At 30.9% G+C, this 72,089-nt stretch overlaps 4 protein-coding genes, 1 long non-coding RNA gene and 1 pseudogene across 6 annotated transcripts; 2 read left to right on the plus strand and 4 right to left on the minus strand.

Annotated features, from left to right (window-relative positions):
• Positions 1–3,724: 3,724 nt before the first annotated feature.
• On the plus strand, positions 3,725–11,051 carry LOC114177658 (trafficking protein particle complex subunit-like protein). The gene is made up of 8 exons (XM_028063096.2): positions 3,725–4,187; positions 4,282–4,458; positions 4,539–4,662; positions 5,050–5,130; positions 5,578–5,913; positions 7,830–7,996; positions 8,076–8,902; positions 9,343–11,051. Exons 1-8 carry the CDS (start codon positions 3,835–3,837, stop codon positions 10,827–10,829), a joined length of 3,552 nt encoding a protein of 1,183 aa, XP_027918897.1. The 5' UTR covers positions 3,725–3,834; the 3' UTR covers positions 10,830–11,051.
• Positions 11,052–14,586: 3,535 nt separating this feature from the next.
• On the minus strand, positions 14,587–22,729 carry LOC114178451 (uncharacterized). Of its 2 annotated transcripts, none has more exons than XM_028064369.2 (16): positions 22,548–22,729; positions 22,284–22,433; positions 18,657–18,740; positions 18,470–18,541; positions 18,292–18,363; positions 17,962–18,198; positions 17,437–17,547; positions 17,246–17,356; positions 16,843–16,962; positions 16,661–16,729; positions 16,453–16,559; positions 16,105–16,188; positions 15,892–15,979; positions 15,661–15,780; positions 15,256–15,440; positions 14,587–15,050 (listed from the first exon to the last, which is right to left on the minus strand). In XM_028064369.2, the coding sequence occupies exons 2-16, from the start codon at positions 22,395–22,397 to the stop codon at positions 14,885–14,887; spliced, it is 1,740 nt and encodes a 579-aa protein (XP_027920170.2). In that variant the 5' UTR covers positions 22,398–22,433; positions 22,548–22,729; the 3' UTR covers positions 14,587–14,884. The 2 variants fall into 2 exon arrangements, with proteins under 2 accessions (XP_027920170.2, XP_027920169.2); XM_028064368.2 differs by having other exon boundaries at positions 14,587–15,164.
• Positions 22,730–23,224: 495 nt separating this feature from the next.
• Positions 23,225–26,731, plus strand: LOC114179620 (monosaccharide-sensing protein 2-like). Its single transcript, XM_085670943.1, has 6 exons — positions 23,225–23,374; positions 23,537–23,740; positions 24,241–24,807; positions 24,900–25,705; positions 25,789–25,976; positions 26,090–26,731. Exons 2-6 carry the CDS (start codon positions 23,662–23,664, stop codon positions 26,514–26,516), a joined length of 2,067 nt encoding a protein of 688 aa, XP_085527069.1. The 5' UTR covers positions 23,225–23,374; positions 23,537–23,661; the 3' UTR covers positions 26,517–26,731.
• Positions 26,732–29,464: 2,733 nt separating this feature from the next.
• Positions 29,465–30,328, minus strand: LOC114176868 (RING-H2 finger protein ATL8 pseudogene; annotated as a pseudogene).
• A 2,619-nt stretch (positions 30,329–32,947) lies between these two features.
• Positions 32,948–34,908, minus strand: LOC146887906 (uncharacterized). The gene is made up of 2 exons (XR_014993316.1): positions 34,662–34,908; positions 32,948–33,070 (listed from the first exon to the last, which is right to left on the minus strand). It is a non-coding gene; the product is annotated as an uncharacterized LOC146887906 (long non-coding RNA).
• A 7,263-nt stretch (positions 34,909–42,171) lies between these two features.
• On the minus strand, positions 42,172–50,115 carry LOC114179239 (MLO-like protein 8). Its single transcript, XM_028065504.2, has 15 exons — positions 49,523–50,115; positions 49,024–49,081; positions 48,616–48,836; positions 48,013–48,129; positions 47,242–47,302; positions 47,007–47,095; positions 46,612–46,686; positions 46,445–46,533; positions 44,088–44,137; positions 43,957–43,997; positions 43,702–43,875; positions 43,334–43,369; positions 43,161–43,228; positions 43,014–43,074; positions 42,172–42,911 (listed from the first exon to the last, which is right to left on the minus strand). Exons 1-15 carry the CDS (start codon positions 49,721–49,723, stop codon positions 42,528–42,530), a joined length of 1,725 nt encoding a protein of 574 aa, XP_027921305.1. The 5' UTR covers positions 49,724–50,115; the 3' UTR covers positions 42,172–42,527.
• Between the last annotated feature and the right edge of the window lie 21,974 nt (positions 50,116–72,089).

Below are 72,089 nucleotides of genomic sequence, written 5' to 3' on the forward strand. Positions count from 1 at the left end.
ATGACATTAAAAGGACATAAATATAAAATTAAGTGTTAATAAATATATTTATGTGAAGTAACGCAAAGATAAGGTATTAATATTATTATTAATTTGAACCGTAACTAAACTTACCATTTGATTGCTTCGAACATAGTGATATATCATTAAAGATGTTAAAATAATGGACTTATAATTACAGATGACAAAGAGATATATTGTTATCTCATGACATCACATAGACATAAATATAAAATTAAGTGTTAATAAATATGTTTATATGAAGTAACGGAAAGATAAGGTATTAATATTATTATTAGGTTAAACCGTAATCAAACTTATTGTTTGATTGCTTCGAACATAATGGCATATCATTAAAGATGTCAAAATAATGGACTTATAATTACGGATGACAACTAGGTATATTGTTATTCATGTTCATCCTCTAAGAAAAAATTCATCTTCATACTCTTACCTATTGAGTATCAATTTTTTTTTTTGTTAAATATGTTTTTGATCCCTTAACTTTCAGTGAATTTTGTAATTAGTCCGTTTCGAAACTTTGGACCAATTTAGTCCTTCATCTTTTTAAATACGTGGATCTAGTCCTTTTAATCAAATTTTGTTAAGTTTATTTGACATTTCAAGTGCATTTCATAATAGTATTTGACTTAACATTAAAGCAAAAATGTGTCAAACAGTATAAACAACTCAAACACAATCCTCAAATGCGTACGAAACATCAAATAAACCTAACAAAATTTGATTAAAATGACTAAATCTACGTATTTCGAAACATGAAGGACTGAATTGGTCCAAAGTTTCGAAATGAACTAATTCCAAAATTCACTGAAAGTTAAGGGACCAAAAACATATTTAACCCTTTTTTTTTGCATCCTCATCCTCACCAAGAAAAAGGTGTAGCCGTCACCATGTTTGTACTCACTTTCTTACTATTTCAATATCAATTAATTATTTTTTATAAACTAATAAACAATTTCTACAAATAAAATATAATATTATCAAATATTTAACATCAAAGGAGGTATTCTCCTGTTTATTCAATATCAAATATTAAAAAATATATACAAAAGTATACATTTCAAATTAAAGTATCAAATAAAATTTCATGAGAACTAAAACATTTATTAAATTTGCAAATGTTAATGAAATAAAGTTGATAAAATTTAAAATTATTTTTAAAAATTTTTAAAAGGAAAATAGATATTCAAATTAAAAAAAATATTTTAATTGTCTTTTTTACTTCCATTCTTTAACTTCTAATGATCTTTATTTCGTATACACTTATAAAAATTATAATACACTACTTGAACAAAATCACACATATAACAAAAATTAAACTAATAATAATTGAAATTTAGCATAAATATTTCATTTTTTGAATTTCAAAAAATTGTAAAAGGAAAATAGGTATTCAAATTAAAAAAATATTTTAATTGTCTTTTTTACTTCCATTCTTTAACTTCTAATGATCTTTATGTCGTATACACTTATAAAAATTATAATACACTACTTGAACAAAATCACACAAAGAACAAAAATTAAACTAATAATAATTGAAATTTAGCATAAATATTTCATTTTTTGAATTTCAATATATGTTGGATGGTAATAAAAAAATCATGATAATCAAATTAAATTATTATATTATAATAAATGATTTTTTTATACAATTACAGTGATAAAATTATATGTATGATAATGAGTTAAAAAAATGAAAAATTTTAAATAAAAATATCATAATAGTACTATACTTGATAAAAATAAACAACAAATAAAATATTAGAAAAAAGTAAAAAATGATCAAATGTATGCATTATAAACAATTTGATTAACCATTAAATAGAATTGCACAAAGTAAACAAATGTATAATTAAGGGTATGATAAGATGAAAAATACCTTAGAAATCTATTTTTTTTTTTTACAAATATCAAACTAGTCAAAGTGTTGAGAGATAATGAAAATTATTTTAGTAAAACAAATAAACTCCTTTAAATGAAACAAAAATTAAGAATAAGATAATAAACAAGATAAGTTTTTTTTTAAATTACATAGTAAATGAGGGGTTTATGCTATTGAGCGATTAACATGAGTTTCAAACATTCTGATGTGAAAATATAAACAATAAATAAAATATTAAAAAGGAGTAAAAATATTCTAATGTGAAACATACAAATATTTAATTAGCATACATAATTTGAACATAAGTGTACAAAGATTGTGACAAAAGCAACAATATTTAGAGATGTGAAAAAAATTTATGTCAAGCCAAACAATTACAAAGGTTATAAAACTAAAAACTAAAAATAATATATATATATATATATGTATGTATGTATACATAAGATTACCTAATAGATCCTGAATATTTTAAAAATTTAAAAGGGATAGAGATAAGAACAAAGATAGATATTATGACAGATATGAGGGTGCGACAAATATGTATATTCACATCCTCATGCCCAATTGAAAAATTTAAATATTACCCGTGCCCAATACTCGTTAATATGAGGATTCCCAATAGAAACAAAGACTAGAGTTTATTTATCATTCATAGTTATAATGATTTTTCACACAATTATAACTATATAATTTGACTTAAAAACCTACCCGGTAATGATTCCATATCTATTTAAATCTTTATTTTTTGTATCGTAAAAATTGTGAAATACAAATAATAAAATTATATGAAATAAAATAATAAAAAAGTTAATAGAATTTTATTTTTATTCATAATATTGTTTATTTATTTATTTCTCTTTTTTTTATTCTTTTATCTTCTATCAAAATATAAGTAATGTTAAAATTTTAATTCATTGGTATTTTTTCATAGAAATAGTTCATGGAAATGCATTGATACTTTATAGGTAGAAACACTTAAATCGTATAATAATGTAAAAAAATTGAAAACAATTAGGAAAAATAAGAAAATAAAATAAAATTTCAAATACTTGGTTTTTTTTATTTTTATTCTCTTTTTTTTTTATAAGTAATAAACTATTAAACATGTCAACACGGATTAGGTTCGCTAGATCGACTTGTTATCTCACCAAACAAAAGATGAACCGAATTTTATTGTGACGATCTGGTCCATTTTTGACGAGCTAAAGGTGGGACAGATCAAAATGGAATAGACTGACCCATTTTGACACTCCTATCAATTATTGGTTATAATTTTTCTAAATTTATATTTTTACATTTTATATGTATAATATATATAAAATGTATTAAATGAATTTGATAGATGACTAAATATTTTTATACTCAAATTTTATTAAATGAACTTAGTAATCATCACAATACAAAGTTAAAGATTTGGATTTACCGGATCTTCAAGTCCTTATCCATTTGTTTTTAAAATTTGAAATCGTGCCAAAATTTAAACAAAAATAAAATATAATTTTAATAATAATTTAGAAACTAAAATCACGTTTAAACTTATTTTAAAATAGAAAGAGAATATAATATAATTTAATATAATCTTAAAAAAAAATAACTATAATTTTTCTATATTTTAGTTAATTTCTTAAAAACTGAATTACTATGCAACATTTAAAATATTAGAAGAGGTGACAAAATATTTACACAATCACTCGTTACATATTATTGAAGTCAGTCTTTCTTAGGTGCATTTCTAATGGTTTATCAGTATTAGAAAAATTTAATCACATATGTAAAATAATTTTAAGAAAGATGTTATTTTAGCCATTTTGAGAAATCCGTGTCCCTTGTTGGTCTTGGTTCATTTTCATAACAGCATCAAGAGCAGTGAAACTCGCAATTCGCAAGTAAACAGTAACAGACGCAGCAGCTCTTGAAGTGGATCCGATCCGATGGAAGAGTACCCGGAAGAGGTGCGCACTCCGCCGGTGACGTTGGTGTCTTTGGTGGGGTGCCCGGAGTTCCAAACCCTCATCTCTACCCACTTCTTGTCAGCGCAGCCTCCCATCAACACCCTCGCCCTCCCCGACGTCTCCAAAATCATCCATCTCTTCAACAACAAAAAGGACCCGGATCCAACTGCCACGTCACCCTCGCCCGTCCTTCCCGGCATCCTCAAACGCGATTGGCTCCTCAAACACCGCACCAAATCCCCCGCTCTCCTCGCCGCTCTCTTCCCCTCACACCACCTCACCGGTGACCCCGCTCAGTGGCTCCAACTCTGCTCCGATCTCGATTCCATCAAGTACTCTCTCTCTCTCTCTCTCTCACACACACACACACACAGTTCTTTTATTCGTTCATAAATAGTAGCTTTATCTTCTGTTGTTCCCATTCAGGGCTTTGATTCGCGGGAAGAGCATCAAGTTCGCGGTGGTTGTCGTGGTGAGCAGCAATGCAGATGAGATCAGCGAAGATAGGATGATTGCCTTGCGGAAGCGCGCGGAGGTAGATGCCAAATATGTCATCGTTTTGAACCCTAACGACACTGCCAATCTCAAAGTCTCTCTTCACAGGCACGTGCAATGCACTTACTCTACATTTTTCTGGAAATTCTGTCGATTTTCTCTTTTGACGCTGTCGTTTCTGGGTGTAGGCTGGCGAGTACGTTTTCTGAATTGGCCGTCGCGTATTATAGAGAAGAAGGGAGAAGGATTAAGCACCGGATAGAGAAGAAGAATGCTAACTCGGTTGAGTTGATTGTTCGCTACTGTTTCAAAGTAAGAACACTTTTTTTCCTCTTCTCGTTTTTTTTTTTTTTTTCTGTTTTTGAAGTAACCAAGGTTTTAAAAATGTCTGCCAACGCCTTGAGGTCAAGGTTTTGGGGTTTGTGTGATTGCATCACAGTACAACCGCAATTGCGCCGACATTTGTCTGCAATTTTCTGCAACATAGAAAGACTGGGATGAAATTGTGACTGTAATATAAATTTAAACATTAAATATAACGGCTTTCAAGAAAAAGAAAAGGTAGAAATGAAAGGTGGAATTACATTTTTCTTTGACTTTCTTGTGCCATTTACTGTATGGGAACTTCTATGAATTTTTATATTATGTGTTTTTATATAAAAAATGTGCATTATTTATCTAGATGCCATGAATTGCTAGGTTGCTGTATATGCAGAATTTCGAAGTGACTGGACAGAAGCATTGAAATTTTATGAGGAGGCCTATCATACGCTGCGAGAGGTGCGTGGAGTTGTTTTAGTGGAGTTGTTTTAGTGGAGTCGTTTTAATGTGTTTTCTTTATTTAATTTGGTTTCACCATTTAGAGATCATGATATTGAAAATGCTATTATTAGCGCTGTATGCCTTCCTTACGTCTATTGGTTGAACTAATGAAAGAAAGCGTATCACTGTCCCTAATATTTTGCTCTCATAAGTCAGAGCCTTGTTAATAGCAATGTTTTACATCCTCCAAGCGCATTAATTGCAACTAATTTTATAGTTGTACATATGTTTAACTGACTCAATTCTACTTATTTTGTTTTTACTTTGTCTTGGACGGACACAAACTCTTATATTTGGATTCAAGTGCATGTGTTCTATCTTCTACATATTTGTGTGCTTACTAGATATATATTTGTACAAAGCCAAGTTTTATAACATGTGTTTTCTGTTTGTATTATACTACAGATTGTTGGGGTGACAACAAGGTTGCCAGCAATACAACGCTTAGTTGAGATAAAAACTATATCTGAACAATTATATTTCAAAATATCAACCTTGTTACTGCACAGTGGGAAGGTTGCAGAAGCAGTGGGGTGGTTTCGCCAGCATAAGAATGCATATAAAAGGCTTGTTGGTGCACCAGAAGGAATATTTCTTCACTGGGAGTGGATGAGTAGGCAGTTTTTGGTATTTGGTGAATTGTTGGAGACAAGTTCAAAAATAACTCAAGGCTCACCTATCCTTAGTACTTTATCCAAACCTATGTCTGAATGGGAATATTATCCCGCCTATTACTACCAAGTGAGCACATCTCTTTAACTATCTTGTATGTTGAGAAAGGGAAATGACTTTACCACTTCTGTTTGCTCTATACCCTCTAAAAGAGGCATTCTTCTATCATATTTCTAATCAATGTAATACCTATTAACACACCTCTCAGGCCGTAGATTGGCTTCTAGAACATGAAATTTGTAGGAATGGACATTTGCAGGGACTCCAACATTAAGACTGGATAAACTTTGCCATCATACTAGAAATAGACTAGGCCCAACTTATCTCCTAAAGCTAGGAATGTTCAAATCATATTTGAAGTTTTTTTGTGTTATTCTTTGTGTGAAACATCTTAACAATTATTCTGTGGACTTCCCCGTTCTTGTAATTGAAATATCTTCATATTTTATCCATTTTCTCATTACAGCCTTTCTTTCTTCTCCCTACATCGCAAAATTATCTTAAGTAAATTTGTAGGTCTTATTAGTACCTGCTACATCCTACTTTCTCTTGATTCATCCCCTCACCACTACAACAGTCTGACCTTTGTTGCATTTATTTGTCATTTACATCTACTCTAGGGTATCAATCCTTTTTCCTCAATGTTTTGTAGCTTTTAGTTATGATAACTGACTCTTTACTTGGCAGTGGTTGCCTCCTAGGAAAGAAACTGTCAAGCCATGCGTTGAAACATTTATCTAGTTACCTTGTTTAGGCATACTGGTTTGATTTTTTGTTCACATATGGTAAATGAGTGCAAGCTTTGATGCAATGGTAGGTTTCTAGCTTGTGACTTTGAGGTCATGGATTCAAACAACTTCTCTCTTTGGGTTCAAATGTAGGAAATAACTCCTCTGTTGTGGTAAGATTTATACGTCTACCCTTCCCAGAACTCTTTCAGTGTGACCCTAATGCACTTGGTCAGTCTTTTTGATTGTGGTGTTATATTGTTTAAAGATTTACATTGAAAATGACTATCCAAACCATCAATTTCCATGAGTGCTTCAGTCTCATTTAGTTTTGATCATTGATGCTTCTGGGATTATATTGACTGAGAGTCATCTTAGCTTCAGCTTCTCTCATTCTGCATGCCTAGTGCCTATCTTGAGTCTACTTTGATTCACATGAATTTGAACCTTTATCAATCTCTCGGATTCAATAGATATTCTAGGTGGGTTTGGTAAATCAAATATGTCATAGTTTTATGACTTGCTTTTTGATTTGTTTCTCAGTGTGACTAGGTCTCTATTAATGCTTCCATTCCATTTATTTAATTCATTTATGCTTGCTTCAAGGCTTAATGTTAGTGAAACATTATGGTTATGTTTGGTGCAAAATATGGGAAGGACAAGGAAATGTTGTCATGAAATCCGAAAATATGGGGAAGGGAAACGATGGATCATATCATAACTAATTCTTCAAAATGTTCAATAGTTATGTTTCTGTCTGCCTCCAATTTGTGGGGGATGCTGGAGGAGAAACTGTTGTATAGTTATATCCTTTTTGATGCTTCTAACTTTCATTGTCAATATAGAACTTGAATATATGTTTATTAAAAGGGAGAAACTAATGACATGGATTATAGTTAATCTTTTCTTAACTCTACCTTTTCCTTCACTTTCTTTTTCTTTTCTTTCCCTCCCTGGCCCCCACTTAATTTATATTTGGAATTGTTATTGCATTTGACTCTATTCACAATTATCAACCTTCAAATCAGTAGTTTGGTGCCCTTCATAACTTGTAACTGTCTGTGAGTGTCGTTTCCGCTATTGGTAGTACTTGTTTGCTCACATATTTATGTGTTTGCAATGTGTTTATGTATGTTGTATCAGAATCTAATGATTTATCATAATCTATTCGTGCATGCAAAGTTGTTTTGTGAATCAGTTCATGTGTATCTATTATATAGACTTCCCTGGGTAATTGTATTCATCTCCTTGAAACAGTTAGCAGCTCACTACTTGAGCGAGAAGAGATCAGCGCTGGAGCTTGCAATCTCAATGTCAGAAACTAGCAATGAGAATGATAGTGTTGTTGAGTCTGTTGTTCCTTCAGTGTATGTGGGTCAATTTGCCCGATTACTTGAGCATGGAGATAATGTTGATATGCTACCGTAAGTCTTAATTGAGTGGTAAATAATTTCATATTTTGATATCTATCTTGTAAACTATTGTTTTCATTTGGATTTACAGTCTCAGTGATGAAGAATACATCTGCTATGCCATCTCTGAAGGAAAAAGGTTTCGAGACTCACTTGAAATTATAGCGCTTCTTAAAAAAGCATATGAATCCTACAGCAGTAATAAAATTCTGAGGATGAGCTCTTTTTGTGGGTTCCAGATGGCCAGAGAATATTTTTCTGAAGCTGACATCAGTAATGCAAAACAAATTTTTGATACTATAGCAACCCTATACAGAAAAGAGGGTTGGGTAACTTTATTATGGGATGTCTTGGGTTACCTGCGAGAATGCTCTAGGAAAAATGGTGCTATTAAAGATTTTGTGGAGTATTCCCTTGAAATGGCTGCTTTGCCAGTATCATCTGATACTGGTGTCCGGCGAGACACTGGTCCAGCTGGTGCTGCAAATTTACTGCAAAGAGAAATTGTACACAATGAGGTTTTTGAGCTTGTCAGTGGAGCTTCAGGATTGGCAACAAATGAACACCAAAGTAATTTGAAGATCTCAACAGATGAATCACTTCAGCTTGAGGTTGATCTTGTCAGTCCTCTTAGGTTGGTGATGCTGGCATCAGTTGCTTTCCATGAACAGTCAATCAAGCCTGGGTCATCAACCTTGATTACAGTATCACTTCTTTCGCACTTACCCCTTACTGTTGAGATTGATGGATTAGAAATCCAATTCAACCAATCAAAGTGCAATTTCTTTGTTACAAATGGCCAAAAGCCTCGGTCAGTAGAAGTTAGTGATGGTATTCAACATCATCGAACAGAGACAGCACCATCACTTTCCCTTGAATCAAACAAATGGCTAAGGTTGACCTATGATATCCAAAGTGGTAAGTCGGATACTCTTTGATGAAATTTATTTTCCTATTAGCTGTTAGGTTCAGTGCGCCTATTGTTTCTATAAGCAAATAACCTAGGCTGGTACGTTTCAAATGTTCTATATTATCTGATATCCCCTGCCTTGGTATCTTGTCATCCATAATTTATGTTGTTTATGATGCTATCTCCGGCTAACACTGGGCTGAAATTTCATTTATAAATCTTGCAGAAGCTGTTATATGTCTTTCAAAATTGGTATGGATTTATCAGAGTGGTCTTTCAATAAGATCTGTCCATTATATTATCAATGGTTCTATAGTAGAGTAGTATGTGTACTGTTGGTATGCCTCATTTATTTCCACCTTGCACATACATATCTTTTACCATTAGAAGTATTGCTCTGTAGCTATTTTAAGCTGAATGTGATTTGGGTTCATTATATGGTTTCCAGATCAAAGTGGAAAACTTGAATGCCTATCTGTTACTGCAAAAATTGGATCACACTTGTCAATCTGCTGTAGAGCTGAAAGCCCTGCTTCTCTGGATAGTTTACCTCTTTGGACATCGGAGAATTCTGTACAAACTGTTCCAATAAAGGATCCTATTCTTGTGTTATCTGGTCAGAAGTACACCCAAGTTGAAGAACAAGACCCACAAGTAGATCTGCATCTTGGTGCCTCAAGTCCTGCATTGGTGGGAGAAGTTTTCTTGGTACCTGTAACATTGGTTTCTAAAGGACACGATGTCTACTCAGGTGAATTGAAGATAAATCTCGTGGATGTGAAGGGGGGTGGCTTGTTTAGTCCAAGGGACAATGAGCCATATGCTTTGGATAGTCATCATGTTCAGCTGCTTGGTATATCTGGACCGGAAGGAGAAGATGATTCTCACTTAGATTCTGACAAAATAAAGAAAATACAGCAATCATTTGGATTAATTTCCGTTCCCATTATTAAAAATGGGGATTCCTGGTCATGCAAATTAGAAATCAAGTGGCACCGACCTAAACCAATTATGCTATATGTATCTTTGGGTTATACTCCTTACCATAATGAATTAAATACACAGACAGTCCATGTTCACAAGCACTTGCAAATTGAAGGGCACAATGCTATTGTTCTTAACCATCATTATTTGATGCCATTCAGACGAGACCCATTGCTACTCTCTAAGAGCAAGCAAGCCTCAGGGTCTAATCATTCAGAATCACTTCCTTTGAATCAAAAGAATGTGCTCATTGTTAGCGCTAAAAACTGCACTGAGTTGCCGTTAAGGTTGAAGTCCATGCGCATAGAAGTAGAGGATGATGCCGAAAGGACGTGTTCTATTCAACATGGAAGCGAGGAGTTTGCAAATCCCGCACTTCTTGTTCCTGGGGAAGTGTTCAAGAAGGTTTTCTCAGTCAGTTCCAATATGAACATTTCTAAGCTCAGTGTCGGAACTGTGTGTTTGAAATGGAGGAGAGACCTTGGGATTGAAGAGAAATGTGCTTCTACTTCAACAGTATCTTGGGTTATGACTAAACAAAAGCTGCCAGATGTGAACTTGGAGTTACCTCCATTGATTGTTAGTTTTGAATGCCCCCCTTATGCCGTCGTAGGAGATCCCTTTACGTATTATATTAGAATTTCGAACCAGACACAATTACTGCAAGAAATCAAATACTCACTTGGGGACGCACAGAGTTTTGTATTATCCGGATATCACAATGATACTATATATGTTCTTCCAAAATCTGAGCACATTCTCAGTTACAAACTTGTCCCACTTGTCTCAGGCATGCAACAGTTACCTAAATTTTCTATGACTTCAGTGAGATATTCAGCAGCATACCAGCCTTCAAATTCTTCCAATTCTCTTTTTATTTTCCCTTCCAAGCCTCATTTCAAGGCTGCAGTCTCAAGTAACTCTCGGATGCAGTCAGTAGTTAACGAATAGATCTTGTAAACCGTTAATTATTATTCAATTTTTCCCCTTTATTGTTAGCTTTTCCCCAAGTTTGGGGGTGGGGTGAACTACATATTTTACATGAAAAAGCTGTCTACATTGGTCTGTTTTAGTTTCCTTTTTACTGGTTTAGGATACATATCTTATTCATTAGCTTAACACTACAGCAGTATACTTTTTGATTGTATAATATTCTAATCGATTTTGATTAAATATTTTGACGTTGGCTTTTTTGTAAAGCATACCCTAAATTTCTTTGTTTTGCTGGTCTCCATGATGAAGTATGGAACATGTTCTCATATATTTAACATTTACACTTTATGAATATTTTAAGGCAGAATATTGACACTTACCTCTTCGGTTTTCTTTCCACCCTGTGACATAATGACCATCACATTGAAGATTACACATTTACTACTGTATATGTCCGTTTTTAGGATCTATTGTTTTTTTTGTATTCGTGTTTTTAACATGCTTCGACCACATCTAAGATTACGTGTGTTGTGATGCTAGCTCAAAAAGTAATGCCTGCGGTGGTGAATGTGATTCTCTTCTAAGTGTAGCATTCTACAATCAAGTAAGGAGTTTTGATGTGGTGGAAAAAGTGGAATGAGCTTACTTTATAGAAACTCCCTCTGCATATATTTAGGCGGGGGCTTCTTCTTGGACCTCCAAACACTTGTACCCCTAAAATAATTTTAAATTTCCATTTTAGCTCTAAGTTAAAAGTAACTATATTTTTACTTTTTGTAACTGATTCACCTCCAAATTATTTTTCCAATGGACATTGATATCCGATGTCTTGTTTTATTCTACGGACGTTGATATCCAATATTTTATATTTTTGAAGTTTTTATCCATTACGAATGTCAACATCCGGTATTATGTATTTTTTTTTCATCTACGAATATTGACATTTGGTATTTGATTTTGTATACGGATGTCGACATTCGATACATTATTTTTTTTAATCTTTTTCTCGTTAGGGATATTGTATTATATTTTTAGTTAAATTATCCTTTTGGTCCTTCTATTTATCATGAAATTTCATTTTGATCTTCACGTTTTTCGTTGTCTCAATTTGGTCCTCATTTTCTTAAAAATGACTCAATTTGGTTCTCACCGTTAACTTTGACCAGACGGTGTTAAAGTCAATGTCACATGTCAATTTTTGGTTTTTTTGAATTTTTTTAATAATTTTTGAATTCTTTTTGAATTTTTTTTGAATTTTTTGATTTTTTTTTGAATTTTTTTTTGACACGTGTCATTACACTGTTGTGCCACGTGTCAAAGTGACCCAATTTGGTCCCTATATTTGTTTTTAGTTTCAATTTAGTCTCAATTTTTATAAAAATGAAACAATATTGTCCCTCCTTAGATTGAGACTTAATTTAATCTTTGTATACAACTTATGATGATATTCTTAATAAAATTGACATCTTTATTAAATATTTATAGAAATATTTTTAAATATTTTTTTTTAGTTTTATTATTAAAAAAAGTTAAACCCCAAACTTAACTTCAAAAATTAACAATTTTGTCATCATATATAAAGACATCAAGTGTATCATATTATACAAACTTGATAAAGATTAAAAATCAAATAACTTGTCACACATAAATTTAGGACCAAAATGAAATTTCATGACATATTTTAAGAATAAAATAAATACTAATACATATTAATGTATATAATTTTTTTATGTAATATATTGAAAGTAAATAATATAAAGATAAATTAAATTAAAACAATTAATTTTTAATCAAAGAAATAAAAAGGAAAGTAAAAGAAATATATATATATATATATATATATATATATATATATATATATATATATATATATACTGATTTTGAGATCTGTTTTAACACTATTCTATATCATTATCGAAAATGACCGATTGCATTAAATTTCTTAAAATAAAGATCAAATTAAAATAAATAAAAAATAGAAACCAATTTTACTGCGAAAATGAACATTAATGATATAATTTAACTGATTTCACATCTTTATTTTCGTAGTTTTTGTAAGACAAATAAATTCCGTCTTAGTTTAACCGATTTAAAACCAAATTGTATATGTCAAATTAATACAATTTTCCATTGAATGAAGTAACTAGATCAGTCGCGACTCCAGTTCCTCGGTAAACCAATCAAACCAACAGAAACAATTTCTTTGGATCACCTGTAACTAGGGATGTCAAAAAAATCCGTACCTGTGGGTATTCACGGATAAAACCCGCAACGGGTAGAAAATGGATATTAGAAATGGATACTCGCTACCCACGAGTACGGGTATTTTTGATACCCGCGTGTTAACGGGGCGAGGACGGGTATCATAGTATCCGTATCCGTCAATACCCGTATCCGCTAAACTTTAATTCACAAAAATACCCTAATATATATATATATATATATATATATATATATGTATATGTATATATACATATACATATATATATGTATATATATATATATATGTATATGTATATATATATATATATATATATATATATGTATATATATATATATATATACATATACATATATATATATATACATATATATATATATGTATATATACATATACATATATATATATATATACATATATATATATATATATATATATATTAGTAAAAACCATTCTGAGTCTTCATTCAGTAATGGTGCTCAGATTCCACATCGGAGTATATTACTTACAAATACAGTGGAGGCATTGATGTGTCTCCAAGACTGGTTATGGACCAACATGGAAGGTAATGAAATTAACACTTTTACTTAGATATTTTAATTAAGTGTTTGTTAGAAATTTTTAATGAACTTCTTATGTTTTTAGGCTCTTCTAGATTAAAATTGGACACATGAAACTTTATACAATGTTGCAAAAGGTGGACATTGATGAAGTTAGTAATTTATTTAATATTTCATTCAAAAATAAACTACAATATAAATTGTTAGTGATTTTTTATTTGTTTGTTTTTCAGGAATCAATCGAAGAAAGTGAGTTTGTTTATCTAAGTACCAGTTATGATCAAATATTTGTTTTTTTAAATATTTATGTAAATACCCGCGGGTACCCGTGGATACCCGCGAATATGAAAAAAATAGACGGGTACCCGCATAACAGATACCCGACGGATATGGATACGGGTACGGGGCAAATATTTATCCAGCGGATAGGATACGGGGGAGGTACTACCCGTATCCTACCCATCCCGTTGACATCCCTACCTGTAACCTATCATAAAAAATTGTTTTTATCCCTAAATTAAATTATAAAATATTTAATTTTTATATTTTATGAAGATAATGTAAAATCAAACAAATAAACATGTAAAATATTTATCAAATGTCAAACAAAATTTCATATAAACTTTAATATAACTTTCATATACCATTTGTAAAAAATGATATTTTATAATAATTTTATGAAAGTTATATATTTTTTAATCCCTAAATTTAAATATAAAAATTAAAATTCATTCATATCTCATACTTTAATACATTTTTACCTCAAATTTAACAAATAAATGAATATAAACTTTCAGCATTTACACCATTTACAATATTTAACACATTTCAACTCAAATGTTAACTTTTAATAATTTAAAAAATTATATCTATTTAAAAATCAAATTATATCAAAATTTGAAATAATTATTATTTTTTTTAATTTTAGATCCATGTTTAAAAACTAAAAATATATTTAACTTTTTCATGAAATAGAAGACTAAATACTTTGTAATTTAAATTAAAAACTAAAAATATTGTTTCATAAATCTTGGAATAACTGTATTTCATGCGGCACATAATCATTAACATACATTACAATTACACGATAGCAGGGGACGAATCCCAAAACTTGGCTGCACCTACTACTCACTTTAACACAACCAGATAAATACAAAAATGATGATATATGACCCCTTCGTATCTTTTCACTATGCTATACTGTGAAGAATTACTTCAAAGAACGGTTATAATTCCAACTTTTTTTTTCCTTTGAAGCAACTCCCTCATTGTATTGGATACAACTCCAAATTTTATAGAGACTCTGGACTAGTGGAAGGCCTGATTCTTGCTGGCATTCGCATACCATATTTCAAAGAACTTTTGGGCGTAATGGACATTTTGTTCAAGTCAGGATTGAAATCAAGATCTTCAACGGTGACCACCATATCATCATCATCAATAATCTCTTCTGTATTCCTGCCAACAAAATCATCATCTGATACTTCACTATCATTATCACTTACTTCGTCAATGTCATCATCGTACGTAGTTCTGACTTTGGACCAGCGAACAAAATGTGGTCTTATGTAGCTAGTGACATGGGAATAATCAGCATAAGCATAATAATTAACTAGAGAAACTGTTGAGATCAAATCAGATAAATTCAGGTGAATAAACCAACCTTTCACTTTTCTTCAACAAACATGGATCAAATGGAAAGAACATGTCGAGTCTATCCATCCCGCCATAAGCCTTGGAAAGATCAGACTCCAGCACATCATTGAAAACAAATGAGTCTGATGCCATGAAAAGTTGAGCAGCCTTTGCCTGTCTGAGAAACTCAACTACTACAGTAGGCAAACAAACCTGGTAGATAAATTCATATCAATCTTTAAAGTTTTGTTTAAGACAGGAAGCGCAATGTATATCAACCATATTAGATTGCTCATTTTATTATTTTCTTGTACAAATGTTTATTGGGAAATTTACCAAAAGAGATTCAGTTATTCCAGATCATTTTATACACAAAATCCTATCACACGTTTATCATTAAAAACCTGACCATGAAAACTAACAAGTCCCTCACCTTCAACGGACTCAATTTATGTTTCCAGATTGCCTCCATGGGCATATTAAGTAGCTGCAATTTAAGCCTAGGAATGTCCATCAAAGATCTCAAGCGAAAACACAGAATATACATGATGGCCTGCACACACCAAAAAAGACATAATGAGGAAAAAAATGATAGTGGCTATAACATGAAAAGGCATCACCTTTACAATCCCCCCAACAAAAGGTCAAATGTGATAAGACTCACCTGGCACCCTGAATAAAAAACTTGATGTGCTCGTGGGTTCATATCAAAATCACGTAATTTGCAATAAGCATAGCACCAATCAACCAAGCTGAAATCCCAACAAAAGCCCATAAAATCAATTTATAACAGTTTGTTTATTTGACTACGAAAGAAAAAAAAAAAAAAACTTATTTGGTCATAAATGAACATTGGATACTAAGGATGTTTTGAAACCTTTGTATGATGGTAGTGACCATTGCAGCAGAAAGGAACTTAGCACGAGACAGATAACTAGCAAGATAAGCAACAGCACTCATCCTGCAACCAAAAAACACAAAACCAGTGTCATGTGTTCTTTGAATATGATTATAAGAAAACATTTACAGTTTAATATATACTATTTTATGCACCACAATATTGATTGATTACCAAGATGCGATAAAATGAAAGAACACATTAAGACAGTAAAAACTAGTTCTGCCAACTTTCACAGCCGCATACTTAAGCCTCATTCCAACTATGTAGTTCATCATTAAGCATGGTGGATTCGGTGGATTTAATTTTTTTTACACAAAAAAGTACCTTGTAATAGGGGGATTAACATCACAACTAAACACATCTGCAAGAACCATGGCATATTTCACACCACAACCTTCAGGGTCCAATGCACACGCATAGAACATCACAAACTGGAACAAATATAGGGCATTAATGAGAACACAATTCTCAGAAATAGTGCAACCAAGAAACATAAGACAGGTTAGAAACAGTAATGATTAAACAGAAGTACCTGGGTAAATTTTGAGTTGTATGCATTCAATACAGTTCTCTGAAATGAAGGTAGTAGAATATCGAATACCTAACCAAAGATAACAAAGAAGAATATTACGATGAACTCGTTTGATGCACTCTTTGAATATGCAGTGTGTGCCCTGATGTGCACTGCGTGTGTAATTTTATAGATGGCCATACCTCAGCCAAACGGCCACTACTTTGACAGGATTCAAGGTGCAAGAAAGCCAGCACTATTAGACTATCTAACTTTTGAACAACCAGGTTGCCTTGCAAATTTTTCCTATTTAACATCTCTGACTGAGATTGTAAAATGAAGCCAATAAACTCATAAGACAACATATTAGGAGTGAACAACTAAACAACTTTACAACACAAATAAAAAACATAATGGACATAAATAAGGCAAGCAATAAAGAGCCGAAGATAGGAATAAAAGATTTTTCCCCTTCAAGCAATCTACTTAAATTGGCTTTATTTTTTGAGCTAACCAAATAAACTCAGCTCAGTCATTTTAATTTTCTTATAAATATTCCATCATTAAACCACAACATGAATTTCAAATAAATAATAACAAGCATACCATACTATCAAAATTCTCATCCTCGTCTGTAAATTTACAAATGTCTTCTAACTCCATATCAAATATGCCTCTGGTATCTTCTTGCAAGATTCCATCCCATCCAATTTCCACCTACAACTAGTAAAAAAACTATAAGAAAGGCCAAACAACCCAGCTTTTCTTTGACAAAAATGTTCATCAGTTTAACTTACATCCAACTCTAGCAACCTATCCACAAGAGCAGGCAGCATCGTAGAACCAACAGTTTCTCCAACTGCACCACTCTCCAGCTTTAACATATTCTCAACATACATGACAGTCTCCTACAGGCAACAAAAATGTGAACCCTGATGAAAAAGATGTTAAAAATTTTTGACTGATAAGTTAGGACTACACGACCTCTCCATAGTCTATATCAACAAAATTAATGTGCTTCTACATAATATTTTGAAATAAAAAATGCACACTAAAGAGTAAACCAAAATAATTCAAGGACAATGATACAAAGTCTTCATACAACCTAAATAATTCATAACGCAAAAGTGAACAGTGCCCTTAAGCTAGCCATATATGCAAACAAGGTAAAAATCGTGAACATTTCGTATACAGAATGCAAAATTGACAACAAAAAAATGTATAATGACCAATTGGCATCAATCCAATAGATAAATCATCACATAATAGTAAAACACATCAAATTCACTTAGTATCCTCTAGAGAAAATAGTATGAACTCACAGGTTCATTACTAAAGACACTAGGCATATTCTGGACAACTATAGGAGAAAGTCGCAAGGGTGCAAGAGGCACCAAATCAGCTATATCTTTCAAAGCCGCATGCACCCGAGACAGAACTTTATTTTTCCTATCAATTCCATTCTCCTGTTTTAGAGAATCAAAGATGTAAAAAGGCGGCACAAAATGTTTCACAAGCATTTCCAAACACCAATCAATGTATTTTCCATTGGAAGCAGCCTGCAGAAAAATAAAAAAGTGTCAAATTAACAAAAATTCACAATTAGCTCTGTAATTACAAATATCCAATGGGGATGGAAAAAATTCATGTACCAAAGATACAATGAGTTCCAGAAGTGCATCCATAACCTCAGTTCCATAATTCCAGAGGCTCATTCTTGAAACCTGAACAAAAGTTCCATCAAAATCAATCATATCTACAAATCATCCCCCATGTAGGAAGTAATTTGAAGTCCCAAACACATCACAAAAGACTGCAATAGAATCTTACAGCAAAGAGAAGGGATTCGTGATGAAATGAATCTATAAAGGACACTGCTCCAGAAAGTGCCTTCAAAGTTGTCTGCAGCATTATGATGTAACATTACAAAACTTGATTAGCATAATGGCTTTAGATTTAAGCCATAAAAAATATACAAGAAAATTTCACTGTCATGATCATTAAATCAATAACCTACCACAAGTACCGCAACCTCATCAGGACTAAGATTCTTCTTTGGGTGCAAATAACCAACGAGCTCATCATAATTCTCTCTATCACCCTGAGCCACAGCAATCCAGCTTTTATTTCCTTTCAGTAGAAAGATAAAAATTGAATCGAAAGGAATATGTTATATGTTTCTGTTGTTCCTTATCCACAATTTTTTCTGTTCTGTTGGACATGTTAAGGAATAAGCTGTTAGTGTAAGGTTAGTTGACTTTTTTTTTCTCGTTTCTGTTTTGCTATCTTAATTAGGAGTGTTAGAATGTGAAATAGGTAAATACTTTCTAGGGAGTCTGTTGTAGAGCTAAGTCTATAAAACTTGGCCTCTTCCATTTGTCAAGGATGCATAATTAGGCATGGATAATACAAAATAATGTTCAGTCATTTAAAATTTTGCTTCTTATGTATGTGAATTAACATCTAGTATCAAAGCCAGTTGGGATTTCTAGCAGAGGGAAGCAACAGATTCAGCCATGGCATTGAACAACTTCATGCAACCTGCAATTCCAAAATGGAATTGGCATTATGATTGTTTGGCAATTCTTTAGGTTGAAAGAATGTTGGAATCTTATAGTTCCAAGGATTCCCAAACGTACACTCGATGCTGTATTTGACAGAGAATGAGAAGAAAACTATGGAGGATCTTAAGTTGAAAGATCTCAAGGAAAAAAATTATTTGTTTCAAGCAATTAATCAAGTTGTGTTTGAAACAATTTTAAAGGAAACGTCTAAGGAGATTTTAGATTCTTTGAAACAGAAATACTAGGGCACCACCAGAGTAAAGCGAGCAAAGCACTAGACCCTACAACATGACAAGGAGATTTTACAAATGAAGAATCCGTTAATGATTATTTTGCTCTAACTCTTACAATAGCAAACAAGATGAGGACGTACAATGAACAAATGTTTGATCTTAACGTGGACGAAAAGTTAAGAATCTCATAATTTGGATTCCATATGTAGATGAGCTATTGGTACACGAGCAACAAATGAATGGTCCTAAGTCACATAAAGAGCAAGCATTGATAGTTGCACAAGATGAGACAAGTACTAGACGAGGCCGACAAAAGGATGTGTCTCGATGTAGAGCTCCACAAGGAAGAGGTAGACAATCAGGGGACAAAGCTATAATGGAGTGTTATTACTGCCATGAATCACAAGGCAGCAAAGCATATTATGTTGAAACTAGTGAGGAAACAGTGTCATTCATGGCACAACTTTCAATGGACAAAAAACCAGATGCCCAAGACATGTGGTTCATTGATTGGGGTTATCACAATCACATGACATTAGAAAGAAAGGGTTCTCTTACTTTTTTTTCTAATAATTGGGGAAAATGACTCTTTTCACAATGTTGACTAGGAAGGGGATTGTCAATCTTTTGATTAATGGAGTTATTCATTTGGTTGGTGAAGCATTCTTTCATGCCTGAGTTATTCGCTCGAAAAAGCTTTCTCCTAAATTCCTTGGTTCATATTAGATCTTGAGAAGGATTGGACCAGCGACTTATGAGATTACCTTACCTCCTCAGTTGGCTAATATTCACTAAGTTTTCCATGTCTCCCAACCGAGGAAATATACACCTGACCCATCTCATGTGCTAGAGGTTGAGGATGTGCATGTTAGAGAGAATCTCTTAGTGGAAATGCAGCCAGTTGGTATAGAGGACGGCCAAACCAAACAGTTTCGAGAAAAAATCCATCAATCTAGTCAAGATTGTCTGGGATAGGAGGACAGGTGACTCTACGTGAGAGCTAGAGGATGATATAAGAGAGTCACTAGAGGAGGATATGAGAGTCATATCCACATCTGATCTCTGATAAGTCTCAATTTTCAAAGTCTCAATTTTTGTTGTTGGAGAGAATGTAAAACCCACTTTTATTTCAGGATTATAGGCCCAACTTTAGTAAAAAGGACCCAAGTCAACCCACTTGTTTTCTCATTTCACAAAACCTTTCAATTTTCCCGCTCTATCTTCTTCTCTCTACTCTTCACAACTACTGTTCCTTCCCACTCTAATAGAGTTGCAACTATTTCATGAGACAAAGGCTAAATCTCGGACCTCAGCTTCGTACTCCACTAATCAAACCGAACATTTTGTTCCTCCATCTTCTTAGTCCGTTTTGGGGTTGAGGTATTCCTCTCCACCTAGGGCTCTCTCCTCTCCTCATCAAGAGAAGTAACCGTTTCGAGGCAAAGAAAGCTAGGATTTGTAAATTTTTTGAAAAAACTTGTCTGTTTTTGGTTTTGATTCATGTTTAAATGTCTGGTTGAGTTGATGTTTGTGTTTGTATAGGAATGAACTACGTGTGGTTTGATATGGATTTCTGAGTTTGCATGCGAGAGCAAGTGAGAAACTTACTATTCTTGTCCAAGCAAGCAGCCCTCGCCTAAGCAAGAACCACAGAAACTCACCCTTGCCTCTGTTCGAGTTGTCGTCCAGGCGAGAAATTTCAATTTTGAGCGAAGAGCAATCTTGCTCACGCGATAAGGTCTCGCTTAAGCGAGAATTTGCAAAATCTAACGATACCCATTGTTTGAGCTCTCGTCCAAACGAGAATGTCTAGTTTAAGCGAGAGAACTTCTTTTGCTTAAGCAAAGACTTCTAGCTTGAGCGAAACTGGTGCAGAGACGTGTTTCATTACTTGATTTCTACTGTGATTTGTTGTTTTACTTCTCGAGAGTATAATGTATGATGTTGTACATGTATGATGTGGTGTTTTGGGACTGTATTTTATGTTATTGACATGAGATGATAATGTTCCAAGACAATATGTGGACTTGGTGTGGAAATGTCATGGAGAAATCCCTTTTCATTGTAAAGTAATGTGTAGTGACTGAAGGGGTAAGGCTGCATCCTAACATTCTAATAAATCTATCATACTCATATAGAGTAGTATGATTTATGTAATGAGAGTAGTAGGAGTGGACAAAACTTTATGTTTGATAGAGTGAAAACCCATTAACACAAGTGGAATCCAGAGGTCACCACAAGTGGAATCCGGTGAATCCGATTCGGATTTTATTACATTATCCTTTATTGGTTGTGTAGTTTAGACATTTGTTATTGCTCTTTCGAGCACCTTTTGAACAACTGTCATTATGTAATTGGTATACGCATGTTCTGTTTTATTATAATATGTGATATTTTATTTATTATAAATTCCTATTAAATGGGATGTCCACATATGATCGGTAGCAAATATAGTCACAAAACTATCTGGGTATGCTTGATAATTCTGAGATAAACTACTGCAAACAGCACACGTTGAGGAATTGTTGACTGAGTGAAAAAATTCTGTTTTTCATTATCAGCAATTTTTTTATTCTGTTAACCATGTTTGTGAATAACCTGTTAGTGTATGGTAGTTGACTTTTTTTTTTCTAGTTTCTGTTTTGCTATCAACATTTAGAAGTGTTGTTAGGATGTGAAATACCTAAATACTTTATAGGTAGGAGTCTGTTCTAGAGCAAAGTCTACAACACTTGGTCTCTTCCATTTGTCAAGGATGCATAATTAAGCACGGATAGTACAAAATAATATTCAGTCATTTCAAATTGTTTTTCAAATTGTTCTTTGTATGTGAGTTAACAAGCTTACCGTTGTGACAGCAACAAGTAGACCTTTGAAGTGACTAACTAGCTGCGAATCACTGTAACCCCCTTTCTCCATTACGGGAAATTCTTCCTTGTTACTTACCCGAACCCCCACCATGCTCTTCCAAAACCCCAAACAGAAACCCTAACAGACCTACCACAAAAACGAAAAAAAAAAAAGGTAATCCCAAAATAGCATAAACTCACGGCGCTTAGAATAAATTAAAAACCACAAAACGCAAATATAAAAGAAGCGGAGAACGCTTACAGAAGCGCGTTGGCAACGCTGAGAAAAAAAAAATCGAAGCTCTGTTAACTACAGGTGTGGTAGCAAACGACGGCGTTGCGAAAAAGGAAGGAAGCGCGTGGAAAACGGTTAATGACGCAGCGTTGGCTGCTGCTACCTCTTCCTAGTGAAGAGTTTGGCAATTGCGGCTACGAAGAGGGAACCGCAACAGGGCTTGGAGAGAAGAGAAGCTCGAGTTTATATACGCATCCCTTCCTTTACTTTTCAGCCCAAGTTGGGCTTTCGTGAATACTATTGGGCCGATGTACAAACATGCAGAGAAAACGTTTTTGTATTTATTTGTTTACTTTTACATTTTAATTAATTTTAATTTGTGCATTACATGGAATAAATGTATATTTTATACCATTAATAAACGGTTTTAAATATATACATTATATATAATAAATGATAGTTTTGAACATATAAATTCTAATTTAGATTTATGTACATTAGGAGGTGGTTAGACAAACTAGATAGTATAAAATGCACCTCCCAAACTTTAACTCTGAATGTAAACAGCGATCATGCTTCAAACAAAACAGCCACCTAAAAAAATTGTTAGATGGATCAATGGTGGCATGCCATATTTTGATCCTATTATAGTGCTAATCACTACCCTATTGGTATTCTAAAATAGTAAAATATAATCATGTCCACAAAAAGTTGCAGATGTTTTGTTTTCAATAACTTGTCTCCAACACGCAAGACTCATTCCTCCAAGAAACTTGGTGTTGCTCCTTTGACATTCAATCAATTAACTCAACACAATCCCACTTCAACAGTTTTATTTCCAGACGATAGATAAGGCACACACTTGAGGGCCCTTAAAAACTTTGGACAAATGAATGAAAACCGTAAACTTATGAAACAAATTAACTAAAACTAAATGCACACACTTTAGAACATGTTCGGAGTTTGGTATTGTTGTCACAGCTCTACTATCTGAATCATAACTTTTTTCATTGCAGATACAGATCTCTGAAGAATAACACACCAAGTTTTTTATTTGAATATATATACATTCATGTCTCCCACATTGTGTTCTGGATTTCGAGTTTTTTGTTAATTACGTTCTCATCAGCCAACAAAAACAATGAGGGAGGTTGTGATTGTTGCCATTGCTGCCACAGTTGGGAATCTTCTGGTTGGATGGGATAGTTCAACCATTGCAGGTACTCCTATTTTATCAAACATCTTTCTTGTTGTATATCTGATTTTGTTATTCGATCATCACATATAAATACAATAAAATGTTTTATTAATAAATAATTTTATTGATTAAAAATTATTAGTCATTATAATAACCAATTTAATTACTAATTTATAAAATAAAATATTATTTATTATTAAAATAGTCATTGAAAAAATATTATTGATCTCTAAATTAGTTATTAATTAATTAGAGACTAATTTTAAAACTAATTGATTTTGATAGGCTAATTTAGAAATTAATTAGTGATTAATTATAATTTTTTATTTATAATAATAACTATTTTAATAATTAATAATTTTTTATTTTATAAATTATTATCTAAATTCATCTTTATAACGAGTAACAATTTTTTATTACTGAAAATCGATTAACAAGACATTTTTTTTTAAGTGTATTATGTTTCAATTTTACATATCTTATTACGAGATTGAACAAAGAAACATGCGTGCATGCATGCAGCGGGAATGACGTACATAAAAAAAGAGTTCAAGCTGGAGACTAACCCCACACTAGAAGGGCTGATTATGTCGACATCATTTATCACTGGCACCGTTGTTACAATATTCTCTGGGACAGTCTCTGACATGCTTGGAAGGCGTCCTATGCTGATAGCATCATCGATCATGTTTTTCTTCAGCGGTTTGGTGATGCTATGGGCCCCCAATGTTACTGTGGTTCTGTTGTCCAGGCTATTGGATGGAATAGCCCTTGCACTCGCATTAACACTCACTCCTCTCTACATATCAGAGATAGCACCACCCGACATCAGAGGCACTCTCAACACTCTCCCACAGTTTTCCTGCTCCTCGGGAATGTTTCTGGCCTACATCATGGTCTTCTCATTGTCCTTGGTCGATTCCCCAAGTTGGAGAGCAATGCTCGCTGTTGTGTCTATTCCTTCTGTTGTTTACTTTCTTCTAGCCGTCTTTTATCTCCCTGAATCTCCTCCTTGGCTTGTCAGTAAAGGGAGAGTCACCGAGGCTAAGAAAGTTCTGCAAAGACTTCGCAGCAATGAAGACGTTTCAGGTGATATTGTCCCATCTGAATCTTAATCTCTTAAAACATGTTCAACACCATGGCAATTTGGATATTGATTTGGAGTTTGGTTTGATGTATAGGTGAACTGGCTCTGCTGGCTGAGGGAATGAGTCCAGCGGGTGAAAATGCCACTATGGAAGAGTACATAGTAACCCCTGCCAGTGACCTAATGGCCAACAAGGAAGCAGGGAGAGACTGCATAAAGCTCTATGGACCTAACCAGGGAGGAGTTTCAATGGTTGCCCAACAGGTGAGTGGACAAAGCAGCATGGTATCTCGGAGCACGCTAACGTTGTCTCGCCATGGAAGCATTGTTGCTCAGGCTGAAAATCTGAAAGACCCTCTAGTCAATCTCTTCGGGAGCATCCATGATATCAATCCCCCGACCCTTGATTCTGGTGGTTCAAGAGCCATGCTAATGGGAGGAGACACGCTTCACAGCAATGAAAATTTGAATGCTCCGTTGCTTTCAGCACAAGGCAGTGGTGTGGAGAGGGACAAGGGTTTTGGATCGAAGGATGCATTAGGAACAGGGAATAACGATGCCAACCAACTACCTAAGAGCAGCGACATTGGTGGAGGTTGGAAATTGGTTTATAAATCAGGCGATGGTGGAAGAAAGGAAAAGGGGCTCCAAAGGGTTTACCTGCGTGCAGATCCTAATGCTGGATCCACTCAAGGTTCATTTTATGATGGCTATGACATGAATTCAGAACCCAGCGAGTCTTTTCAGGCAGCTGCACTTGTCAGCCACTCAGTTCTCTGCCCTAAGAATATAAACATGAGACCAGAAAATGCTGGCAAACGCACAGGTTTTGGTGGTTTGTCTGATATAGGAGTTAAGCGTGCATTAGGTGTTGGAATTGGACTACAAGTTCTTCAGCAGGTAAAACGTGCATTTCTAATTGGTATCACCATACCCTACAAGCTTGTAGTTAAAATATGACCTTAAAAAATTGTGTTTTGCAGGCTGCTGGCATAAATGGATTTCTATACTATGCTCCACAGATTCTTGATCAGGCTGGTGTTGGAGCTCTTCTGTCACATTTCGGTATTAGTTCAACATCTGCTTCTTTACTCGTAAATATCGTTACAACATTTGCAATGCTTCCTTGTATTTCCCTTTCCATGAGGCTCATGGATGTTGCTGGCAGGAGGTAAGCTTCAATTTCCTTGTTGAGCCTTTTCACAATTTCTTGGCTCCATCTTAGCTATGAGTGACAACAAAAACTAAAATGATACAATGGCATTGTATACTTTGTGATGACAGGGCAATAATGTTATACACAATACCTATTCTGATAGTGTCTCTGATGGTACTAATACTCCGGAACCTGTTTAACATGAGTGCTAACGCGAATGCAATAGTGACTGCATTGAGTGTGATGGTATACGAAAGCTGCTTCTGCATGGGATTGGGTGCGATTCCCAACATCGTGTGTTCAGAAATCTTCCCAACAAGTGTTCGTGGGATATGCATTTCTATTTGCTCCCTTACGTTCTGGATCAGCATCTTGATAGTGACTTCTTCATTTCCCTTCTTGCTCCAAATCCTTGGGCTTTCCGGGGTCATTGGATTATTCGTACTTGGGTGCATCGGTGCGTGGATATTTGTCTACTTGAAAGTTCCTGAAACAAAGGGCATGCCTTTAGAAGTCATCATTGATTTCTTTGCTATTGGTGCAAGGCCTGAATGAAACTCACCATAGGAACCAAAGCCTGAGTTCATCATACACTCAAATACTTGTCTTTACATAGCATGGAAAGAAATATTTTTTGAAGTAGTTGTTTTCCATTCCCTTCCCACAATTCTTTAACTGTTCGATGAGAACATGTTACACTTTGTACCTCACATGATTCAAATTTTCTTTTAAAAGTTTTAATAATTGGTACCAGAGCTTTGGTTAATGCATATTATAGTTGCTCCTTTAGTAATATTGTAGAAATTAACTGAATCCGATTTTGTTATACTTCAAGAATAGAAAACAATTTAACCCTTTACTGTGAAATGCAGATATCTTATTATTTTAGGCACGAATCATGAAATTGAGTTAGAGGTTTTATCTCTCACTTTTAATTACTCGTTGGAAAACAACGTTGTAAAACAAACCAGAACTTCAGACCGAAGTCTAGGACTCGTTTTTGTCTCTGTTCAAATTCTGTCAACGATTCATAAAAATTCGTTTGGGACTTCACTTATAATTTGTAGAACATGGAACCCATTTTTGAAAACTTATTTTTCCCCACCCAATATATATGAAAACCATTAGCATATGTGCAATGAAATCAAATTACTCTATTCTTTTATAATTTAATTTGACATATGTCATAAAATCTTTAAAGCTAGAAAGTTATATTATTAAGTAATTAAATTTAGATGGTGATGTGAATTTTGACATCATTGTGAGGTTTGGTGGTTACAAGAGACATTTGACTATCGCGTATGATAAGAGCAAAACGAGTTGCTGCATAGATGTTGGGTTGTGATTAGTGAAAAAGTAGGAAAAGGTAGGTGAGTGAGGTGTTGACACTAAAGCCAAAGATGAAGGGAGAATATATAAAAGATAACCTAGGAAGGTTAATGGTGTGTGGGACCTGAAAAGAAAAGTGTTTGAAGATGCCACATTTCATAAGCATTAATGCTGTGGAACTCCCATAGTCCCTCCATTAACAAATATCTTGGCTATGAATGGGAATTAGGATAGATGCAAGCAAGAAAGAAAGGGAAGGGCATCTATATATGCTTTCATTGTTGTTCATCTTTTTCTTAACTCCATCAAAATAATAAGCATTTGCACTTCCTTTATGTCCCTTCTTTGTCTTGTCTTCCCTTTTTAACCTTTATGCACCGTTCATTTTGGGCATTCCCTTTTCCTCACCGTTTGTTTAATGAAGATGCAGTGCAGTTCCACACGTAGTGGAAATTAAGCTTCTTGCACAATGCTTCATAAACTAATGGTCATCGTTACCTTTGCATTGCTGCCCATGCATCTTCATCATTAATTCAAATGTTCCTTTGACTCAATTGATTCACGTTATTCTCCTTCACTCACGCAGTTGCTACATATGGTATTCTACTAGATCGAACTTCGTTCAAGAATTTCTACACCTTCAAATTTAGGTCAAAGACTACTTCAACCTAGACAAAAAAAAGAAGAAGAAAAACCTAAATAAGAACATTAGTGTTCATACCAAACTTTAAAATGATATTAGTAGAAAAGTAGAATTTAAGTTTAATTCAACTTTACAAAACTATTTTGTAATTAAAGTTTGTACTTTCTTATATATTATAAATTTGTTTTATTTCTAGTTGATTTGAGATTTTCAACATTTCTTCTTACATAGAAGCATATATATATATATCTAATATGGAATTGGGCATTAATGGATAGTCTGATAGTGGTCAAAAATGACACTAAATTGAATTCTTTACTGTTTTTTTTTTCTGTACTATTTCTCTAGGACCTCTGTAATACATTGATTACCATTAATTTTGATGTTTTAAAATATATTAAAAAAATGTTTAAAATACCAATACAGTGTATTTTTAATACTAAATAGAGAACAACACCACCAAAACCAGTAAAAAATCTGGACTCGAAATGATATAATAGGTTCAACAAATAACAAGTTTCACTAGAATAAACTTTAACTCATACTTATAAAGATTTATACCAATGAACTATAAACTTACCTTATGGTCTATGGTCCATAGATAATGTCCAACAATATCAAAAATTATTATATATAAAAAAAAAGAGAAAATAATTTTCATGGAGTTGGTTTCTATAAATGAATTATAAGCTTAAATCCAAATTTTGAAAATCATTATTCAGACTTATATGGAATTTAAAAACAAATATAAAAGTGCCACAAAATCAATACGCATTTCAGGTTAGGCTTTGAACTTGGCCTATTTACGGAAGAATCTGGAGTGACGTGTTTTTAGTTAAACTAAAAAGTGTTTTATGGACTGAGATGAGTTATATGCAGAAGAAATCAAAAAGCAGGATATATTTGCAGAGACGAGTCGCCACACACAGGAATTTTGAAAACCACTGCGCTGCTTTTGTTGTTTGCACAAATGCATATGTTGTTGCTGGTTTTGTTGGATTACATGCATGGCATGCTCTGTATCTATCTTTTCTACACCTGTCTGTCCACCTGCTTCACCAATTTATTAGATGTTGATTGCTTCAATGTTCACCACATACTAATACCCTCCTTCCTACAACATTTTTATTTTATTTTTAGATTTAAATAAGATTTCTACTTTTATTTTACATATGCAATGAGTTTAATGTCAATTTTCCATATTTTTCTTTCATTCTTTCCAAATAAGCACCCCTTTCTTAATCGACTTTACATTATTATGAGAAAAAATATTGATAACTCTTTTTAGTAATAATTTTCCATTTTATTCTAAATATATACCAGTTATCATTTAAATTTAATTAAAATACGACATTATAACAATTTCGTTACAATATTAATAATTATAAAATCATTATATGTGATTAATTGAGCAATTTCAAATTAAACTAAACGATCCAAATCCTTATCCTTCCTTGTAACTAAAACAGGTCTAAAAAAGGTTGAAACAATCATTTATAGGGGAAAAAAAGGAAACAAAAGAAAAACACAATTAGACAGAAAAAAAGGTAGTACTTTTACTCATCCCGCAAAAAAAACCAGACTCTATACAAATTACAAAAGGAAGAGGCTACTCCTAAATTTCAACTAATGATAACAATAACATTAATAAGCATTAAGCTGCGCCAGAACGACGTCGTGTTTTCATGGCAAGAAACCGTAATTACTAACGTGGTTAACAATTACATTACGATTATCATCGGCATTGCAGCCGCCACCGGGCTTCGTCTGCGGTTCGCTGGTTTCGGCTGCGACCGCCGGGAAGTGGCCGCACTTCTGGCAGCGGGCGACGACGAAGGGCGCGCGGCACGAGGGGCACGAGGAGTGCGAAGAGAGCCACGTGTCCACGCACGCCACGTGGAACCCGTGCCCGCACTGCGGCAGCACACGGACCTCGTCGCCGCCGGAAAATTCCGTCAGGCAGATCGGGCACTCCGTCCACTTGCACCGATCACCTTCGCCGGCGTACGTGAACTTCGGCAGCGAATTCACCACTCTTTTCTTCAGTCCCTTGTTCGCCGGCGCCGGCGGAGATCCACCGCCGCCGACGTAAGCTGGTGCCCGACGGAGCCAGGCGCAGCGAGCGATGGCGACGAGGCCCACCACGCAAATGAGGGCGCAGAGGAGCGCTGCCAGGATGACCACAAAGTCGGACTCGACGGCGGCGGCGGCGACCTCAGGAGGTGGCGCCGCCTGGGATTGGAGGAGTCTGAGCCCGCGTGTCATGTGGAAGCGGAGGAAAAAGAGCGTGAAGGTAGAGTTTGACGAGAAGGGTGTTTTACAGAGAGCGAAGAGAGAAGTGCTTGGTTGGTGTGTGACGTTTTGGAAAGTAAAATAATTGTGGTGGGTACTTATAGTCGAGAGGAGAGGGGTTTAGTGTGCGTTTTAGGATAAGGGTGAGTGGTGAAGACTTTGACTTGATAACAAATTAATAGAGAGAGAGAAGTGAAATATTGGAAGCTTGCTATAGTACTTCAAATCTTGAATTCTTTGTTAGGTTTCTGTTTGGCTACTTTGTGAGGTAGATCCATACATTATTAAGATTAAATAAAACCCTTCTTCCAACATCTCTAACCTTATCTCCTTAAACCTAAATTATAATTATCCACAACACAAATTATAATCATGACGTGACGGGCTAATTGCTTATCTACCATGACACCTATTTTTTCTTTAAATTTTTATTTTTCTTGGTTTGCCTTATTAATTTGCACCGTGTTTGGTCGAGAAGAATGAAAATTTTGTAATTATCTTGAACTCTTCGGTTTTCTATAGAAAGCGTAGGTTTGTTCCCTTTGTTTTTATTATCGTATAAAGAAGAAAAACAGGGTTATAATATGGAAGGAAAAGTAACAAATCATTGCAGCCCAGATTGCAAGGACCCGCACTTATTTATCTCTTTGTTACAGTTTCTTGAATGCAATGATGATTGAATTGAGAATAATTAAACTACGTACAGTACAAGTTAATTCATGGTTCAAAGTCAAGAGCATAGTAAGTGTATATTGCAATGACACGCATGTTTGGAAAGTGAATCTAATCTAAAATTTGCAGCGTTAAAAGGAATTAATTCGCGAGAACGATGAACCGTATCAGTAAGTCTAAAGTTTCGTCTTTGTTGCAGTATCGTAGGTGCTGTCAACTTTTTGGAGCCTACTTTGTGGATGGCTTAAATATAACCATGAATTGCAATTTTGAAGGGACCCTCTGTTTCTAGGAAGAGAAGAAAAGCAATTGAGTGAGTTGGAAGTATTTGTAATGAGATTTTTACGAGGGATGTTGTACGTAGAAAGCAAAAAGTGTCATTCTCAGTTTTTTTACGAGTTAGGTAAGGATGGTATACGCATACGTTGTCCATTTATTGGAATGGTGTGGTTGAAAGAAAACTTTTGAGTTTTTGATAATGATTTTGTCATTTTTGTGGTGCTCACACTCGCAAACAAACACATGCTAAATGATTTAATTAATAATTTGAAGTTTAAGTGTTATAATGCAATTGTGCCAAAACTTGATTGAAAGAAGGTGTCTCCTTATAGTCTTGTCCTAACCAAACTGATCAGAGTGCGCCAAACTCAAATTAATTATTGAGAACAGATTTGATGTTGAAAAGCAATGTGTTACTCGAAATGGGTTTTCTTTTTGAATTTTTTGTATTTAAATTAAAACGGGATTTTGGTCTTTTGTCAAACAGAGAATCATATGGAGTTTTAGTTGAGTTTAAAAAGTATTGTTCTTTATGTAAAGTGGATGCACCAACCTCATCTTAAACTATAGTGTTATGTTTTAACCACTATATGTCACGTCTCAAGACCAGTTTTGCTAATTTATCTGCCAGATTCCATCTTCCATCCAATTTTTCTGTTTTCCCTTTTTTATGAAAAGAATAAAAACTTATGATGGTTGGAGTTTAATTAAAGGTGAGTCTTAGCGCAATATAATAATAAGATTCCTTTTCTTTAATTTTAAATATTAGCAGAAGCAATTTTTTGTCAAGTAATGTTTAAATACATAAAGACAAAATAACTTCAAATAAATTATTTTATTTTTTGATGAAAAATAAAACATACACACACACTAGAGATACAACTTGAGAAATATTAAAAAGGTAGTTTAAGTTTAAATCATTATTATATACGTAAAATTAAATATTTATAAATGTTTCAATGAAAATTTTACTATGGGTTGGTTGTCGGTTGATCGATTGATATCATTTTCAAAAAGATTTTTCTTCTATCGTTCGTGGGATTATTCTTATTGTTGGACAATGTAGATAGATGTAAAGTGTATCACAACAATTAACGATCGGTCAATTGATATTACTTTAAAGAAGATTTGCATTTATGCAGCCAACAACGAACGAAAGCTAGTCAAATCTCTCCCCAGCACCAGCAATTGGACTGTCCACAAGATTTTACCCTAGAATCCACTTATGAAGATATGTATAACACTAACTTGGGACCGATTGGTTTCCCCTTCCAATTCTAGCAATTGGATTGCCCCCAGGATTCCGCCCTGGTATCGTGTTACGCCATCTGAAGCGGCTTCGTAATTATTGTAAACTGGCCAGTAATCAAGTTTAAAAAGTAATTGGATCATGATTAGGTCAACCCTAATCACAAGTCAGTAAAAAACTATAAATACAAGTCAAAGATATGGTTGTTAGGACTTTTTTTCTCTCACATTTATTACAACATTAATTGTTATAACCGATCGAACCATAGTTGACTTGAGCATCAAAGTCTCTTCTCGATCAACGAGAGGGTGGAACAACCAACACAAGAATCAAACGGACGATTATAGTGAAGAGTTGAAGATCAGACAAATTAATTGTTTTAATAGACACTCAATCCCTAATTCCGAAACAATAACACTATAACAGATTAACCGAAAGATCTAACAAATCTTAACGGAATAAGTTCTAATGCTATATTATAAAACCAATTTAAGCCTAATTTATTTAAGAAAAAAATCACAATAAAAAAATAGCTTTCACTTATATTGTGTTAATTGATTTTCTTTCCACCAGAAATGTGAACAATCTTTCAAAATGGAAATTTGATTCACACTTGATATGTTGATAGCCTTTGTTCCAAGCAATCTGCAGACAGTGAAGGATGGCATGAAATTCTGCACTAATATCAGTAGAGTGGCCACAATAACCATGGAAACCAAATAAACAATTACTATTTGCAAAACAGTGACAAGATACGGATATGGTGATATAAGATATTATGTTTAATTTATCCATAGCTTAATATTTAAAATAATAATTACAAAACTTCACAAAGATATTTCTGATTTATAAAATTAAAAAGTAAGTACATCAAAATTATAAAATAGCAATTATATAAAACAAATAAAGTAAAAATAATAGCAAGAATAATGTTGGCTGACAATTTATCAGATCTACTACTAGAATTTCTTTTTATTTCAATAACCATGAAATAATAACATAAAAAAAAGGTAAAGTAACAACAAGTCAAGTTTTATTTCTCCGTATTAGGTTATGTTAAACTTCCATGTCGACTAAAGATAATGTAATTTCATATTATATAAGTGGGGTTTCACCTTACAAGTCGATTTTGTAGAATTGAGTTAGGCTTAAAGTTCATTTTTTTAACATGATATTGAGCCAAGTTAGAGACTATTATAAGAGTATGTTGGAAGTCCCATATTTTATATAGTATATAAGTAGGATGCAAACCTTACCTTACAACATTAAATTATGAGCTATCATTAATTTCTAGTCCTACGCACGAGATGTATATACCTCGGTGTGAGAGGATGTGTATAAGTATGATGTAAACTTCACCTTTCAAGCTGATTTTGTGGGGTTGAATTAGGCTTAAAACCCACTTTTCTAACATATATACATATATAATACATTTTGAAATTGTAGTTTGATTTATTTTAGAACAACAAGAAAAATGTTTGATTATTCATACAATATAACTAGTCAAAGTTACACATCAAAGTCAAACAGAAAGAAGAAATGAGTGTTCAAGTTGCTTTCCAACCTTCAAGGATGGCTCTGCTTCATGTTCTCGCACTATAGTCTGTTTCCCTCACGGACCTTTGAATTTTCGAAAACTTTCTAGTTACAGGTTAGTGTTCCAGAGTACAGGAACAAATTTTATAAATTTTGGTTGTTAATGTTCTTACAAGGTTAATATTTAGAAAGTAGTTTTCATTCTAATAAGCAGGTCAACTCCCATATTAAATTTATTGCTATATTTTTAGATATTATTGGTGTGTGATTGAAAATTTGAAAAAAAAGAAAGATACATTTAAATTATTTTTACCTACAATATAAGAACACTTATTACTTATATTTATATTTCACTGAACATATTTGAATATGCTTAATAATTTGTGGTGTTCATAACTATTGGTCTTTGTCTCTTCCATTTTTTTGTATGTTCAAATCTAATTTCACGTGATAATTTACACTTTAGCTCCATGGCTTTTCTTTTTGTGGAATAACTCAATGGATCTTCTCAATCTTATCCCCTTTACACTAATAAAACAAAACAAAAAAATCAAGTTTTATCAAATACATACTCTATTAGTATGATTTCTCCTAAATTAAGGCAAAAACAAAGTTGAAAATAGGAGGTTTTAGTAAAATATGCACTTAACGATTATGAATAGAATCTGGCTTTAAACGACCAAAGCATGATGATATTTACCTTGATTATCCGATTGAGAAGGAGCGAAAGTTTTTCATGGTTGACGAAGGTTGTTTGTTGAAAGAAAACACAATAGAAGCGAAAGCGATTCCAGAAGGAAGAAGAAACTGAAATTTGATCCAGTGTTCGTATTCATCAATTGAAAAATCGTAGTTACTATAAAACTATAAATGCCTCCAAACTTTGTTGCGATGGCTATCTTCCTGCACCATTAACAACGGCTTTCAATTATCGAAGATCGGAAATCCATAAAAAGTGTCTCGTCTTTTCTACTATATATGTCTCTTCCATATTGTTACGTAATACACTTGTTTACTGTATTTTTTCTATCTCTTTCGCTCTCTGTTTCTTTTCTTCCTTTTATTTATTTATTTATATATAATATTCTATCAAGAGTTTTTCTTTTTTTCTAACCATGGCTTCTTTATAAACAATGAGATTCAATCACAAAAATATTACATATGATAAGTTTATTATTTTTTTTATTGGCTATTTTAAAAATAATAATCTAATGGTGATTTTTAATTGATGATAACAAAATGTGCACTGTTAAACTCTGAAAGTAAACATATGGTATAGGCCTCTCTAATTTACAAAAAACAAATACTAAAAAGTTCTCAAGTGAGAAAAAGTAAAAAAGATATATCCACCTTTAGTTTACCTAATATGTTACCATCTAAATTCAGACATATATCATTGATTTTAAATACTTCTATAGTTCTAAAGAGACAAAAAAGTAAAAGTTTTGTTCCTTATGAAATAAATTAGTGAAAGCTTAGGTTATTATATAGAGTGCATCTTGTGAAAGCTATAGGCTTTAATTTCCCACTTTGATGGGTGGGTCACTTATCTTCTTTCAACATGCTTCAAAGCTTTATACGATTTTCCCACTTAATGTGGAAACCAATAACCCTTATTCAACATATGCCGCTGTCTACCACTTTAGGGTTCAAAATCTTTTTTTAACTTCTCAATAATATTCTCCAAATTAATGATTTAGAGAGGTAAACTGAGCTGTAGGAAAGTGATACTCGACAAAGTGATATACTTTAATATTTGTTTTTAAGAACACCATTTATTTGTTTTCGTATTAAAGTAATGTTTTCTCAAAATGTATATTTTTTTTAATATTTTTATAACAAAATTTATATCTTAATGATAATATAAACTTTTGCGATATTTTTAATATATAAAACTAAATTATTTAATTTTTTTTATAGTTCTTTTATAACTTAGTAGACTAACCTTTGTATACTTAATTTGGCGAAGAGATGTTGAAAAAGTTACCTTTACGTAGTAACAAAAGTATAACAAAAATACGTGAGTGAAAAGGCTTTCGACCTATGATAAAGGATTGACGTAAGAAAAAAATAAGTCACGAGCTTCAAAAGTCTTTTCAAAACGTGTGTATAAATAGAAAAGGAAAATTATTTGATTAGAATTTTTTTTTTTGACAAAGACAAATTTTCTATAAATAAAATTAAATAGATTAACTTTTTATTTTTTAATCAAAACAAAATAATAAAATGATTTATCAAACTTTGTTAAAAATTTGTTTATCGAAATACCATTAGCAAATAGAAAACTTCTCGTGCAAACCAAATTTACGTTCTCTCATCATAGTTTTCTTTGTAATATTAGAATGAAAAATGATATTTTAACCTATTTTTTTACCTATTTTTAATTTAGTATTGTAATCATCGTTAGATCATTTATTTTGATTCTTTTTAGTGATATGATGTGATGATCTAATAGTGATTAAAGTAATGAATTAAAAGTGGATAAAAGAAAAGTGGGTTAAAGTATCATTATCCTATTAAAATCTACTTACAGAGACAAAATAAGTTTTTATGCAAAACTAAATTGTTAATATAATTAATAAGATTACTAACTAATTTTGATCGATAATAAATATTTTCTAAGATACTTAGTGGTGAATAGCTACAAAATGTATTAATTTTTTAACTTATTATTATATACTGTATATTATATTTACATATGATTTATAACCATAAGTAAAATAAGGAGTTCAATTATTGCTTTATTAATAACATAAGGGGAAATAAATATTTATTTTAAAATTAGAGTATGCTGTCATTTTTTTTGTTCTATATAACTATTTTCATCCAATACAATAGACCAAACACTAATTTTACTTGTGATGCTTTCAGTATCACTAACTTGACAAGTTTTCACAAATAACGAAAACTCAACGTAAATTAATGCTGCATAAATTATTCCTACAATGTGTTAACATAATTTAAAAGGACACTTTAAGAAAAATGAAAATAATTTTCCTATAGTTGAATCTTTCATTTTGATTTATAGAAAATTTATTAATTTTATATTTTAAAACTTTAATTTTAATCTTTATAACCTTCCTATTTATTTTTTTAATTAAATATGTCATTTTTTAATAAAATAATAAAAACGAGTTTTATTTAGAAAAATAAAAAGATGAATATCATTTATTAAAAGCATAAAAGAGTGTAAATTACAAGGATAGAGTATTATTTTATTATAAATAAAAAATAATTTATTTAAAACCTAAAGGGAGTATAAATGTTATAATATCAAGAAAAATATGTGCGATTCATCCTTTTTATATTAATAGATTTAATAAAAAAAAAATCTAAAATTTTTGCTATTTTTTGTGATTCGATAGTGGAACTAACTTAATTGAACGTAATGAAATGTGGTGAATTTGAGTGAAAATAAAAAATTAAATGAAGTAAATTTGAGCTATCTTTCACCCAACTCATATTCCCTCCTAACTTTATATATGTTAACGAAAATGTGTTTCTTATTTATGGGAATAGTCCAAGTGTGAGTCAAAAGTCTTACATTGAATAGAATAGACAAAGTTAAATACTATATAAGAATAAAGACTCATAACACCATTGTCTTAAAATTTTAGAATAAAAGTGGTGTCAAATACCTTATATGCAGAAGACTTATGCCATATATATATATATATATATATATATATATATATATATATATATATATATATATATATATATATATATATATATATATATATATATATATATATATATATATATATATATATATATATATATATATATATATATATATATATATATATATATATATATATATATATATATATATATATATATATATATATATATAAATCCAACAATTATTGCGTTTGTGATGGTCTAACTCTTTATATAAAAACACATGTTTTTCTTGTGTCTTAGTAAGACTTATTTTTGACAAAATAAACAAATGAAACTAAAAATATTGGGTACACTATTACATGAGTCAGATACTTCTCTTTATTGAACACCTCTGGTTTATTTGTTTGAAACATGTTTTTAGATTTAATATCACTTTTAATCTTTACATCATAAAAAACTTTATATCATAAAAATTATTCAATATTTTTTAATTATTTTTTATTTAATGTGGTCTTTATATTTTTTAAAAATCAATATAGTTTTTGTTGGCGCTACCAACCTCCATCATGTGACTTCGACACATTTTAGTAGAGTTAGTTTAGGAAAATAAATGTTCTTTCTAGAAATAAAGTTGAACTTATATATCATTATAATTCTTTGTATTTGAAGGAAAGGAATCACATTGAATTTTTCTTAGAAAAAACATAAAAATTACATTGAATAAAAATAAGTTAAAAATTCATTCAATAATTACTATAAATATATGAACCAAAATTAGTATTAAATTTTTTTATATTATAATGTTAAACTTCAAAAAGTTCATTTTAAAATAAATTGAGGGTGTGCATAAATTTTGTTGAATACAAGAAAAAAAAAACAGCATATACAAATCAGGGAAGTTGCCATTATGCTTATAGTCCACTTGTTTTCCATCAACAAGATTGGGCTTGTAGTCTACAATTTTTCTTTTCCAATTTTTGAGCCCATATCCTTGTTTGGAGGAGCATGCTGGAATTTGACCCAGAACATTATTCTAAACAAGGATTTTTGTGACCCATACCTACCTTTGTATATATTTAAGTTGTACTACAAAACATTATATATTTTGGATAAACTCCCATGTGTTTTTGGATCAGACAATTTAGGAGAGTAATTAATTTATTTGGAGAATTTGAAATTCTTTCAAGAAAAGTGATATGTTTTGTATTAGGAAATTAAAAGAAGATTGAAATTGATAAATTTTAAAGAAGGTATTTCAAATAACTAAAATAGTAAAATTTGAAATTCACTAAAAAAGGAAAGAAATTGAAATTCCCCAAGTTGAGGAATTTCTCATTAAATAAGCAAAAAAGTCTATTCGTCCAAAAAGTAAAGTCGAATCGGGTCAAGTAGAAGGTCGAGAAGAGTTAATTTGATTCAAAGGTTGAGCTGGGTCGGCCTAGACTGAAGGTCAAGTCGGACAACAACAGACCAAAGGTTTAGTCGGGTTGGGTCAGGCCAAAGTTCGAGGCATGCTAGGTCGAGTTGAGTTGAAGGTTAAACCAAGCCAAATTGGATCGAAGGTTGAGCTGGACAAGGTCGGGTTGAAGTTCAAGTCAGGTCTGTACGAGCTGAAAGTGGAGTATGTCCGAACTAGACTGAAGGTTGGGATTGGTAAGGCTGAAGGTCAAGTCAAGTTGGGCCTGATCGAAGGTTGAGTTAAACCGAGCTAGGTCAGGTCAGAATGAGTTTGGTCGAAAGTCGAGTCAAGATGAATCGTACTAAATTAAATATTTAGTTAAGTTAGACTCAAAAATATAATTTAGTTAACTGTAAAATAAAAATTATTTTATTTTATCAAAATAAAAAAATTGAAATTTAAAATATTTCAATTACTTAGTTCAAGTTAATTATTTGAAAAATAAAAATAATTCAATTGCAAATAGTTCAATTAATAAGTATTTCAATTTTTGGTAATTGTTGAAATCTCACGTTCAATCACAAAGTCAAGTTATATCTTATATGTTTTTGTTTTGTTTTCGAAGAGTATATATTTATGGAAGTTTTTCACAAGTTAAATTAGCTTTTGTATAAATTAATATTAAAATTTAAAACAAATTATATGAAAAAGTTTATATAACAGTTTTGTAAAGAAGTTAATCTAGTTTTTTATTATAATTTCCTTGAATTATTTTATACAAAAGTTAAAGCATTAAATTAACTACCCAATTTAAGATTAATCCCAGTATTAGTTCATTTTTACTTTATTAATTTTAATTTTATGAAAAGCGTGATATAGGAGTAGTGGTAGACATGAATGGAAAATTTTGAAAAATGAAAGTATATATACAAAAGGGAAGGCTCTCGAAAAGAGAAACGATGAAGTGGTTTTTGAGTGAAAAAAATATGTTTTTTATATAAGTTTTGATGCGAAAGTAAAATTATTTATATCTAAAATTTTAATATATTTTGATATTCAAATTTTAATGAAGGAGTTAAAAAATAATTTAATGTAATTAAATTTTAAAAAATTATATATTGTTTATTTTTAAAATTTAGGAATTTAGACATAAACAAATTTTAATTTTATCGCTAAAATTTAAGAATTATAGACATTTAAAAAAATAATTAATAAGTTTGAGTATGTCTAGGACATTATATAAAATATAATAATATATTTTATATATAAAAGATGCAAACGTGACTATGTGACATGTTCTACTTCAACATAGAAAAAGGTTTAATGTTTAATTTCGTTATTAAACATTTTGTATTTGCTTCATGTTTTGTTTCGATAATACTTTTTAAAAAAACTAATAATAAATTAAAGTAAAGTAAACCTAGTTTATGTATTAATTAATATCTAATTTAAATAATTTAAATAATACAGAGTTTAAATTAGCTTAGGAATTAAAAAATATGAAATCATGTCAGAGGTCCCACGGTCCTTTACAAATAAGTGATGTATTTTTTTTCTCTTTAAATATAAAGGATAATGATTAGTTATTTTGCTATTTTTATAGATATAGAATCTCTCATTTATGCAACATGGTTGTTATTTTGACTATAGAACATGGACTATGTTAGTTTACCTTTTTGGACTTGATATTAGGAGGTGAAATAAGACTTTGTTTTAATAGTTTAGTAGTTCAACTTGAGTTGAAACAACATTAATAAGGGTTAAATAAAATTTTAGTTTTCAAATTATAGAATGAAATTGAATGTCATTCATGTCTCAAATTTTGATAATGTTTGATCTCTAAACATTGAAAATGAATAACTATATGTCTCATCATCAAAGAACGTTAAGAATTTGGTGATGTGACAAATGAAGTTATCACATGTCGACACGTGTGTGTCCACGTCAACAGATGACACATGTGACAACTTCGTTTTCCATATCAACACATCCTTATCGATTTTTGGTAATGAGGATTATATCCATTTATTTTTAAAGTTTAAGAATTAAGTTGATTCAAAGTTTGAGATATAGAAACAAAATTGAATATGACATAAAAGTTAAGAAACTAAACATTTTTAAAATGCCAAAATTTTGTATTTTGTATGGTTATAAATATTTTAAAATAAATTAAAAGTTTTTTTAAACCAAAAAAAAGAGCTTAAAAATATACATCAATTATTATTTAAGGCTTATTCTTTTCTCAATGTGTTTTGCTTTAGTTATTTTTATAATAATACTTTTAATTGAATAGGAAAAGTTATAATGACTAATCATTATTAAAAAGAGGACCAATATTACTAATAACACAATTTTAAATAACTTATTCTATAAGTAATAACACAATTTTAAAGATTTGTTGATATGTCAAATGATGTTGTTATGTCTGTCATGTGTCAACTTGAGACACACATGTATAAACATGTGGACATATACGTGGCGACTTCGTTAACTATTTTAATAAATTCTTAACACATCGTTAACTACATCAATAAATTCTTAACATCGTTTAGTACAAGGACTATATATATTTATTTTAAAGTTTGGGAACCAAAAACTATTAATGTTTGAAAACGGACACAAAATTCAATTTCACGTTATACTTTAGGGACTAAAAACACACTTAATCTTTAATTTAATAATTAAAAATATACATGTTTTAGAAAAATATATAGCATCATAATTTTATAATGCTAAACATTAAAAATAAACTTCTTAACATTTAAAATGCATATACAAATAAAGAAAAACATGTGTTTCATATTTAAATTAAAATTTCAACATATACATATAGTGACAAGTTTATATACAGAGTACAAAATGTGACTAATATTTTTAGTTGATCTTATTTTTTAAGAAAAAGGTTACAATTATAACATGATTTCTTCTTTTACTGGTTTGACTGATTTTTTAATTGATGTTGACAATTTAATATTAGTTCCACTAGTTTGATACCAGTTTTATATTTTACCAATTTTTCATCTAATCCAAATTGGCCACTCTGGTCCTGACAACCGTGGAAGTAAATTGACATAAAATGTGAATTTTTATATGATTATAAATCTTCTATAACTTATAGATGGTTTAGCCCAAATAATCTGGTTTTATATCTTACATCCTAAGGTCCATTCAACAGATTCAAGTATTTGGAATCAGCATAGAAAATAATAATATTGCAGAACCATAAGAGGCCATGAAACTGAATGTATGTTTGCTGTACTTACACAAAAAGCATGATTAATGGGATGTATGCATACCCTTCAATATACTAACTTCTTTTTAAGCCTTTGATCTCTACTTATAAACCCTTGCTCAAGCACACTCATAAAGCTCAAGCATGGTTTTTGAAGAAGGATAAAGTTTCAAATGCCGGCAAGTGTTTTAGAGCAAGAATGTACAGAACTGACTATATTAAGTATAAGAATGTCTAGAAAGATCTAAACAAGGACAACATAGATTTTGTGAAAGAACAAAAATGGTTGAATGTGGTAACTTGGGAAGCTATTTCATGCTTCTTTCCAAGGTTGACAAACGTGACAGCTCTTGATTGTTGGATGTTGGGTGATGCTCAGCTTCTTCTGCTTCATGCTCATCATGGTCCACTCTTACAATCAAGTTTGCTGTTGGTGAAACTGGAGACAGCTCAATGTCAGAATGGTCATCATCATAGGCTGACATGGTTCGAGTTGAGTGACCAGTGGTTTTGTAACGGTGAAGTTTGGGGCCAGAAGAGTGTACTGTTGAATCAGTGGTGCTTCCATCCATGGCTCGCACCTTGGAGTTTCCAAGTTTCACTCCCTGCTTCTTTTTCACTGCCATGTGCCATTTCTTCAATGCCTTTGATGTTTGTTCATCAAATATTGATTTTTTCATTCTTGAGCCCATCTGTTTGTGTTTACCATCATCATACTCCATAACGTTTGTGACCACAGAAAATAATAGCTCTGATCAAATACAAAAAAACCAGGAAACAAAACAAGGTGTTACCTGAGTAACAAGAGCATATAATGGAAGGGTGATATAGCTGCAGAGGCATAGTGCTGCAAGCCTTCAAACAACAAGAGAATAATTCATCAGATTAGTAGGGTAATATCATGGTTTATTATGGAAGGGAAGTGTAAATTCAAGACTTACCCTAATGCTACTTTCACTATTGCAAGCTTGTAGTCAGCGTGGAAACAATTTTTCAGCCCAAAAGAATACTGCAAAACAAAAAATCATTCATATATTATTCATCCATTTACCAAGATCTACTGGCTACAAAGGGATATATTGTTTAAGATCAGCAAGGTGTGAAGGATCAGTACCCATATCCACAAGAAATATGTTATTTGGAAAGCATTCTGCAAGATAAAAATAAATAAAAACTAGTTAGATACAAACATCAACGAGTCCAAAATTCAAAGCTCCAAAAATATTTTTCTCACTAGTACTAGGTTCAACGAGGATATTTTAATCTATCTGTTCAATAGCAAACCCTCAACACATCTTAAATAAATTTCAATAAACAACTGGAAGGTAAAATTTTAATTGCTTTTATGTCATTAGCTATGAACATTTGCCCTCTGGTAAAGCTGCATTTTGAACTCTAAACTTGAACGATTATACGTTTGCTCTGTGTTCCATCTGCTAAACGTTTAGTCAGGGTTCTGCTAGGAGGAAAGTAATTGAATACCTGAAACAAAGCAAAATGGATAAGATGAAGAACTAACTGAGGCCGACCAAACCAAAAATATCTGTCTGAGCCTTGAACAAGAGGAATCCCTTGGACAACTGCATGTCTCTCTGTTATTTCAATAGCCATCTTTGCCAGTGTGACTTGCAGTTTTGTTCCCACAGCCAAAATTATCTGAAATCAATCAAATGGATTGTAATTGTAAATCTTAATCAGTCTGAATGAAAATTATATTATTAGAAACAGAATACTTACCACAACAGGAATTAAGGATGCCCAGAACATAGCATGCCATCCTGCAAATTTTTACAAGGTTAACCAACTGTTATCCTTCAACTGAATAATTGTGAATTCCATAAAACTCCACTAAGAAAATTGTTGCTCACCATTAACATTTAGTAGCAGGAATACAACAAATGAAGCCCAGAGGATGGGACTGTCAACAGCATAGTGAGCAAGTATGTCAGACAAGTTACCATAGGAAAAATCATATATACAAACTTAGGGATGGCAACGGGGCGGGACGGGGACGGGTTTCACTATCCCATACCCATCCCCGCATAAAAAATTCATCTCCATCCCCATACCCAAACCCAACGGGTATCAAACTTTTTTCCCATCCCCATCCCCACCGGGTAACGGGTATAATCTCGTACCCATACCCGTACCCATGTTCTAACTACTTCAATATTAATTTTTATAAAAGAAAAAAAATTACGGTAAAGAAAACATAATATTATGAAATATTTAATATTAGGAGGATTTTCTTCGATGCCAAATACATTAAAATAAATTATAATTGTTTATATTTTATATTAGAATACCAAATAAAATTTCATGTGAACCAAAACATTTATTAAATTTGCAAACTACAACATTAATGAACTTAGTTGATAAAATTAAAAAATATTTCAAAAAAGTATAAAAGGAAAACAAATATTCAAATTAAAATATATTTTAAATGTTTGTTTACTTCAATTTTTTAAATTCTAATGAATCTCTTTTTTATACACTAATAAAAGTTATAATATATCACTTGATCAAAATGACACAAAGAACAAATATTCAAATTAAAATATATTTTAAATATTTGTTTACTTCAATTTTTTAAATTATAATGAATCTTTTTTTTATACACTAATAAAAAGTTATAACACATCACTTGATCAAAATAACACAAAAAACAAATAATAAACATAATAATAAAATTTTGACATAGATTTTGTATCTTTTGAACTTCAATATATGTTGCATAGTGACAAAAAAATATTCATAGAAATTACATTAAATTTTTATATTGTAGTAAATAAAAGTTATTTATACAATTAAAGTAAAAAAAATTACAGTATGATTAATAGTGAGTTATAAAATAACAAATAATTAGATAGAATATATCGAAATATTTTATTCTACATGATGAAAATAAACAATAAATAAAAATATTAAAAAACTAACAAATGTGTGTTTTAGAAATAATTTGAGAGACTATCGAAAGAAATCGCACAAAGGAAATCAAATGTATAATTAAGGTATGATAAAATGAAAAAAACCTTAGAGAACTAATTATTAAATTATGTTTGAAGTGGTTAAAAATAAATAGAAATATCATTAGTGACCAAAAAATTTATCATTAAATTACAAATAAATTAGTAATTAAATTGGTCACTAAATCAAGTACCGATTCGATCATTGAATCAGTCACTAATTTAGACAATAAATCAACTACTACCATCAATGACGAAAAATAGTGACTGATATGGGTTACTGACTAAATCAGTCACCATTTCATTTTTTCTTGTAGTAAATTATCATATATTATTCCTAAATATCATTATATATATATATATATATATATATATAATTTTAACTACTTCAAACAGAATTTAAAGTGAAACAATTACATTATGATATATTATTCTACATGATGAAAATAAAAACAATAAATAAAAATATTAAAAAACTAACAAATGTGTGTTTTAGAAATAATTTGAGAGACTATCGAAAAAAATCACACAAAGGAAATCAAATGTATAACTAAGGTATGATAAGACGAAAAATATCTCAGAGAACTAAGAAAACTTTTCAAATATCAACATATATACTTAATGGTTGAAAAATAACGAAAATTACTTTAATGAAACAAAAGAGTTCTTCAAATTAAACAAAAATTAATAATAATAATAATAATAAGTAAAGAATTTTTTTTTTATATTACCTTAAATTGAGAGTATAAACATTCTCATGTGAAAGGAAAATTTATAATAAATAAAAATATTAAAAAATAATATAAATATTTAAATGTAAGGCATAATTTTTTTTATTAACATACATTATTTTAACATAATTACATAAAGGTTATGATAAGATAAAAAATATATTGGAGATGAGAATGAGTTTAATGACAAATGAAATAATTAAAAGAAATAAAAAATAGAATATATATATATATATATATATATATATATATATGGGTTACTTGATTAATTGTGAATATTTTAATAATTTAAACGAGAATGAAGATATGGCGGGGACGGGTATTATGGCGGGTATATGTACATCCCCATACCCATCCCCATACCCAACTGAAAAAGTCGGGGATTCCCCATACCCATACCCATACCCAGTCAATGCGGGGATTCCCCGTCAAAACGGGGACGGGTTCGGACAATACCCACGGGGACGGGTTTATTTGCCATCTCTATATACAATATAATGCTACTAATGCAATGTTTAGAAGAGTTACCTGACACCAACAACAACCTTGAAGTCATCCTCCAAGGATCTTTTGATATACTTTTGGAAATTAAATTTACTTCCAGGAGCCAGGTGTACCTACACACAATGCACTGTCAAAAGAGGAAGGCAAATTCAGCTTTAAAAGAACATGTTGTATTGTGGAGTAGGTCTCACAGTGATAAATCCATTGCGCAAAGCCAAGTAGTCAGCCTTGCCCACAGACCGATAAAATTGCCTAAAAAAGCATCCCTGAAATTGGCAACATAGAAGACATATTACAAAACTTTAAAGAGAATCATAAATTTAATTCAAGTTATAAACAAGCAGGCTTTTCATAACTGATGATGTAAAAAAATTGAAGTAGTGAATTCATAAGTTGTTCTACTTCACTTTCTGATTCTTCAGAGCTATACCTAAACCAATGCTATTAAAGTCCACCGTTCATTTCTTTTCACAAATTTACAAGTCCAACAAAGGTTACGGTACTTGCACCCCTAACTAGTTGATTAAGTCAAGCCCTCAACCAAACAAATTGTGAAAACATAGAAGATTGGTAAAATGAATCTTACTATATAGAAGAAGATTGAATATCTTGTCCAAAAAGAAGCATGAGCTCTCACAAATGATGTTTCATGTGTAAGGCGGAATCTTGAGGGATCTGCGGGCATAGTAAATTTTCAATATTGGCATGAGATTGCATGTAGCAGCATTTCAAAGTAAAATGGTACACTACACTTGTCAGTAAAATAAGGAATTCTACACTAGAAGAAGAAACACAGTTAAATACATCATTGGACATCATACCATTGGCAAACTCATATCCATGAGATGAAGTCTCCTCCTCCCATGCCTTCCAACCTCGAATCTGCACAAAAAAAAAAGAAATTTCAGTCACCAACTCCGCATCATCAATGAACACAAGAAGGACATGACCCTGCTTAAGAAGTTTTTTTGACAGAAAAACTCACAAATCTAATCATAGTGAGACTTTGGGTGCAAATACCGGGTCTAAATTCTCAATATTTGACCATCTTATAAGTGACCCATCTCAAGACTTAAACTGTCATATTTCGGATTAAACACCCAAGCCAAGATTTCATTTTCATTTTTATCTTAAAGTTGACGTACCTTACTTTGGTCTTGGCTTATCATCATCATTATTATTATTATATATGTATGTATGAATGTATATGTATTCTGCAGCAGCTTTCAACCTACCTACAACTGCCTCTAGTATAGATGCACTAACACCCATGAAGGAATAATCTGATCAGAACAAAAATTCAAGCCATTATTATTATATCTTCAATTTAAAGTTTAAATTAAATCTACTTAATTTTTTTTTTCCTTTTTCTTAGAAGAAAATTAAAAAATTTGCAAACCAGTAAATACAAGAAATTTCAACTATTAAATCTTCAAGGTATCATGGTTCCAAAGCAAGGAGGAAGCCAAAGGATTATTATTACTAAATTGGTATCCTTAAAATGCACAGATATGGAAAAATATCTGAAGTATTCGATCAATAAAGCTATAGAAAGAAGAAAGAACAGAGAAAGAAAAAAAATACATCCAAACCTTTAGTCTCCCAAGAAGCATTGTTACAGCACTGTAAAACACATGAAGGACTGCTAAGAAGAATATGAGGATGTGTAACTGGTGCAATCCATTGACAGATATAAGTGGTTGTTGTCCCTGCAACCAACAACAATTAGATAGGAAACTACTGATACGAATAAACAATAAATATAAAATAAGGTCAGACATGGATGCACAAAAGTAGCTTTTTATATTGTGCTGACTGCTGATGGAAGTGAACAAGTGGGAAACCTAACAGAGAATGGGAGTGTAGCTGATGAGTTTTCTTCTATGTTTCTATTAATTTCATTGAGTGAGAGAAGCAATTGTTTTCAATTGATCACTCTACAACTAAAGATGGCATTTTGAATGAGACGGCATACGCTGATCAAACAACATCCATGACATGGCATGACTACATAAATATTATTTGTTTCTACAAACATAATTCTGCAAAGTATCATGAAAAACAGTGTTAAATATATTATCGTGTTGAAATACTTTTATGTTAACTAAGATAAAATCTCCAAGCCCTTTTCAGAAAAGAACACAGACTAAGGTTTCATTCAATTAAATAAAATCTTAGCGAGGAAACCCAGTTACCTCCTTCTTGCATTGGTAAGGGGCAGCATGATCTGACAAATATCTGCGATCATAAGAAAGAAGCCTCCTATGGTGTTCCTCTTCACTACTTGATTCTTCTTCGGTACCAGCAAGCGGACATGGCAACAATTTGTCTGCAATATCAGTAGGAATGCATATTCTAACAATGTAACTCTGCCCGAAAGTAAGAAGCAGTGAAAGGAAACCAAGAATCATCAACTCTGCAAAATCAAAACCAACAATATAAAAACAGGGAAAGAAGTAGTAGCAATTATTATTATAATAATAACAACCATTCACATAAATTACAATAAAATAAATTAAGTCAAGAAGAAGAGTCAAACTGCTTTGGCTCCACGATGTAAGCATTAGTTCATGACAACTAATCGCTCTGTTGAAAATTCTTACCAGCTTTGACCTTTTCCAAAGCCTCAAGCAAAGCCTTCTTGTGCTTTTCATGTAGCCACTGGGAAAAAAAAATCATCAGGTTAGCAAAGAGGAAAATCCCAACAAGCACCGATTATGACAACAACCCTTCAACTTCTAAGATTTCAAGCATTAAAACATAATTTCAGAAACAAAAAAACGAAAGAAGGATTTTCCTCGGAAGCAAATAATGAAACTGCAAAGGCAGAACAGACAATGTACAAGAAAAATCACAGAACCCCGCAAATTCAGGGATCAAACGCAAATACCAAAGCCTCAGGAAAAGGGACAAAAAAAAAGCTATAGAAAAAAAAAATAACAACTCCATTGAGACCCAATTAAAGTAAATAAAACTGAAGCAGAGTATGGAAGGGGCCGTTAACTTGATTGTCAAACGCATGCACAAGAAAACAGTGATAATAATTAAATTTACAAGGCCGAAAAGAAGAGAAGAGAAGAAACTTTGAAAATGGTGACACACCGTTCCCACTTTGTGAAGGCTTTTCTCCAGAGTTAATGATATCAAGATGAAAACAGTGCAGACACAAGCAACGGCCCACGTTGGTGTCTGATCAAGGTCTTTGGAACCGATACTGCTCTCACTTGAAGCCACAGCCACATAACCGCACCACAGCCATGAAACCAGACAAAGAGACAGTATTTTGTACTTTGAGACAGACATTAGCACTATGCACAAACAAACCACCCAAAATCCTCAAAAGAACAAGCAACCACTACGGCATGAGAGAGAAAAAGGAAAAATGGGTTCCCAGAAACAGATTGCAAAACCACAAGCACTGTTGTTGTTTGGGTACTTCTGAAGTAGACAAAGATAATAACTTTACGACTTTTCCTGATCTGGGCTGGTTTTGAAAATGAAAAACCAGTTTTCAGACTTCAGAAGGCGTGCATTTATTGAAGAGGCGATGTTGAGAGAAGTGAGAGAAAAAAAAAAAGTTGTGGCTTCTGGTGGTGCTGCAGGAGCAGGCACACCTATCGGTATTTGAATTGATTTTGAATGCAGTTTCAGAGGTAGGAGAAGGATTTTTTTTATAGTTTTATTTGTGAAAAAAAAAATTTATTTCTCTGTTCTGTCTGATTTAGATTGATAATCAAAATTAAATAATTTAATGTAAGAAAATGAACTCGCATTTAGCGTAAGAATGTTCTGCAAAAATGGAAACCATAACAGTTGTCACGTCAGTGACAATCTTAATTATACTGAATTTTTCTTTTTCTTTTTCTTTTCCTTTTTCCTACCACTTTCTTTTTACTGTTTGTCAACATGATTTGCGGAGAATATAAATTAAATAAATGTTGAGTCTTTATTAAAATCATAAATAAATTTTATGTACAAATAGTTAGACACTTTGTGTTTTATTATATACTAAATTTAAGTTTAAATAGTTTAAAGACGGTTAAAGATCTTTGATAAAATTAATTCCTAGTTATATTTTCTTATCTCGATACGAGACATCCTTTTTTAGGACAATATTTTGTGTTTTAAATATATTTATTAACGAAAGAATATAAATTTTGAATCCGCGTATGAAAATAAATAATAATAAATGACATGAGTTATTTTATAAAAAAAATATAAAAAGACACTTACAAACTATATTGAATTGTTTATTTTATTAATATATATCATACTTATGGATCCTAATCTCAATTGTAAGCTAAACTGATAATTTCGTGCCTTCTAAACTATATTTATATTGAGAATTAATTTGTTAAATCAGAAATGATGCTGAGTACGTTTGCTACCCCCACAAACACGGTTTCACTGTTGACATATAAACTTAAATTTTAGTTTATTTCAAAACATTTAAACAGAAAATTATTATATTTTACTTAAACAGAAGTTAATCAATTAAGCTATTTTTGGTTAAAATTACAAAAAAAAATAGTAAATGCCCGTTTATATTCTCTGCTCACCACATGAAAATGATTTCATGGAAATCACAAGTTTTTTTTAAAAAGTAGCAATGTTATTTTCAAAATGATAAATAAAAACAAACCAAAATTAGCATGAATCAAATACTCCAAAGTTTTTCCTTTATCAAACTTCTCTATTGTTTCCGTTCCAACACCTAGAAGACTATTTTTTGGTAAGAATTTCTATTCTTGTATTCAATTATATATTGTCGTGTATAAAAAGTTGAGGAATGTTATAGTCTATTTTGTAACACATATTTTCTATAGATTTAAATTTACTAAAAACATAAAAATAGAAAAGATTATCATTAAACGATAAGTGAAATCTTAAAATCCTTTAGCTTTCAATAACAAAACCATGTTAATGATACCTCTAAAATAAATATGTTATTTTATAATAACCATCAATACTACATATATAATTAAAAATAAATAAAAATTGTGAGGGTGTGTTTCCTTTTTTAGGGGTGGTGCTTAAGATTTGTTAACATTGAATAAGATAAAAGTATGGGTGTTGTTTTACATTGACAAATACGTATGCAAATGAATAAAAGAATAAAGAAAATTTGTAGAATATTTTGTAGCAATAATTTTGGTGGTGGTTGGGTAAACAATAAACATTTAATATATATTTAATAAATCATTGACTGTATTTGTTGGTGTTGCGTAGCAGGTAGTTTAATCCGCGTTTCATACTTGCTGTGTCTGATTCGCCGTGTATCACAAACTATATATTAATATCACTTTCCAAACTTGGTCTTTTGTTTTATGTTTAAAAAAGAACATCTATTAAGTAATCTCAGTAGTAAAGATTGACCATTTTTTAACCCTAATTTTCGGTTACCTTGCCTTTCAATTCAATTTCCGCAACTCCACTCGCCTCTGATTGCTACCATCACAATCAAAACTTCAAATGAGTGAACTCGCTTTGGTGAATATCTTCAACTACTTCCATTCGTCTCATAGGGTATATGCAATTAGTCATATATCATTTAATGGAAAACTTAATTACGATTAAATTCATTTAAACGTTCTACCCACGCCTTCAATTGTTACTCCAACCGAGAATTAATTAGTAATTAGTCACATAGACAACATCAAAGATAAAATCTGTTTGCAGTGAATATTCCAAAGAGGTCCAACTCTTACTCAAGAAAGCAAACAGAATACTTTTACAAGAAAATCTTCCATTACAAATTAATTTTAAAAACTATAAATAATTAATCATTATATTCACCGATTTATATATCAATTTACAAAATAAAAAATTTATTAATTACAAAATAGTCATTACTATAAATAAAAAATTATAATTAATTATTAAATTGATTACTACTTAATAAGAGACCAATTTAGAAATTTAGATAGCTAATTTTTAGTGACCGATTTCTTTTTCCTTTGATAACTAAAACCATGGTAGTTAATTTTAAAACCAATTTAGTGACCGGTTATAATTTTTTTATTCATAATAGTGACTATTTTAGTGATTAATAATTTTTTGTTTTATAAATTGGTCTCTATATTGGTTATTATAGTTACTAATAATTATTGGTCACTATTTATAAGTTTTCTTGTAGTGTTTCGCATATATAGATTGTTTACAAATATTTAATTCCAACACATTTTACAATTTCAAGATTATTGACAACATGAATAGAGTGTTTTTTATACGTGTTACATAATATTTTTAAATGATATGTTGTTCGTCTAATAGTCTCGTAGCATTTATATTTAAGATAAAAAATAATTTAAATATTTTTTCGTCCTTCAACCGTTTGATGCAATTTTTAACAATAAAATTGTGACCGAGTTTCGGACTCCAAATGTACAATACTTTATACGTGGTAAGGTCTTGATATTTAAATTATTTTAAAAAAGTTTAGACTAGACAATATGGAACTTGGTCCCCTTTAGAATACTCAAATTACAAAAATCTCCAACATAATGCAGAGGACTAAGAAAGAAAAAAGAAGATCATAGATCTCTCATACAAGATGTAATGTCATTAGTGTTGGTGTAGAAAATTATATGAACAAAAAATGCTTAATGTATGTCATATATCAGCAAGTATTATAGAGATTCTATCAATAAAAAATATGAAAATCATTAAAAACTTGGACACTCAATAGTAAGAGATAAAATTGATTAAATCAAAGTTAGTGTTAGTCGGAACAAATAACTTGTTTTTAAAAATATATATTTTTTAAAATATTTATTTATTAAAAAGTAAAATCAGAAATAAAATTATAAACACCAAATATATTCTTTTATATATATATAGATAGAGATTAAAGCTACAAATATTTATGTGTATCTCTTTCATTTGTGCCACTTCACCCTTCCTCTTTTGTCTCTCACCTCCCCAACCGAACAACACCATTTCCATTCTCCCACTCCATCTCACTCCACACTTCTCCCGCTTCCTTTTCCTTCTCTTCATCATCTTTCTAGTGCATTTTAACTCTTCTTTTTCTTTTTTATCTTTGTTTTAAATAATTATTAACAGTAAAAGATATCAATTTAGTTTTTTATCATAAACTTAATAGACAATGAAACTTAAATCTTATTTTTTAAGTTAGATATTAATTTTTGTAAATATATTTTGAGTTATAATTTGATTTTTTGTGTTGCTAGATCCTGGTGAGCGAAGAGTACAGAAGGTGTTGAGAGAATTTTCATGATAAAATTATGTATTTTGATAAATGATATATGGTGGCTTATTTTAAAAGTCGTCCTGAACTATAATTAAAAAACATAAATTTAAAAGACCATTTTAACTAAACTTTTTTATTTATAAAATAAAACGTTAAAAATGAAGTGCGGTCAAAAGCAGAGTAAATACTGAGTCTCTCAATACGTGATTTTGAATAGGACAAAGATTCTAACTTAACTTTGTTGTGTATAAAAAACAAAATGATGGTAATATTAAAGTTTAGTGATAGATTGTCCCTAATTTTAATGTTAAAAATGATTCTAAAAACTATAAAATGGTCACTTTTTAACAATAGACGAAATTACGAAACTGTATTTTTCAAAGACAGAATTTGTTATGCTTCACATCAAAACTAAATTGGTCAATTTACCTTCAAAAGTTTCATTTGCCTTTCGACTTTACGTTAAAAGGAGAAAGGACAACCCACTCGGTGATTTTAGTGGTAACATATAATGTGGTTCGCATTTCTCTGTTTTTTCGGTGAATTTGTGAGATTGGTTAGAAAAAAGTTGAATTTGTGGGCCAGCTTGATCATCATACTTATATTTAGATTATAATTTCATTAAAAACTTAAAAAAAAAAATCCATAAACTACACTTATCTAAAAACTAAAAATAAAAATGTTGATAAACTATAATTAACTTATTAAGTTATAAAAATTTTATTATTTTATGTTTTTATGAAAAGGATATTCGAATGTATAAATAATTATGAACTATTTCATATATTTATGAACTAAAGTTTCCTTAAGCTTGATGGATAAAAGTATTTATTCGATGTGCTATTTTGTTGATTATAAAGAAGAAGAAAAATGTCTCTTTTCTTTGTTTGTTCACATAAAAAAAAGAATAAATTTATGCAATGACAGGCATTATATAATGGACGAAACATCTAGACACAGTATATGTAATGGATGACATATAAGAAGGTGATCACGACAGCTTCAGAAACTCTAAATATACCGTATGAGAATGTACAAGCTATCTCTTCAATCTTTTAGTAGTTATTTTTTTATTTATTATATGTTTATTTTGATTTTATAAAATGTAGTATAAACGTTATATTATATATATATATATATATATATATATATATATATATATATATATATATATATATATATATAAAAATTATATGAGAAGTAACATTCTAAAAAACCACGAATTTAAGATTCCAATTTAGTGGAGTAAGTTAAATGATATATTTATACATGCTTAATTACATACATGTTTATCTTAGAGTTATGATCAATGGATTTAAACACATAAGAATATGAAGACAAAATAATGTTGTTTTCAAATACTTAATAATAATTTTAACTTGCACATTTTGATATACACGGCTGAACTTGGACAAAAAATATAGGGATGTCAAATTAAATTTTTTACATATAATTATTTTTTTAGTTAAAAAAATTCATTTTCTCTATTCAATTTTTTTATTTAAAAGAAACACACATAATAGTAGAATCCAACAAAATATGACTATAATTCACTATTATGTCATGATATCAAACCACAAATACCGTTTTAGATAAGTTATCCGTACTCATCAATTTGATTTAGCGGGTATTGACAAATTTGAGGATGGTTTTCCCGAATTGCATTCTAATGAATTTTTAAATTTATTACATGCAACTCGTCATAAATTCATGGTTCCATAAAATTTCCCAAATTTAGTTAACCAAATGCATTTTTTGTCATCTTTATCACAAATACACCGCAACCCCTCACCTCGGGATTCCCTCATCGCAGGTGGGTTGTTGCCAGTGGGAATCGAACCCCAAACCTGACCTTTAACACCCTCCCAACTGGAGAGATGTGACATGCTCTCAGTTGGAGGGGTGTTATAAAAAAGTGAGAATGTATACTAATTTAGGATAAACTTAATCTGGGAGAAACATTCTAAGAAGAATTATAAATCTAGCGTACATAAGTCATAATAAGATACTAACCTTTATCTGTGAGAGATCATGCGAGAATGTATACTTCAATCTCAATTTATGTGTTTCCCAACATTTGTTTCTCAATCATAAATCTTTACATTTCTTTCTCCTCACACACTTTCATAATAACTTACATGGTAAACAAATTTCATAGTCACAAAAAAAAAACCCTATTATCTTTTATAAACCAATGTCTCCATTAATTTTTATTTTATTTTATCTGTATTTTATTTTTATTATAATTTTTCATAATATAAATTTAATATAAATAATATAATAATATATAAATAGAATTTAAAAAAAAAATATAAATATATATAAAAAATAAATTTCAAACATTTTTTGGAGAGCCATACGTTCCTCAATAATCTGACAAATGATTATTTTAATATTCTTTTTTAATGAAATCAATATTAATTATATATTTAAATGAAAAACAGCTCAATAAAATACAAGTATCTTGATGTTAACATATTCCTTAATATCTTCTCATCACTTCCATCAGAAAAACATTACCTCTCACCACCACAATCTCATCAAATAATTCAAACATACTTTAAAAAAAGGAGAGGCTTGTAATACGGAAAACGCCAAAAGGAAAGACACTCAAAATCAGTGTGTTGGGTGTTTTTAGCATTATTACATTCAAATTGTAAAAAGTTTTAATATATATATATATATATATATATATATATATATATATATATTATGTAGCAATTATCTCGTGACAAAAGTAAAATAAATTGAATTATAATTAAATTGTGTTGTTTAAATTGTTATACTCTTAAATAAAAAAAATTAACACTATGATCAACAATTGTAATTTTTTATTTAATGAGAAATGCTCGATCTTGACGATTGATATCAGAATAAATGTTGCGAGTTCGATTCTCGGAAGAACTGTGTTGAATGTGGCATCCTGTGGTGTTTGAACTTTTAAGTACAATATTTAATTGACTTTTTCTTAGTACCCTTTTACTGACACCTACCAAGCAACCCAAAAGTCACAACCAATTTAATACGTTTACTTCTCTAAGTTGCATTTATGTCTCTATTAATATTTTCAATTAATACATTTATACTCAAATATAAATAAATAATTATATTAAACGAATTTAAATATAAAAAATTACAACTTCCTGAATTTTATTTAATGCTACTGTTTTAAATATACTTTTATCTTTTAAATCTAAAACATCGTTCTAAATAAATATAATCTGAAGGTAATTTAGAAAATATTTATCGTTATTGAATAAAAACAATAACACTAAATAAATTTAACTGTTATCCTTAACCATTGCAAAAAGTAATTGATTTTTCTCACAATTAAGTCTAAAGGCAATATTTACGTTTGTTTTTGTTTTAGTGTTCTTTTGATCACTCCTTTTGTCCTTACTATAAACCACTTATAATATAATCACATAAATCAATGGAATAATCAATTTAGTTTATGTTAAATTTTTAAAATATGTACAATTTTTTTTATTATTGCTTTTAAAAATTTTGTTTGTACAATTTATTTAATAAAAATAATATTTTACATAAACTATTAGATATTCTATAAAAGATCATCTATGTCTTCTTAATCATGAGTTTTATTTATTTCTCTACTTCTCTCTCTTTTTTCTCTTTTTTTTTTTCCTTTGTCGATACTCATTTTCACCGTGTCTCATGTTTTCTCCTTTTTTTTTTTCATTCCTTTATATGCTCTCATAACTTCTCTTTATCCAGAACCTTCTCTCACATTATTGAACTTTTTTCTTTTCTTTTCCTTTTTCTTTCACTCTATTGTCAATGAGATAATAAAAATGTTAATACATATTTTAAATTACTAAATGTCATGAAATATTATCTTCTGATAACTGAATACTTGAAAAACACAGATGAATATTTTTTTTTTATGAAACTTAATATTAAAATTTTAATTTTTACCTATATAAAAATAAGTATTACATATATAGTAAAAAAATAAATTTTTCTGTTCAAATAAAATGTTTAAACATTAGTTAATTAGTTTAAACATAATGTTAAAACAATAAAAATTAAATTGAAAACTTATAATTTTAAACATTTCATTTTTTAAAATTTTAAAAATTACGTCCATATACAACCTTACTCCAATTAAATATTTGTGAAAGTAATTTGCAAGTTCAAGATTTCTATAAATATCAACAAGGGTTTAGAAATGTCAATTGGACGAATAAGACACAAGTAGTAGCTATCTCATACTTGTTTCCTGGCTAAATATTCGTTCTTGTGTCCGTTCTTATATTCGTGCATATATCTGTCATGCAAGTATTTACATATTTTTTTTAATATTCATGGGTACAAATATTTAATCTTTTTTTTTAAATATTTAAGAACATATTTTAACCATAAATTCAAATAAAATACAATACATAACATTTATAAAATTCAGTAAAGTTCAAATAACTCATTTAAATATAATTGAATGATAGTTTACAAAGAAACAAAGATTTTTGAAAATAAATTCATAAAAAATAACTCATTCAAAATCAATAGGTTAATATTTCAATCATATTTTTTTAATTTTTTTAATTTAAATTAGAGTATAGTAGGTATAAGAATATCTACGAATACATATATTATGATACCGACCCGTTAACATGTGGGTATAAGAAATATTCGTACTCGTTATCCATAAAAATCCATTTATAATATTCATCTCTTATCCATTACGAGTTTTATCCGCATATACAAATTTTTTTTACTTCCCTATAATCATGTAATGAAACATATTTGTGAAGTTGCATAACTTGAGATGGTAGAAAAAAATGGATGGAAACAATTATTGATCGGTGAAAGTTGTTTGTGTGGAGCCGAAACTAATGATATTGCTTTGCTTTGCTTTCAAAAACCAATTCAGCAGTAAAGAAAGGTCAATAATCAACATCCACACGCCTAAGTTTCATTACGCCATTTACGGTTTTAAGTAACTTGCCTCTTCTGCACATCTGTGAAAAGAATTCAAATATATAAATCTAAACCATTTTAAATTTATTTTAATCAATTAATTTTATATTCAAACATAGTTTCATATTTTACATTCAATCCATTTATATAAATATATTAAAAACAACTAAAATTAATATTCATAGTAAGACATTCTTTGATTCGACATTTTTTCTATTATTTTTTTTTCAGATTTGTAAGTATCTTTTACATTTGAATTTAAATTAAAATATTCTCAAGTCAATTTTAATTAGGTGATCTTAACTCAAATTAGATCAAATGATATAACGGTGGTATAATATCTTAATCATATTCTTTTAGTTTGATTCATAAAAAATTGGACGAGATAAGTATGTTAAATAATTTCAAAATAGTAAGATGTATTTCTCAAATTATACATTTTTAATTGACAATTTGAATGGTTAAATCGAAAATTCACATTTCAAGAATTATTTATCAAAATTTTAGTTGATCCAACATTAACAAAGTAGAAACTTTAATTTTATTGAGGTAGTCCATAAATAAAATTAAGGTCATACCCAATGCCCTACAGTTGAAGGCTAGTGTCAAAGTTTCTGTTGTTCACTATTAAGTGAGTGTCTAGCGCGACTAGGGTACCGCCCAACCCTCTAAACCTCTAGAGCTCACAGCCAAGTGAGCATCTAGCTGTGTTAGAGTACCACTCAACGCCTTGGACCTTCGAAACTCATTAACTTAAGTTTTTTGCTTAGTGCCCAACAATTCTACGGTACCGCTTGATGTTGTATCTGAAAAAAAAAAAACACCTGATTTTACTAAGTTAGGTTATCCAACTTGCCTATTTAGGCAATTCTAGCTCTTCCTTAATTTAAAATACTTTGTTTTCGTTCAAAACAACCCTTAGATAGAGCAAATTAGATAATCTAGCAAAATGAAATCAGTTTCATAGACAACATTTTCAATTTAACTAAGACAACAACTCAATATAACAGACATATCAAAATACCAGAGTTGAATAATGCATATTAATTTGGGTTCATTGGCTTATTTGAGTTATTTTTATTCTTCTCAAGTCTTTAGTAAGTATAATTTAGTTCAAGAATTCTCAAATAGTGTTAATAAACCAATTTGATGACATTATAACTCAAGTCACAACATTCACAGTTCAAAATATCTATATATTCTTCAACACATAAGTTTAAAATCAAATGTTTTAACTAACTATTTTAAAAGGCTAACATACCAAATCAGACATAACAACTTGTTCTTGTAAGACTAAATATACCTTGTAAATACCTTCACGATTAGTTATTCCCACGTGCTCCAACCTTCAAGTTGAGATGTCTCAGGCGTCTCCTCAAAGTTGAATGGAGGTGTAACTATAGGAGACACTCTGGTGCGCAAGTCAGGCACGTACTTCAGATGGTAATAAATGTTGTAATTATGGAACGTAATCAATTTACCTTGTGTATTGTGCTATTTGTACTATGTTTATGGGTTTTTACTTGGATGGATATGGTCCATATACTTAATCACCTTGATTAATTTTGCCTAATACTCTAGTAATATGCTTTAGTCATTACCTTAATTTAATCACAATTTATCATTGTTGTTATGCCCTGACTGACATAATGTCATTCTTACCGAATATTTCTAGGCCAAGAACACGTTGGGCTTAGGTGACTGAGATGTTTTTGGGTACATATAGTACACCACTAATTTCTTCACATCCAAATTGGAATCATAGATTTATCATATCAATCAAGCCATGCTTCATCACATCCAATCAAATTCAATTAGCTCTATTATAATTTACTAGATTTCCTTACTTGGATACATGCTCCTAAACTCAAAAGGTGCTCCACACAGGCTCTACCTCTCATAGGTTTCTCTACCTGCATGTAGAAAACTCTGATCAAGAATCAAAACACACCTTTACAATTACAACCAAATAGAGATTGATCATGAGCCCTTTAACATCACATGCAAACCCTACACTCCCGACACGTAACATATTTATTAACAAGACTTAAAAGAAGAGTAAAATATGAACTTACTCTATCCAAGATTATGATCGGGTAGGATTGTAGACCTTGATGCCAAAAGTCTTATGGTGTATTCAAATCTTCAAATGGATGAATGATAGAATCAAAGACCTAGAGAAAAGACAAAAAAAGTTAAGAAAAAGTTTTATAAAAAAGATAGTTCTTATAAAATGAAACTCGACTAATAAAAAATTCTATTCGTAATTTAACTTTTAAATAATAAAATAATCGAATATCATCTTTTACAAATCACTTCTATTCTTAATTATTTTTTAGGACTTTACATCAACATTATTGAACTAGTCTTAAAGGATTGTTGACACAATTTTGTTTAACTTTAATTAAATATAATAAGTTCGTTTTCTGAAAATAAAATAAAAATATTTTGTATAAATATAATTTATTTTTTGTAAATGGTTTCTTATATTATATATTTGAAAATTCATAGTTATTTAACATATAAATTATCAGAGAGAATGATGATTTATTCCATATCTGTTATGGAGAAAAATTAATTTCCCTTAATACTTGATAGTAGAGACAATAACGAGGTCAGGATAAAAAACTAATTTTAATTTATGTACAATTTATTCTTTATTAAAAAAAATTATGAAACAATTTACCCATCCTACATCAAATTTTGGAAACAAAGTCAATGACTTTTTGCAGAGAAAAGTCATACAACTTTACTTCATTTTTATCTGTTTTTTATTACCTTTTTAGAAAATTGAAGTGATTTATTCAAGACATTAATATAAACTAAAATTACGTAACTTTTCCTTCTAAAAAGTTATTGAATCCACTTCCTCAAATCTCATGGATCTCTTAAAATGTTGCAAAAGAATAGTCTACTTAATAAACCAATTAAAATTAAAAATGTGTAAGTAGGTGATTACATTAAATTGTGTCACGATTGAGTTGTTGGTTAGCTTCGAACCCTTTTTTTTTTTTAAGAATGACAAAAGATGCCAGGTTTGGTGGTCTGTCCTGCAGGTTGGTTCGTTATTTTGAATTTTGAACTACATGATTTGAAAAAGTTTTTGGAATTCGAAATATATTTTTAATGATACATTACACATGGTAGAATCTGTAATAGAATATTTATATTCTAAATTGTACAGTCTAAAATATAATAAAAAATACATACCGGATAACAATCGAAAATATTTGTTTTAAAGGTAAAATAAACTTTTGGTGATGGTCGGATAGTGTAATAAGAAACACCTTTGTCACAGGAATTATTCATATAAATGCTTTGTCGGTTAATCCTCTAAATGCTTTGTCACTTATTTCACTAAATTCTTTATTCAACCAATAATAGTAGTGTAGGAAAAAAATATGGATTGGAAAAAACATTTGGAGAATATGGATCCCATGATTTTGAGGGGCTGTAAAAATTATCATAAGGGTGGGAAAAAAATCCAATTTTTATGATCCAATCTATTTTTTTTTATGATCCAATCAATTTAATATCCATTCTATTAAAAATTCAATCCATTTAAAATCCATTTTATTGGATCTGGATATCAATCTAATCTATATTTTATATATTTTATGGATTGGATACTCATTCTCAAAATCTAGATTTTCAAAATGGATAATCCAAAATATCCAATCCAAATTTTCACTTTATATTTTTTGTTAGATTAGGCTAAAGGTTGAGACGAACTACCCCAAATTTAGTCATATTTTATTGAGTTGGTGTGACCCTGTACAAAATTTTGCCAAATTAGGCCAAATTCTGTCAAGTCGGTCCCGGTCGAGATTTGACCCAGTTGGTCCTGGACAAAATTTGGAAGTATTCGGCCAAATTTGTCAAATTCTTTGGTGTCAGCCCTATGGACATAAATTTAGATCCACATCCATTATTTGGATCCAAAATGGATGTGGATTAGATTTTCGATAGAGCTGCCACCATAGAATTTGACAGATTTTTTATTGAGGCCAACGAGGCCAAATTTCAGTATGGGATGACCTTGGATGACTTTCGAACGAATTTCGGTCGGGGACGACGTGACCAAATTTGGGCTAAGGTCGACTCAACAAAATTTCAGTCGAGGTCGACTTGACTGGATTCGACTAAATTTCGGCCAAAGTCGATTTTGCCTAATACGACCAAATTTTGGCTAGAGCCGACTTGGCCAAATATGGTCACATTTGGGTCAGGTCCTGATCAGTCAAATTTCGGTCAGGGTTGACTCCACTAAATTCGTTGGTCGGGACCGACTTGACTGAATAAGGCCAATTTTCGATCACAGTCGACTAAGTTAAATATAGACAAATTTCGTTCGAAACTTAGTCGATCGAATACGGCTAAATTTGGGTAAGTGCCAACTTGACAAAATTTTGTTCACGACCAACGCGATCGACTCTGTCAAATACGACCAAATTCAGGTCAGAACCAATTTGGTCAAATTTTGGTCGAGGCCAACACAACCGAATTTTGACCGGAGCCGACTCGACTGAATTTCGGTCGTGGCTGACTTAGTTGAATACGGCCAAATTTCGATCGTGACCGACTCATTTGAATACGGCTAAATTTCACCCAAGGCCATCTCAGCCAAATAAGACCAAATTTGGGCCAAGGCCGACTCGGCCAAATCTCAATGAGTGCCAACTCGATTGAATTCGACCAAATTTTGACTGAAGCCAACTAGGCTGAATACAACCAAATTTTGGTCGCGGCTGTCTCGGCCGAATACGGTCAAATTTTGTCTAGGTCAACTCAGGCCAATGTAGTCAAATTTGGGTCGGGGTGAACTCAACTGAATACTTCCAAATTTTTTCTAGGACCAGCTGGGCCAAATTTCGATCGAGACCGACTTGACAGAATTCGGCCAAATTTTGTATAGGGTCACGCAAACTCAATCAAATACGACTAAATTTGGACTAGTTTGTCTCAACCTTTAGCCTAGCCAAACCAAAAATATAAACTTAAAATTTGGATTGGATATTTTGGATTATCCATTTTGAAAATCTAAATTTAGAGAATGGATATCCAATTCATAAAATATATATCAGATTGATATCCATATCCAATAAAATGAATTTTAAATTGATTGATTTTTTAATAAAATAGATATTAAATGGATTAGATCATAGAAAAATAGATTGGATTATAAAAAAATGGATATTTTTTGCCCACCCTCTATTAGAATTTTGGGACACATCTTTTCGCATATTGTATGTCAGAATAGAAAACCAATAAAAAAAATATTATCTGCCAACATCTAAACATTTTTCTAAAATCATCCATGTAATGATAGCAGACATCTGCAAAAACTTTAAATTATTGTTGTTGCATAAGGTTAGCTTTCCTATTTCCGATAAAATAATGTCTTTTCTCTTCTTTCGATCAATAACAAATTTGAAGAAGGATAAACAGCAAAGAAAAACCTTAGCTATACTGCAACCACCAAAGCACCATTATTTTATGAAAGAATCAAATATTTCAGTGCAATAATGTGAGACATTCGACGTGGGACGTGAGACGTGAGACGTGCTACGTGGGACATGGAACGTGCAACATGAGATGTGAGACGTGAGATGTAGGACGTGGGACGTGAGAAGTGGGATATGAGATGTGAAATGTAAGACGTTGGACGTATGACGTGGGACGTGAAACGTGAGACGATGTGAGACGTGAGACATAAAACGTGAGACGTGAGACGTGAGACGAGAGACGAGAGACGTGAGACGTGAGACGTGAGACGTGAGACATAAGACGTGAGACGTGGGACGTGAGATATGACACGTTAGACGTGAGACGTGAGACGTGGGAGATTGGACGTGAGACCTGATACGTGGAACGTAGGATGTGAGACGTGAGACGTGGAACGTGGGACGCGGCGTGAGATGTGTGACGCGAGACGTGTGGCGTGAGACGTGGGACGTGGGACGTGAAACGTGAGATGTGAGACATGTGACATGTGACATGTGACGTGTGACGTGTGACGTGAGACGTGAGACGTGGGACGTGAAACGTGGGACGTGGATCGTGAGACGTGAGACGTGAGACGTGGGACGTGGGACGTGAGACGTGACACATGGAACGTGGGACGTGGAACGTGGGAGACGTGAACGCAACTTGAGAGATGTGAGACGTGAGACGTGCAATGTGCGACGTGCGACGTGCGTCGTGAAACATGCGACGTGAGACGTCCCTAAACACTAAACCTTGACATTTATATTCATAAACTTTAAAACTTACAATTTAATTAAAAAATTTAGAAGTTTAATAAAAGAATTGTTAATGTATCCATAAATTTGTACCAACAAATTTAAATTATACTCTTGTAAAAAAATGTATTAATAAAAAGAGATTAAATACATATAAAATTGAAAGAATAAAAATATGAGGGTAAAAGTAATAATTAATGTTTATTTAACACATAAAAATAAAAATTATGATGATAACAACAATAATTTATATTTATTGAACTCTTAAATGAGCGTAAGGAAGCAGAAGATGATCTGAAAAGTTAAACTAAGGATGAGCAAAAAATCTAATTTTCATGTCGGTCTCGATCAAAATTTGGTTGAATTTGGTCGAATTCTGTCAAGTCGGTCTCGATCAAAATTTGGCCCAGCTGATCCTGGACAAAATTTGGAAGTATTCGGTTGACTTCACCCCAATCCAAATTTGACTGCATTAGTCTGAGTCGACCTAGACAAAATTTGACCGTATTCGGCCGAGACAACCGCGACCAAAATTTGGTTGTATTCAGCCTAGTTGGCTTCAGTCAAAATTTGGTCGAATTCAATTGAGTTGGCCCTAATTGAGATTTGGCCGAGTCGGCCCTGGCCCAAATTTGGTCTTATTTGGCTGAGATGGCCTTGGGTGAAATTTAGCCGTATTCAAATGAGTCGGTCACGATCGAAATTTGGCCGTATTCAACTAAGTCGACCACGACCGAAATTTGGTCGAATTCAGTCAAGTTGGCTCCGGTCAAAATTCGATCATGTTGGCCTCGACCAAAATTTGATCGAGTTGGTTCTGGCCTGAATTTGGTCATATTCGACAGAGTCGATCGTGACCGAAATTTGGTCATATTTAGGTGAGTCGGTCCTAACCTAAATTTGGCCAAATTCAGTCAAGTTGGTTATGACCAAAATTTTGGTCAAGTCGGCACTTGCCCAAATTTAGACGTATTCGGTCGACTAAGTTCCGAACGAAAATTGTCTATATTCAACTTAGTCGGTTGTGATAAAAAATTGGTCATATTCAGTCAAGTCGGTCCCGACCAACGAATTTAGTGGAGTCAACCCTGACCGAAATTTGACTGATCAGGACCTGACCCAAATGTGGCCATATTTGGCCAAGTCGGCTCTGGCCAAAATTTGGTCGTATTAGGCAAAATCGGTACTGGCCGAAATTCAGTCGAATCTAGTCAAGTCGATCTCGACTGAAATTTGGTCGAGTCGACCTTAGCCAAAATTTGGTCACATCGTCCCCGACCGAAATTCATTTGAAAGTCATCCAAGTTCATCCCATGCTGAAATTTGGCCTCGACAAAAAATCTGCCAAATTCTATGGTGTCAGCTCTAAGGGCACAAGTTTTAAAAAATTTAATTTGAATTTATTTTTTGAAAAATAGATTTTGGATTTTGAATTTGATCTAAATATTTAGATCTGGATTTAATCTTGATATAAATATTTGAATTTTGATTTTTTAAAAATCCAATCTACTTTTTTTGAAAAAATGAATTTGGATCAAAAATCTAATCAAATTATTTGGATCAAAAATGGATGTGGATTGGATCATTAGAAATCCAATCCATGATCACCCCTAAACGGCAGTAGGTTGAATTGGTTATTGTTGGTTGGTTGAGTGAATGAATGGGTTGTAGGAAGAAGATGGGAAAGATGAGATGGAGATGGAGGAATAAGGTGGAAGTAAGGAAAAGGATAAGGTGTCGATGGAGGTGGGAGAATGAGAGTGGAGGTGCAAGGTGGAAGAAAGTATGAAGGTGCAATAGTGAAGGAGGAAGGAAGAAGATGAGGAAAAATTTGTCTTTTTACTTTGTTTATGAAGGTAGGAAGAAAGAAAGTATAAAGATACACGTAGAAATATACCTCCCTCTTTTCTTGTGGCGAGTCAATTCGGTCTAGTCCATTTTTAACAAGCCAATGGCAAAACAGACTAAAATAAGTTAGATTGATCTATTTTGTTACCCTACTTTTTTCTAGAGATTTATTATACACTATAAAGAGTTAGATATTATATATTATTATTTACCATTTATATTTAACAATTTTTAACATCTCCAATACTACTAATAACGGATAATAATTTCATAATTCAGCCTTAACCAAACTCCAAAAATTCATCAACCATAGCAATACAACACAAAAATGAAAATCTTCATAGCAGGTAATGAAATAATTTGTCATAATTATTTTGGGTAAAAGGGACGAGCGTCCACTTTGCGGCTCACTGGATGTCCCCTGCTCTAACTGGTCTTCAAGTTTTACGCCTTGCCGACCATCCACATCGCTCGAAGGGTACTTGCAAAAGGTACTCAAGTGCTAAAGTTAGTAAGTAATTAATCGGAAGGATATTAAGTGTTGTAATGCATGTGTGTGTACAATCATACCTTAGACTTTTGTTTATAGTAGTTGTTATGGGCTTTTACCTTTTTGTTGGTCTAATCACGACATACCTTAATCAATATTAGTAGGCTGATTCGTGGTGATCATTGACTAAGTGTTAATGTGACCTTCATTCTGTAATCGACCGATCAAGGCATTCAGTCAAGATGATCGACCCATAGGGCGATCGACTAAGGATGATTGACCCGAGGATGATCGACCTAACAGTGATAGACTAAGGATGATTGGCTCAAAGGGTGATCGATTAATGATGATTGGCCTAAAGATGATCGATCCAAAGGGTGATCGGTCAAGAATGATTGACTCAAAAGGTAATCAACCCGAAGGTAATCCATAAAAAATATCAACCCAAAGATAATTGTCCAAAAATATCAATCCAAAGGATAATCATCTCAAAGAGTCATCGGCCCTTATGTACGGTACAATAACATCAATTATAAATTATTTACCGATAAGTGGTTTTCATAAAAACGTACTTTTTGATAAGAAAAATAATTTTCAATTCTAGACATTTTTTGCAGCTATTTGAAATACCTATTTGGAAGAGGAGATTAAATTTTCTCATACAAAAAGTGTTTGAAATATTTAATTGTACGATAAGTAAATTAAATTTTAATTGTACAATTTTTCAGTTAAACATTTCAGTAGGATTTTAACTATTTATGTAAACATCAGTTAATTTCAATTAATTAAAAATGATACAAATATGGATAAAGTAGATATAAACTATAATAATTATATAAGAGGAATTTTTAAAATTAACTTATATGTATATATAGAACAGTTTTAATTTATAGAAAATTATGTTTTTCATTTCTAAAAAGTCTGTATTTATTAAGCTATTAAATAAGGCATGTGCCGGTGGTCGATGGTTTATGAATTCATCGCTATCTTCTGCTCTGTCGTTCGTTTCAATTTTATTTCTAGTCGTTTTCATTTAAATAATAATTATTATTATTACACATGCGGTCTATTATAAATATTAAAATTTATATTCCAGAGCAAATGAGAGAAAATATTTAACAAACTAAATGCATTTCAAAATTAGTCACAAACTAAAACCATGTGTGTGCTAAATATTAGTATTTTTATCATGCATTAAATATTATTTATGTATACTTAGCTAACACTATCTATAGTAATATGTGTGATGTGTGGGAGCTGTGAAGATTCATCATGTCATTTATTGTTTACTTGTTCGGTTGTTTGGAGTATATGGAAGTTGTGTGACAATTGGGTAGGCATTATAATGACGGATCTTGATACGGGGAAGTCAAATTAATATACTCAAAATTTATATATTTAATTATTATTATTAACATAATAAAAATGAATACATAATTTAGTATAACTGTAACTACAAAGAAATTATTTATATATAAACGATTGTCCATAGTTCTTTCACTTTTATGAATTCATCAATAATTGAATCAGAACTAAAATTTTCAATCATTTATTTTTCAATGTAAATATGAACTAATTCCAAAGAATAATATGAAACTTCGCAATTGTAATTCGTTGAACCTTGATAAAAGGTTTCTCTAGTTGAAAAATATGATTATTTGTATCGTGTTTCGAAATACGTAAATAAGTAGAATTTATCATATTTTCATCGTCACATGTATCTTTCTTTTTATCACTTTTAAAAACTACATATATTCTTTTATTCTTCATCAATATACTTATTTTTCTTTAAGTTTAAGATTAAAATATAATTTATCATCATTTAATCAAAAAATAAAAAATTAAGAGTTATTAAAAGAAAAATTTATGGTAATCAAGTCTCAATTAAAAGACAGTTATGAAAAAAATACATAGTACAATACTTTTTCTCCCATATTTATAAAAAAGTAATATAGGGCTCATGAGATAAAAAATAATGTTAACTATTAAATAAATGTTTCAGTATTATGTGAGACAAGAGGGATACTTTTTTCCTTCACGAATGAAAGAGAACAAATGAGAAATGAAAGAAAAAAAATAACAGATTGTATCTACCTTCTTTTTCAAAACAAAAAGAAACCATGTGAATGTATGAAATGAGTATAATTTGTGGAAAACTCAAAAACATAATAAGAAAGAAAATAAGAAACCTCTTTATAAATATTTTTATTCCTCGTTACATTTAACTTTATGTTTTATTATTTAGTAACATTAAATATTATACTTTATAAAATAAATAAATAAAATACCTAATTTAGCTTCTATTAATTTCTAATATATATTACTATAATTTAAAAATATATAATATGTATAATGTAAAAAAATTAAAAATTTTGGCAGGTGAAAGACGTGTCCACTTTTGATTTGGGATAAAACACAAAGTCTATTTTGTATTGAAAGTTACAAATGATATTTGATAAATTTTGGTTCTATTTGATTGAACATCAAATATAAGTTGTTTTTTTAGGTGACATTAATTGTTCCGTGACGGAGTTTAAGTGGGCTGAGTCACCATTGAATCTTAACATTTGGATTGCTACGCTCTTAATTTTTAAGTAGAAAAACTTACACCTGATTAATAATTATAATTTTTGGTCTAGTCGTAAGGGTTTGATCCTTCAATTGAATCAAATCGTGGAACTTAAACTATAACACTTTTTTTTTGTTGACTAAAATTTTTAGTTGCATTCAACTAAACTTAATTTTAACTACAATCCAAAAACATGTCACTATAACCAAAGAACATGTAATTTAGAGGAAAAACCATTTATAAACCGTTCAAATCGACAATAATGAATCATGACGATTCATGAAGACACCGAATTGTATATAAAAACAAAACACTCCCAATTTTGCTTTCAAAAAAGATGTCTCTAATAATTACGCATGCATCTTTTATTATATATATTTACTTACTATATTCATATTATGTACTTTTCTAAAATAAATTGAATTATATACTAAAACATTTAACTACTCCATATAATAAAGTATATTATGAATATATCATTATGCTGATTTACCTTTCGATACGAAAAATAATCTACTTCTCTCTCATAATATTGTAATAAATAATGTTCACTTCTTTTATTTTTAAAATAAATAAGTAGACATTTTTCTTATATTTATAATAAAATGCAGAAACATCTTTACTTCTTAGATAATATTTTATTTTTTCTGTGTATAATAAAAAATATTTGACTCTCTTATATTGTATAGCAAATTATATTAATAGATATTAAGGTTATATTAGAAGTGTTTGATACTTCAATCAAACTATGTAAACCTTTATCTTCCACTTATGGCAAATAAATATATTATCGTAGGTATTGCTTGAACTCGTCCCCGTTTTGATGGAAAATTTTTGTATTGACTAGGTATTGGTATAGGTATGAAGAATACCTGACTTTTTCATTTGAGTGTGGGGATGAGAATGAAAATGTACATATTCGTCTCGTCTTTCTCCCTATACCCATTATAATACCCATTATATATATATATATATATATATATATATATATATATATATATATATTCTCTTCGTTTTTTCTTTTTATTGTTTGACTTGTATTGAAATTCATTCAAATCTCCAAGATATTTTTTGTCTTATCACAACCTTAGATATTTTTTTGCTTATCACAACCTTTATGCAGTTATGTTTAAATGATGTATGTCAATCAAATATTTTTTATGTCTCACATTTGAGTATTTCTCCTATTTTTTAATATTTTTATTTATTGTATATTTTATTTTCACATGAGAAATTTGTGCACTTTCAATTTAAGCGTTCTAATAGAATAAACATTTAATTTACTAGGTAATATAAAAATTTATCTTCTTTATTCTATTATTATTAACTTTTGCTTCATTTGAAAAACTATTTTGTTTCGCTAAAATAATTTTCATTCTCTCAATCATCGACTAGGTTGATATTTGAAAAGTTTTCTTAGATCCCTAAAGTATTTTTCATCTTCTTGATTATACATTTTGTTCTCTTTTTGTGTGATTTCGTTTATTGATATCTCAAATTGTTTCTAAGACACACATTTGATCACTTTTTTAATATTTTTATGCGTTGTTTATTTTTATCATGTTGATTACCATTTTGATATTTTTTATTTATTTATTTTCATTTTCTACCTAATTATCATGCATGTACATTGTATAAATAAATTTTATTTACTATAATATAATAATTTAATGTAATTGCCACAAATCTTCTTTATTACCATCCAACATATATTTAAGTTCAAAAGATAGAAACTTTATGTTAAAATTACATTATTTTTAGTTTAATTTTTGTTCTTTGTGTGATTTGATCAAATGATATATTATAAGTTTTATTAGTGTATAAAAAAAGAGATTTTATTAGAATTAAAAAAATTAAAGTAAACAAGCATTTAAAATATTTTTTAATTTGAATATTTGTTTTTCTTTTATATATATTGTTTAAATATTTTAAAATTTTATTAACTAGGCTTCATTAACGTATGCAAATTTAATAAATATTTTGCCTTTCATGAAATTTTATTTGGTATACTAATTTGAAATGTATACGAGTATAATTTCTTTCTAAATATTTGATATTGAAGAAACAACTATTCTTTTAATATTGAATATTTGATAATATTATGTTTCATTTAATGTGATTTTTTATTATTTTATAAAAAATAATTAATTGATATAGAAACAATAAGAAAACGTGCATGAGTATAAGTATATACCCGTTACCCGGTGGAAATGATGATACGACAAAAATTTTATACCCATTGGGTTTGACTATGAGGATAACTTTTTTTATTTTGAGATGAGTATGAGATAACAAAACGCATCCCTTTCCTATCACTACTTCCACTTCTCTTAGAATTTATTACATTTATTCGCATCTCGTTCATATAT

The sequence above is a fragment of the Vigna unguiculata genome, chromosome 3 (genome assembly GCF_037176805.1).
Source record: "Vigna unguiculata cultivar grain cowpea cultivar isolate G323 ecotype 2 chromosome 3, ASM3717680v1, whole genome shotgun sequence".
Lineage (NCBI taxonomy): Eukaryota > Viridiplantae > Streptophyta > Magnoliopsida > Fabales > Fabaceae > Vigna > Vigna unguiculata.

What these genes read in the sequence shown, in the direction of transcription:
- LOC114177658 (XM_028063096.2), top strand. Translation starts at nt 3,835, where the DNA reads ATGGAAGAGTACCCGGAAGAGGTGCGCACTCCGCCGGTGACGTTGGTG. An exon ending in TTGTTCGCTACTGTTTCAAA is followed by an intron (nt 4,663 to 5,049) that starts GTAAGAACACTT and finishes ATGAATTGCTAG; the next exon opens with GTTGCTGTATATGCAGAATT. An exon ending in GATAATGTTGATATGCTACC is followed by an intron (nt 7,997 to 8,075) that starts GTAAGTCTTAAT and finishes TTGGATTTACAG; the next exon opens with TCTCAGTGATGAAGAATACA.
- LOC114178451 (XM_028064368.2), bottom strand. Translation starts at nt 22,397, where the DNA reads ATGGTGGGGGTTCGGGTAAGTAACAAGGAAGAATTTCCCGTAATGGAG. An exon ending in ACAACTCAAAATTTACCCAG is followed by an intron (nt 16,560 to 16,660) that starts GTACTTCTGTTT and finishes TATTTGTTCCAG; the next exon opens with TTTGTGATGTTCTATGCGTG. An exon ending in ATAAATTGAGTCCGTTGAAG is followed by an intron (nt 15,441 to 15,660) that starts GTGAGGGACTTG and finishes TTTATCTACCAG; the next exon opens with GTTTGTTTGCCTACTGTAGT.
- LOC114179620 (XM_085670943.1), top strand. Translation starts at nt 23,662, where the DNA reads ATGAGGGAGGTTGTGATTGTTGCCATTGCTGCCACAGTTGGGAATCTT. An exon ending in CAGCAATGAAGACGTTTCAG is followed by an intron (nt 24,808 to 24,899) that starts GTGATATTGTCC and finishes TTTGATGTATAG; the next exon opens with GTGAACTGGCTCTGCTGGCT. An exon ending in ATGGATGTTGCTGGCAGGAG is followed by an intron (nt 25,977 to 26,089) that starts GTAAGCTTCAAT and finishes TTGTGATGACAG; the next exon opens with GGCAATAATGTTATACACAA.
- LOC114179239 (XM_028065504.2), bottom strand. Translation starts at nt 49,723, where the DNA reads ATGTCTGTCTCAAAGTACAAAATACTGTCTCTTTGTCTGGTTTCATGG. An exon ending in GCCTTCACAAAGTGGGAACG is followed by an intron (nt 49,082 to 49,522) that starts GTGTGTCACCAT and finishes TTTTTTTCCCAG; the next exon opens with TGGCTACATGAAAAGCACAA. An exon ending in TATATGCTCTTGTTACTCAG is followed by an intron (nt 42,912 to 43,013) that starts GTAACACCTTGT and finishes AAACACAAACAG; the next exon opens with ATGGGCTCAAGAATGAAAAA.